This window comes from Amia ocellicauda (genome assembly GCF_036373705.1).
Source record: "Amia ocellicauda isolate fAmiCal2 chromosome 11 unlocalized genomic scaffold, fAmiCal2.hap1 SUPER_11_unloc_1, whole genome shotgun sequence".
Lineage (NCBI taxonomy): Eukaryota > Metazoa > Chordata > Actinopteri > Amiiformes > Amiidae > Amia > Amia ocellicauda.
Genome location: NW_027102659.1, coordinates 73270 through 145358, shown reverse-complemented (window position 1 = coordinate 145358; position 72089 = coordinate 73270). Strand labels below are relative to the sequence as shown.

Below are 72089 nucleotides of genomic sequence, written 5' to 3'. Positions count from 1 at the left end.
ACATCTTCTATGATGTTCTTTATAAGATAGCTCTTCCCCGAATTGGAGGGACCGGCTATAATACAGGAGAAAGGGTGTTGAAGTCTGTTATCAAAACCACCACTAATATCCATAAGGCAGAGTGGTATAATCAGTCTTCAAGACTCTTTTATTGTACACCACCCTGAACCGTTTGTTTAGTGATCTATTTTCCAACGTGTACCCCTTTTTATTGCGATAGATATGATTTCCGGCTGTAATAATCTCACGAGGAGGCGCGTCTTTCTCGGTTACAAAACTTTCTACCAGGGTCGTCAGAGACTTGATGTTAATGAGCTTGTTGTTACAATGGTTCAGAGTGAAACCCTTAACTTTCATACAGGTCTTACCCGCAGCCGTTCTGTATGCGTCTTAGGACCCCCTGAAACAAACTCCACTATGTGGTCCTGAGGATCTAGTTCGCTCGTTAACTCCCCAAGGTAGTCCCCGAGGGGAGGGACCCAATCCCCTGGCCTGGTGACAAAGATTACAGAGTCAGTATCATGATAGAGCGTGCGTTCCTGCAACTGATCCATTAAGTTGTACAATTCAAGCCGGGCGTAAGCCGTGGTAAAAACCGCTATGAAAACATTAACGTTCCCCTGTTTGGTGGGGAAATCTTTAGGGGCCCTCCACTGGACCTGTGCCACGTGGTCATTTAAGAATTGAAAGTGTGATACTGCATGTTGTTTGGAAAACGTAAATTCTATAAACTGTTCAGGGGTTTTAATCAAGGTTGTGTTTAGACGGTAATTTCTTTCCCCAAACTTACCCCACAGACTGTTTAAAATCAGTTTGGACATTTGTCTCTTGGCGGGGTTTACAGTTATGTTCCCCGGCTCTAGACGGATCCCTTCCTTTTCAAAATATTGCTGAACGTATCGCTCTTTGGCCGCGGAGTCAACACACCATGAGGTATAGCCCGATGCCTCCTGTTTCCCTTTCAGATGGGTCATAATGTAATCAGCAAAAAGAGTATCAGATTTTTCAGAAAAATGCCAAACCTCATACACCTTACCGACTCTGTAACCTTTCTACACCGCCTTGTCAAGCTCAATGCTACACCAGACACCCGTCAGCGCTCTATCTTCATCACTGTGCAGACAAGAGGTAGTTTGATTTTCAGTTTCCACACACGTTCTACACAGAGGGAACATCAATTTTCCCGAACACCTGTAAGGCAACACGGGTAAGAACAGCTCGCGAGGAGGGTACATGGTGACTTTGATCAAACCAAAGTAATGTCCAATTTCGAGAAAGTCACGATAAACAATGGTTGGACGCCCCACCGGGTACATTTTGGTCTTGTTGACATAAGGGTACAGACTGGTGAAATCATAGTAATCTACTCTCTCACCCTCCTTTACCTCATAATGTAAACAGAGGGCGTTGGTTCGACCCCCAAATAACGCATCCCGGGGCTCTAGACGTTCAGGAAAGTCCAAGGTTTCCATAAACCGTTGTACCCCCGCTTCCTGTTGCTTCAGGGTCGTCCACTCGTGTTTCCAAATCACCAGCACGTTCAAACCATAGGTGTTTTTTAAAGTATCAATTCGTTCCTGGAAATCATAGTACATATCACCGCAGAGTTTTTGTGTTACGGGGTTAAAGGTGTTTGGGTCGAAGCACTGAGGACAGCCATGGTAAATACAACCTGCAAACTCATAAGCGGTACGCCGCCCGAACACGTCGCTAAAACCGTCTAAGTAGTAAGGCCCCATTTTGACTTCCCCTTGATTTAAAGCATGTCTGATGAAGATGTTATCCCGGGCACTCAGGTATTCCAGCCACTGTATGGAGACAGTCGAAAAGTTCTTTTGTCTAGCACGATAGTTGTCAGAAGTGGTGACCGCTATAGTGTTTTTCTGCAAGAAATTGGACCGATACATTTTCATGCAGAGAGACGTTATGGTCACACTTTGCAAAGGGTCGAGACCCGATGTGTTGATAACCTCGGCGCGGAAACGCACACAGGCTTCTTTAAGGATCACCACATCATTTTTACAATAAGCGGCCATCTCTTCTCGGAAATCAAAAACACCTCCCTTAACCGTATTGTACCATTTAAAGAATTCCTCCCTCTCATGAGACATCATAGTATCAACCCCATAATAAGAGGCGGGCGGGTAGGACCCTCGATAATTTTGAGTGTCCTTAGTATTAAAAAAATGGCAGAACCAACCTTTCTTCTGAGCCTCAAAACCCAGAGCCTTAGGCAAAGCGCTCAATTTCATGGGGAGGAAATTTAACGAGTCTATGTAACGTTAGTTGAAAGCTTCGTCGGTGAAACACATGATCTTGCTACCCTGAGCTATTATTTTTGGGGTCACCCCATTTTCCACCAGATACTTCATCAAAATGTAAGAATCATAACCCTTAGCATTGTGGGCAACAAATGTGTAATTGAGGTATTTTGGACCGCGATACCGCGTAAAGAAATCCCTGACACAACTCTCACCGCTAGCTGACCACTCACGATCCAACATGTCAATACAGTGTATATAATTAGCAACGTGGACCCCGTTTTCTTGCCGGCATTCAAAATCAAAAAAGACATACCGGTTGTGCGGCGGCTCCTTTTTAACCGGCTGAATAAAGCACTGGTGTTCGGACCCCGGGGTTAAATCAGCATTACAGATCCTGCATCTCGGCTCCAGACATTTGTGTGGTTTAACCTCATGAAAACGGTACTGGAGGCAACACTGCGGGCAATATTTAGTTTGATGACAATAACTCAGTTTTTTAACCCCCTCAGCAGCGGCCCTCTGTACCTTATGCTCGGAAAAACAGAACGCTGAGAGACAAATCCTTAAGCAATCTTTACATCGGATGGTAGGGGCCAAACCCTTACGACATTGCGGATTGAAACAGACGTTACAGTAACCGTCACAGCGGTGCTTAAGCTTATCATTGAAGGCCTTATAACACCAATGACAAACATACGAACAACCCAAAAAAGCCGTCAAACTCTTTATTCCAAAGTAATGACTATCACTTAGGAAGAGAAACAGTGTCTGTGTATGGGTTTCAGGATGTATCTGAAATTTCACAAATACTTCCTTTACCTCACAACGGTACCACACAACAATTTTTAAAGACAACAACTCCTCAAACTTGGTGATGTCTGAAAAGGCAACCATCTGTTGAGAGTTTAAGCCGGCCCTCTGATGAAGCATTAAAGCCTCTTGCAGAGCTTGGGGTTTAGGCATGTCGGGGGTGAGTAGTTTTATTAAACTGTAAGCAAAACAGAGCTTATTGTCCCCACTGGAACTCACCACTAATTGCCTGAGCTTGGTCCTAATTATGTCGTTCTTCAAGCATTTCGACAGTCTTCTAAGCGCCCCACCCTCAGGGTTACGAACCACATTCATTACCAGAGACAGACTTTCAACAGCTAAGATGGCTGCGTTACTTTGCAATAACGCTTCGATTTTAGCCAGACATCTAAATTATCTCCACTCAGCATTACAGATAGGTTGCTAAACAAATCATCCCCTCTGATTTCTAACTGTACAACATCTCGAGGTCTGACACTTTCAGCAACCTGTTCAAGCATTTTCTGCAAGGCCTCGTGTATGTTGACAAATATTTCTGCATAATTGTCACAATTTAAAAGTTCTGCAAAATTAAAACGCTGAATCATTTCAAAATTGTTATAGGCCGGTCTATCTATAATCACGGGATCACTGGTACTCTTGGACACATCATCATTTTGAACAAAGCCTTCACCCCCTACATTCTCACAGAGCATGTCCTCCACAGCCTTATCAGTCTCAGAACCCTCCACATTCCGAACACCCCCACTGCTGACATCTACAAAACCCCCTTTTTGAGGAGGCTCATTTAAAGCCTGTAAAAGTCCTTCAAAGATATCCAACCGGTTAATGTCAAGACCCTCCTCTATAGTGATGGCTGCTTCTGCCGCCATCCTGTGTTCTAATTGTCTCAAATCATTTATAATAGGGGCAGAATTTGGTCGGGGTAGCTCCTCCAAAGCCTCCACCATTTCAAACAAATCGGGGTGAACTAGGGGGTGAGCCTCTATAAGCGCTACCGGTGGGAGGTGGTTATTTAGATCATTGACCATCTGTAACAGGTCGGGGTTCACCGGTAAGTCTGTTAATTCACATTCTATCGGTGGTAATTGGGGGTTATTTAAATCATTTATCATTTGTAATAGTTCCAGGTTCATTGGGACATCAGAGGAGTTCACAACAGGGCCGGGGATGTTCTCTCGGGAAGGTCTTTTTGGGGCCCTAGCTTGTTCATAATCCTTTAGTTTGTGAGTTCTTTTACCAAGTCAGGACATTTTTTAATTTATTTTTTATTTTTCCAACAACCCACAATAGTAAGGCGTTTTGTGTCTATTAAAACATTAAATACTGTACAATTCGTTAGTAAGGGTATTAATAAGGGGGTTTTGGCTCTCTATCACCAGGTTTTGCCCCACTAACACAAGTCTTTGATTTTGTAACAAAGTATGTAGCAACTCATGCCGACCTTCAGGAAGTAGCTCCGGGGGCTGGTGGCCTGGCTCAGCTTCAAAGGATGGTCGCTCCGGTAAATCTCGGTCGAAGGAGGCAGGGAGCGAGCGTATACTCATGGACGGAGACCAAGAAGGCCTTTGCGGTGACACCCTGGCCAAGCGCGGGGAACTGTTCCGCGTTTCTGTAGCCAAGAAATGGGTCTGGGGGAACGATGTTGAAACCAGGCCGTCGTTGGGTGGTGTGTCAGCCCTGACTGACGGCGACCCATGAGGTTGTTGGATGCCTGTATTTGTTCCGCCCGACAATGCGGCGGGCTGAATCTGGGGTGTTGAATTACCCCCAGAAGGCTGTGGCCTGAGTAGATGTTGGGGGGTCTCCAAGACCACCGTGGGGGATCCTCTCGGTGATCTCACCGGGGAAGATGTTTGATCCCACTTAGACGGGGTAATTGTTCTCAATAGCTCATCCACAGAATGACTATCCCAATAGTCTTGGGAAGAATAAAAATATACATTACATTTACATCTTTAAACGGCGACAGAAATCAAACTTAAAACAACATGTCCAGGACATTCAAAACCTTTAGCTTTTTTAGACCTTTGAAAATAGCCTTAGACATTCACTACAACGCAATATTATTTACAGACAATATATTTATTAGGACTTGATAATAAATGTAAAACAGAGAAGCCGCTGTAAATAAACTGTTTCTTAAATGTTTCTTTAAAAACTGTAATATTGTTAATAAAACACACACACACACAACAACATTTCATTTTTAAACGAACCTTCCAAGTGTAAACGATTCCTGATCCCGGGACTTCCTGTTTCACAAACGTTTTCACGATCTGTTTAAATATTAAATACAATGAACACCTTCAAGCCTTTTCCTACAACCACTTTAAAACAGAAGTATAATAGCGGGAGATAAGTCAAACAACTTACTAAACCCTTTCGGACGGCTTTACTTCCTAACCAGACGGTACGGCAATCGGTCATTTCTAAACACATTCCCCAGAAACAAGCCTAGACCTGTCCGGACTTCTAAAGATCTTTCCCAGAACCCCCCGCCCTACAGGAAACGGTCACCCATCGCTTAAATATTAGCCCTCAACGGGCAAACAAAGCCCTTTTAAAAACATTAAAGTTTGAAAGATCTTACTTACCTCCACAGAATAATCGTTTCTTATTTTTTTCGGCTGGTTTAGCTTTTTGCACCGCTGTGAAGGTAAGAGACATGTTTAACCTTTAACCACACCGCTTTATAAAAAGCTTTATCCTCTTACAGGCTGCAGACATATACTCACAGCTATCAGATACCGGGGCTGACGGCCTTTCAGATTCTTGAAAGGTTACGGTTCTCGAAGGTAAAACGAAACAAGCCCTCGATGTGGAAGGCCTTTCGTTGTCTCGAACCACGTTTCTTAATACTGTTAGACAGGATAATTTTTTAAAATTAACAAAACTGGACTCAAACATCTTACAGAAACGTTATACAAACAAACAGGGGTTTAGTTCTTACCCGGTCGGCAGACAGTCTGTCTAGGGACAACCACTTCTCTTGGTCGATCCTCGGAGACATTAATCACAGGCCTTTCGATAGTTTCTGTGTAATTAAAGAGACCGGCATTAATATATATTAAAACGTTTTCATAACTCTAATGAGCCGCTTCAAAACCACACACACCCATACATAAGAACCCATGAGCGCAAACACAAAAATCTTACCGTCGTTGTTCCAGATGATCTCCTCAGCGTTGGGAATTAACTCCTGTTGACTGGCTGAAAAATAATTTTACAGAACTTAAAACAGATGTTATAGCCTTATTTACAATACATGCACACAACACGCTCTGAGTCAATGAAAATAATCTGAAGACTTGCCTAAAAACTCATTTAAATCGAAGTCGCTGATGTTGTTTCCGGACATTGTTGATCTTTAGTCTTAAATCGAAAGGTCAGTAAGAGTCTGTCGAGCTGAAGACCAGACCTTCATACTTATACTGATGGCCACATGCCGGATCTGCGTGTAAGGCATTGTTCTGGTCTGGCCTTTGTGCATCAAGACCTATAGTCAACAAACCACTAAGAATATTTCAGGCCTTTATAAGCGCTAAAAAACAACCTGAGCCAAGAAAATAACTATAAAGATCTAAAATAACTAGCGCTTTTACAGTGTTTTTTTTTTTTTTTTTAATAGCGATGCTTTGTTTGGTATTAAACAAGTCACAAACTACTCAGAACAGCGTTTATCCCCGCAAAAGAGATATTTGGGTTTATTTTACAAAGCTTATAAATTATATAGGTTAAAAGTATTCTGAATGTTTTGATACCACATGCCATACGTACTGTTGTCTGAGCCCACCCCCGCCACCCATGGTGTGAGTGATTTAGCCTTGAGTGTTGTGATCTATTTAGCATTGAGTGATCAGTTGTTTTTATTTTTTAAACGATTCCTTATCATCAGGGATTGAGACTGCTAAAATACCTTAAAAGCATATCCTTATCTTAAGTCTAACTCTTATGAGCTTTAAGACCCTAGAATGTATTTAAGTAAAACGACTGAACACATTATGTGAGAGATAAAATATAACCACAGCTTTTTTTTTTTTTTTTTACAAAAACAATTAACCTATACACACAAACACCCACACACACACCCTCTTTTTTAATTTTATTTTTAATTAAATTTGAGGGGAGAGACAGAGCCAGATACAGTGTGGATAACATAAGTACCCTATGCAAAACAGGCATTGTTAGGACCTGGGATCATAACAGACAATAGAACTTGTTGATCTTATAAAATGATTGGGCGAGAGAGAGAGAGAGACAGACAGAGACAGTGTGAATATGATAAACGCACTATTCAAAACTGGCATTGTTAAGACCTGGGACCATTACAGACAACAGAACTTGTTGATCTTATAACGGTTTAGATTTACTAAACCATTACATGTATATTTAAAAAAGACCCCCAAACACTACAGGAAGAGCCGACCCATTCACACTCTACAGTTGACCAACAAGAACAACAAGAACAACAGGTTATGGGCGGCCTTGTTGTTCAGGGTTTTATGGGTGTACACTTTCTGACGGATATGACGTAGGAATAATTAAGGAAATAACTCTACCTAAAATCACGCCCCCCAATTATGACGTAGGAATATTAATAAGCTTAGGGCATACGTCATAAGAAAATAGGCCGCGCCCATAAAACCCTACTATCTACTCATAAGAGTAACAGCAATGTCGCCGATCCTGCTACGGTCGTATTGTAACAGCAACAACATGTATCGATTTTAAAACTGTCAGTTCCAGCGCCTCGCAAAGCTACCCTTCTGTGATCGTTTGTTCTCAAGGTCAGGATTTCTTGACACTCCGAGGAAGAGAAAACGATGGCCGGCCGCGTTACAGGGACAGATAACAAAGCACTAGCACGCGTGCACCGCGGGTTGTTTCCGCCCGGTTTCGAACCAGGGACCTTTCGCGTGTGAGGCGAACGTGATAGCCACTACACTACGGAAACCGACCTGTCGTGGTGTTTCGAATGGCTCCCATCGAAGCCGGCTGGTAAAACGCGCACAGGCGTTTCCCGTGGGCCAGCCTGTGAGATAAAGGCTTCTATTTTCACTGACCTATTTTGCATTGCTCAAGGACACATCAGGACACTTTGGAAACTCTTTCAAAGGAAGAACGCCCTGAGCTATGACAAGACTTACACTTACCCCAACAAGGTGATGCTCACTGGCTTGTTCAAACAGCTGCTGCTCGTCTTGTGCCACCATCAGACAATCACAGAGCTATTGTGCCTTCTACACCTTACGGTAGCTTTACTTTAACAATAATAATGACGGCGACCTCGACGACAAAAAGAAAAACAAGAACAACAACAACAACAAGAACAATAACATCATCATCAGATTTTTATTAAAAGTGGCTACACCAGCGTTTACAATTTCAACCTGTCGACGGACGGACGCTCTGAGTGCACCGATTTCGGGATACTTCGGAAACTCTTTCAAAGGCAGGACGCCCTGCGATCAGACAGTGCGTGCACTTAGCCCAACAAGGTGATGCTGAATGGCTTGTTCAAACGGCTGGTGGTCTTCCTTCACCACCAGACTATCAGAGCTATTGTGCCTTCTACACCTTACGGTAGCAACAAATCTAACTACTGCTTTACTTTAACAATGATAATGACGGCGACCACGACGACAACAAGAACAACAACAACAACAACAACAACAACAACATCATCATCATCATCATCATCAGATTTTAATTAAAAGTGGCTACACCAGCGTTTACAATTTCATCCTGTCGACGGACGGACGCTCTGAGTGCACCGATTTCGGGATACTTCGGAAACTCTTTCAAAGGCAGGACGCCCTGCGATCAGACAGTGCCTGCACTTAGCCCAACAAGGTGATGCTGAATGGCTTGTTCAAACGGCTGGTGGTCTTCCGTCACCACCAGACTATCAGAGCTATTTTGCGCCTTCAACTACATAAGAGTAACAGCAATGTCGCCGATCCTGCTACGGTCGTATTGTAACAGCAACAACATGTATCGATTTTAAAAGTGTCAGTTCCAGCGCCTCGCAAAGCTACCCTTCTTACATCGTTTGTTCTCAAGGTCAGGATTTCTTGCCACTCCGAGGAAGAGAAAACGACAGCCACCCTTGGGGCAGAGAGATGGGGGACGGGTTGTTTCCGCCCGGTTTCGAACCGGGGACCTTTCGCGTGTGAGGCAAACGTGATAGCCACTACACTACGGAAACCGACCCGTCCTGGTGTTTCGAATAACTCCTATCGAAGCCGGCTGGTAAAACGCACACAGGCGTTTCCCGTGGGCCAGCCTGTGAGATAAAGGTTTCTATTTTCACTGACCTATTTTGCATTGCTCAAGGGCACATCAGGACACTTTGGAAACTCTTTCAAAGGAAGAACGCCCTGAGCTATGACAAGACTTACACTTACCCCAACAAGGTGATGCTCAATGGCTTGTTCAAACAGCTGCTGCTTGTCTTGTGCCACCATCAGACAATCACAGAGCTATTGTGCCTTCTACACCTTACGGTAGCTTTACTTTAACAATAATAATGACGGCGACCACGACGACAACAAGAACAACAACAACAACAACAATAACATCATCATCAGATTTTAATTAAAAGTGACTACACCAGCATTTACAATTTCAACCTGTCGATTGACGGACGCTCTGAGTGCACCAATTTCGGGCACTCCAATGAAGAAAAGCCACCTACCGCCTCCGGGGAACCACGAGGGCAAGCAGGACGAAAAGGGCCGGCCCACAGCAGGCTGTTTCCGCCCGGTTTCAAACCGGGGACCTTTCGTGCGTTAGGCGAACATGATAACCGCTACACTTCGGAAACTGACACCGTCACCTCTTGCTTAGAACGGTTACCGTTGGAGACTGCTGGTAAAACCGACCCGTCCTGGCGTTTCGAATGGCTCCCATCGAAGCCGGCTGGTAAAACGCGCACAGGGGTTTCCCGTGGGCCAGCCTGTGAGATAAAGGTTTCTATTTTCACTGACCTATTTTGCATTGCTCAAGGGCACATCAGGACACTTTGGAAACTCTTTCAAAGGAAGAACGCCCTGAGCTATGACAAGACTTACACTTACCCCAACAAGGTGATGCTCAATGGCTTGTTCAAACAGCTGCTGCTCGTCTTGTGCCACCATCAGACAATCACTGAGCTATTGTACCTTCTACACCTGACGGTAGCAACAAATCTAACTACTGCTTTACTTTAACAATAATAATGACGGCGACCACGACGACAACAAGAAAAACAAGAACAACAACAACAACAAGAACAAGAACAACAACATCATCATCATATTTTAATTAAAAGTGGCTACACCAGCGTTTACAATTTCAACCTGTCGACGGACGGACGCTCTGAGTGCACCGATTTCGGGACACTTAGGAAACTCTATCAAAGGCAGGTCGCCCTGCGCTCTGACAGTGCCTGCACTTAGCCCAACAAGGTGATGCTGAATGGCTTGTTCAAACGGCTGGAGGTCCTCCGTCACCACCAGACTATCAGAGCTATACTGCGCCTTCGACTACATAAGAGTAACAGCAATGTCGCTGATCCTGCTACGGTCGTATTGTAACAGCTACAACATGTATCGATTTTAAAAGTGTGAGTTCCAGCGCCTCGCAAAGCTACCCTTCTGCGACCGTTTGTTCTCAAGGTCAGGATTTCTTGCCACTCCGAGGAAGAGAAAACGACGGCCGGCCTTGGGGCAGAGAGATGGCGACGGGTAACATGGCACTGGCACGAGTGCACCGCAGGTTGATTCCGCCCGGTTTCGAACCGGGGACTTTTCGCGTGTGAGGCAAACGTGATAGCCACTACACTACGGAAAACGACCCGTCCTGGCGTTTCGAATGGCTCCCATCGAAGCAGGCTGATAAAACACGCACAGGCGTTTCCCGTGGGCCAGCCTGTGAGATAAAGGTTTCTATTTTCACTGACCTATTTTGCATTGCTAAAGGGCACATCAGGACACTTTGGAAACTCTTTCAAAGGCAGGACGCCCTGCGCTCTGACAGTGCCTGCACTTAGCCCAACAAGGTGATGCTGAATGGCTTGTTCAAACGTCTGGTGGTCTTCCTTCACCACCAGACTATCAGAGCTATTGTGCCTTCTACACCTTACGGTAGCAACAAATCTAACTACTGCTTTACTTTAACAATAATAATGACGGCGACTACGACGACAACAAGAACAACAAGAACAACAACAACAACATCATCATCATCATCATCAGATTTTAATTAAAAGTGGCTACACCAGCGTTTACAATTTCAACCTGTCGACGGACGGACGCTCTGAGAGCACCGATTTCGGGCACTCCAATGAAGAAAAGCCACCCACCGCCTGCAGGGAACCACGAGGGCAAGCAGGACGAAAAGGGCCGGCCCAAAGCAGGCTGTTTCCGCCCGGTTTCGAACCGGGGACCTTTCGCGCGTTAGGCAAATGTGATAACCGCTACACTACAGAAACTGACAACGCCGCCTCTTGCTTCAAACGGTTACCGTTGGAACCTGCTGGTAAAACGGGCTCAGGCGTTTCAGGTCGGCTAGACTGTGAGATGGCGTCTGAAGTGCCGCGAAAGGATGCCATTTTCACAGACCTGTTTGGCATTGCTAAAGGGCACATCAGGACACTTCGGAAACTCTTTCAAAGGCAGGACGCCCTGCGCTCTGACAGTGCCTGCACTTAACCCAACAAGGTGATGCTGAATGGCTTGTTCAAACGGCTGGTGGTCTTCCGTCACCACCAGACTATGAGAGCTATACTGCGCCTTCAACTACATAAGAGTAGATAGTAGGGTTTTTTGGGCGCGGCCTATTTTGTTATGACGTATGCCCTAAGCTTATTAATATTCCTACGTCATAATTGGGGGGCGTGATTTTAGGTAGAGTTATTTCCTTAATTATTCCTACGTCATATCCGTCAGAAAGTGTGCACCCATAAAACCCTGAACAACAAGGCCACCCATAAATACCCCCACCCCTCTGAAGGCAACGCCCCGAAACTCTCCTCTCTATTTAAGAACCCGCGCTTCTTTTAGGCAATACCTCTTTAATTCTCAGCTTCTGAAACATCCCGCTTCTTCAACATGTCCAGCGACATCAACATGAAACCCCGCAAGAAACAATCCCGGGCAAGGGTTCCTGTACTCACCAATTTGAAGATTGAACGCTCCTGGGTGTTGTTCTGGGGGGCTCGACGGGGTTACCGCTTTAAAAGGGATCCCAGCTATGTTGGAGTGGAGCTTCTTGCTTTGGGAGAGAAGGAGGGTACGTTGGAACCTTTTGAGACGGTAATTGAATACTCTTATGAGGACTGGTTGAAGGTGATGGCCTGGAGAGATCTGGGGCTTGTGGATAAGACTCTAGAAGGCTTGCAAGAGGGTCCAAGAGAATGCGAAATGGAGTCTCCGACTCAGGGTTTTGAAAGGTGTGAATGGGAAAGCTTGCAGAACTACGACAGACGACGTGTGGGGTTTTGGAGGGGGGTCTGACGGCTCAGGGGCTACTCTCTTCTAAGAGGGCGGTGTGTCGTGACGTAGTGAAGAGATAGGATAAAAGGTGCAACAATTCATTCATGGTTTAAAATTAAAGAGAATGTCTTACCCGAAAGCTGCGGACGTCGACAGGCTCTACAGGCCTCTTCAAACCCGGGATCACCCCTGGTTCTATTCCCCAGATTTTGTATACACTCTGGAACCCTTTGACTGTGGTTACTCTCCAAGACCTCAGACCCCGGTCCCTCAGGACGAAACAACATGCGGTGCGATGGATGTCCAAATGAGTCTCGGGGATCCCCAGCCTCTGGAGCTCATGGAGGGCCTCGATTTTGCCGAACTGTCTACCGTCTGTGCGTCTCAGGAGGGGGTCAGTCCAATGGATGGAGAAACACCCCACAAACCACCAGGCGACCCAATGAGCATCGGACTGTCCCGGGGGCGTGATGAAGACGCAGGATTTATGCCCGGGGTATGTGACCAAGTAAGCAGAGTGGTTAAAAGCACCCTGGTGTATATTCTGAGTGCTCTCATCGACCGAGCTCTGAAAGAAGTCTGTCGGGGGTGTGAAGTGAATCACCCCAGTCAGTTGAGACACAGTTGTTTGTTTGAACCAGACCGTTACTATTTCCTGTTCTATTTCAACGTGTTTTACAGAAGACTGAACAAACCGTGGCTGAAACCGGCACTAATCAAGGCGCTCTCTTACTCCCACATACATGTCACTGTGGGACAAGTCCAGAAAATCATAGATGAGATTTTGCTGGAGCTGAAAAAGGAGCCGTTTATAATAGAGAAACTTGGGCAGCTGCTCAATGACCTGGATGAGCCGAGTAGAAAAACCGCTGGCAAGCTAAAAGCTTATTTCTTCCGTAAAGAAGTTAAAGCTGGGGGCAGCGACGAAGAATTCGACATCTACGCCACTGATTCAGACTCTGACCTGAACTAAGGGACTTTGAACATGGGGAATGTTCTGGACTGCTTCTGCAACTGGTTCTGTCATCAACACTCTGCAGCTAACCTGAGAGCGCTATTACACCATGTGCTTGACAGAAAAGTAGCCAACGCGAGCCTTTTCTCTACAGATTTAACCATCGATGAGGATCAACTTTCAAACCTGGAAAAGTGAATGGCTGCTGTAACAAAGACCGGGGGGTACGAACACTGGGATGAAGGGCTCAAGGGGGCCAAGAATGATATTAGGCCATTTCATCAACATCTGTATGACCTTTTACTGAGCCTGTTTAATACACCTCTGTTTAATTTTAAAATAGGTCATAATGTTGTTTTATTTACATATGTAACTGAGGTGTGTGCCTACAAGATAAAGAAACAGGTATATTTGTTGATATAGATCAAGTAACCAATCATCTGATTTCATTTTGTCTGGACCGTAGAAAAAATTGTTGTGTATGTTATACTTTTCTCAAATGTCTTAAAAGGGGTATCTGCTCTCCTGAAGTTGAATAAAAAACCTTGTATAAAAACTTTGCGCATAGTGTGGGTCTGTGTGGTTATTTGACAGAATGACTCGGCAAGCTCCCCAAATGCAGGAACTATACTACAACCCAGCCAAGATTGGGGGTTTGGCGGGTAAGAAGGGTTTTCAAAGAGGACTCGCTGAGGCCGGAGTGAAGGTTAATGATGTGGTTGTTTCAGAATGGTTACGGGAACAAGACGCCTATACCTTACATAAACCTCTCAGGATTAACTTTAAAAGAAACCGCGTATATGCAACTGACATAGACTCACAATGGCAAATGGATCTAGTCGATATGTCAAATTTATCAAAACATAACAATGGTCACAAATTGATGTTGATGTGTATCGATGTGTTATCAAAATATGCCTGGGCTCGCATTCTACATAATAAAACAGGTCGGGCGGTGACAAGGGCCTTTGAGGATATATTGTCCCAGGGTCGATGTCCTAAAAAACTGCAGACTGATAAAGGAAAAGAGTTTCTCAACAGAGAATTTCAGAATCTACTGAAGAGACACAAAATACATCATTTCACCACCGGTAATGAGCTTAGGGCATCGGTAGTGGAGAGGTTTAACCGCACCATAAAGACCAAAATGTGGAGATATTTTACAGCGGTCAACACGTTCAAGTATTTTGATAAAGTTCAGGATTTTATCGATGCTTACAACCAAGGGTATCACACCAGTATTAAAATGAAGCCTATAGATGTTGATCAAAGTAATTCTTTTAAGGTCTATAAAAAATTATACGGACCATTTATTAAGAAGGGAAAAACTACTTATAAGTTCAACATCGGTGATGTGGTTCGCGTTTCAAAGCTAAGGAGTACTTTTGCCAAAGGTTATGAAGAAACATTTTCTGACGAATATTTTACAGTTACCGAACAGTTGGCTAGAGACCCACCCGTGTACCGGTTAAAAGACTATGACGGGGAGGATATAGAAGGAACGTTTTACGAAGCCGAGTTACAAAAAATTATTGTGGGTAAAGACAGTGTATACAGAGTTGAAAAGATATTAGCTGAAAAAACCCAGAACCGGAAAAAATATGTGTTGATGAAATGGCTTGGATGGCCTGAAAAGTTCAATAGTTGGGTCCCGGAACAACAGGTTTGCGATATTCAATCCTTATAACAACTTGCCCGCGGGTGTGTTGTGGGCATTACTTTCGATACTCAAGATGGAATCAGGAGGCTTCTACGTGACTCTACCCAGTAACGCCTCTCTCGATATATACCCTAAAAATGAAATATCCAGTTACACGGTACAATTTGGAAAATCTATAGATCTAAGGGGGTCGTGGGAAGTGGGGTTGGCGGAAATACAGTATCCTTACACTTGGGCTGTATTACAAGATAAGGATGCCACCTTCGCCATTTTTGATGATGTTAAAAAGAGTCAATGGACATTCACGATACAAGGAGGTTATTATGACAATGTGGATAAAATATTAGATGAGATGCATAAACAGTTCTCAGAAGGCACCCCCAACATCAAGCTATATTACAACCCTATTAAAAACAGAGTGTACAAGGTGTCAAAACCAGGTATTAGCATTCAAACCAGCGGCCAACTGGGGCGTATATTTGGGATCTATTCTGACACAGAGAGCAGGTTCTCAGAAGTGGTGGGGCGGCTTTTACACTCTTTATGTGTATACGGATATCATAACCCACCAGAGGGTCGGGGATAGTTATGTCCCCCTTTTGAGAAATGTACTTATTAAAGGTAAAAGCAATGACATGGTCACAATTACTTATGACAAGCCACACTACGTACCAGTCTCAAAGACCCAATTTGACAACATCACGATCGAAGTAAAATCGGATCAGAATATCAACGTACCCTTCCGCTTCAGTAAAGTTATTGTCAAACTACATTTTCGACCCCTGAAACAGTTTGTACATTATTAAAATGGCTACCTCGAGGGGTTATGTAGATCCTAGCGCCTATGTGGATTATTACAAGATGCAAGCCGGGAACGGCTTGCCCGGTTTTGTAGGAGCCCCCACAATGTATGGCGCCGGTCTAGGAGGACTCTTTCATGGTCTCTTTAGAATGGCCGTACCCCTGCTTAAGAGAGGCTTTGCTATAGCCAGACCCCACTTGAAATCAGCGGCTAAAAATATTGTTAGTGACGTGTTCACCAATGTTATGAACCGGGCAGCTAGCCATGAGCATCAGGAGGGTTCGGGTCTCATGGTAATGGCGAGGAGGGGGGGTAAAAGAAGAAACAGCATGTGTCCACCAGGGCGACGAAGATCCGTGGCTAACAAAAAACGAAGAATCTCTCATTCTCCAACATATCGTGGAAACACTCGGAGAAGGAAGCAGCACAAGAAAAAACCTGCAAAAAGAAAGTCTCAAAGAAAGAAAAATAGAGCCTCAGGATACATCTTTTAAACATGTCTTTTGTCCACAGTCTATCGGAAGAATGCGTCAAATCAGAACTGGATCTGTTTACAGTTCCATACACTCAAACGAGTATAGATAAGATCATATATGTAGAGATTCCCCCTCTTTCTGCAATTTCAGACACGGCCCCTCTGGAGTTTTTTATAGCTGGCAATGGCGAGGATTATATTGATTTGAATAACACATTTATTTTAATGAACTGTAAAGTGACTGATTAGGATGGCGATGCAGTCGAGAAGACGGCCAACGCTGGGGTCATCAATTTTCACAGGTGGATGTGACCCTGGGAGATCGGCTCATTAGTCAAAGCAGCAATACTTACCCCTATAGAGCCATGATGGAGTGTATCCTTAATTATAATGAGGAGACCCTAAGCAAACAGTTCAGCCTTTCGTCAAAGACATCCCGGAAGCTATGGACGACAAGGATCCAGAGGGACTCAATAAGGGTTTGCAAAAAAGAACGGCCTCTTCAACAGAAGGGAGGACCTTTGAGCTAATGGGGCATATCCATGCAGACATATTTTTCCAAGAAAAACTCATGCTCAACGGGGTAGACATTAAAATTAAAATGATCCGTAGTAAAAGTGCTTTTTGTCTGATGACCCCTGATACTGAACAATATAAACTGACCATATTATCGGCCTCGCTGTTTGTGAAAAAAGTGTCCGTCTCCCCGGCGGTTAAACTAGGATACGCGCAGGCGTTAATGACGGCAAACGCCAAGTACCCGATCGAAAGAGTCTATATGAAAGTCCACAGTATCCCCGCAGTGACACGGGTGATGAACCAGGAAAATCTGTTTCTAGGACAGCTCCCAAAACAGGTTATTATAGGTCTCGTGGATAATGATGCATTTACCGGGGTTTACAACAAGAACCCCTTTAACTTTAAACATTATAACGCGGAATTTATAGCGTTGTACGTCGATGGTGTGCAGGTTCCATCCAGACCTTTTCAACCTGACTTTGAAAACGGCAATGCGGTTCGTGAATATTACAGTCTAGTACTGGCTACGGGTCGCCATCTCAAGGATCAAACTCTGCTGATCGATCGCCGGGAATACTGCAGCGGTTACACCCTGTACGGTTTCAACCTGACCCCTGACGAAGAGTGTGGACAACATATTTCACTGATGATGACGGGCAATATGCGTTTGGAGATGCGTTTCAAGCAGCCTCTACCACACACTGTAAATATGGTCGTGTATGCTGTGTTTGACAACATTATTGAGGTGAATCAGAGGAGAAACGTTCCGTATGATTATTATTAAAATGAACACCAGAGAGCTCAACCACATCATGAATGCCCTGGCCGGCTCACGGAAACTGTTTCAAGGAGTCTACGCCTGCGATCAGCTGCCTAAATTTAAGATCAAGAATTTACCTGCAATGTACATAATCAACACACACCCTAAAAATATGCCCGGAGAACATTGGCTGGCTATTTATCTAAGGGAGGACCACCGTGGTGAATTTTTTGATTCCTATGCAAACCCCCCGGATTTCAGACCTTTCCCTCGGAAGATCAATAACTTTCTGCTCAACAACTGTCAAGAAACCATTTACAGCGGTCGTCAAGTACAAAGTCTTCAGACCTTCACTTGTGGTCAGCACTGTGTGTTTTTCTTATATCATAGATCTAAAGGAAGGTCATACCCCGATATTATGGCCTTGTACAGTGAGGATTTAGGCCAAAATGATAAAAAAGTGGCAGAGTTTGTCAGGACACTGTGGACCCCCCCTTATAACACAATGACTTACAACCCTAGCCAGCCATGTATACAGATGGGGTGTTCTTGTGAGGATTTTAAAAGATGTCATGCATGTTAAGGTGAAAAAATAATGAAAACAGCCTTTGAATCATTAGTTTTGTTTTTATTCAACACAATTCTTATACAAAGCAGAGGTTATGTTATAAATAAATGTACAACATTTGAAAATAAAAAAAATAAAAAATAAAATTGTTTGTCGGGTCATTATTTACAGGGGAGACAAATAAAAACATGAGATTAATAAGCTTCCCAACGATGGATAGATCCTGAGGATGGTCGCTCAGCACGGTCAGAGTAATGAGATATCGGAGTCAGATCAGGCTCCACCTCTTTACACAGACAGATTTTTTGTCGCGTTACCTGGTTAGGAACTGTGGATTGGGGCATGTTCAGACAGGCCATCGCCTGTAGGAAAGCATTCCAGCCTACAGGTCGGCGACTATCGGGTACCTTATTAGTGCTAGTGACACTCTTCAACAAATCAAACATGTGTGAACCTTTGATCAGTTGTCCTTTAAAAACAAATTCACCCTGTTCATTCCAAGCCGTTACCCGCGGTTTCTGAACCATTTTGTGCAGGATATATTGTGCATGTCTTTTGCTTCTGGCCGGCATGTTTCTCAAAACATCCGTTACAACATCTCCCTCTGAACTCTCAACAGGTTCGGTCACCGCAACATCTTTATCAACCGTACCCCCCGCATCAGCCCCAGAACCATTTTCTTGAGAGGCCATGGTTAAAGTTAAAATGTTTTGATCTTTTTCACCCTGTCTAACCAGACGGAGGTAGCGCTGTAACGTGTTGGTATACAACTGGGCTTTGGAATACTGATTTAAATCGGCCCTGGCCTGTATAGCTTTCATTTCAGAGTCCAGGTTGTTTTCGGCCGTTTGTCTAATGGGCTCTGGCCCGACAACATTTTTTCTCAGTTTCTCAAGCTGCTCCTGAGGGATCAAGAACATTTTCTGAGCATATTCCATTATTAACCCACTCTGGAAGCTAGAAGACTGGTTAGGAAAGGCACGGATTGGCTCAACAGCGGTCCTATAAAACCCCCGGTTTGATTAATCTTCTTTCTTTTTCTTTTAATAGAATACTTCTTATTAGCGATGATCTTGATAACCGCTTTTTGTTTTTTGAGTTTAGAATGTTGAGAAGGGGTTAGGGGTATATAACCGCGTAAGATGTTAAAAGCTATTTCACACAGGGTCTCGATCAAATCCGAGGGGGCCCCTGCCAGCACAGCTTTCCTATGGCGCGGGCTCCCCTCAAATAACATTTGCAAAAGCGGCAGATTTCTTTTAATCCGAACAGACATTCTTATTTATTTCCTTTTCTTTAGCACATACACTGCCGGCCAATCGGGCGGGCACAAACCTGTTCTGAGGCGAAAGTCTTCTGGGGTTTGTGCTTTTAAGTCCGCAATCAAGTACCCGTAGGGTTTTTTGGTGGCATCCTCAAATGCCTCCAAAAAGAACTTGGTCTGGTTAGGGTACATTTGACGAGCCAAGACGGTGACCTGTAGTTTATCTCTGGGGTTTTTAAAAAGAATTATATAATTGGCATTTAAATTAATAGTGCGGCTTTTTTTACCTTGAAAAAATAGATTTTGAACTAAATAAATAATACTTAAATTCCTATGATGAGTGTACTTTGTGAAAGCTTTTTCCACTTCACTGTTGTCACCGGCCTGCTCCATCAGGTCATCAAGGATCACTAGATTAGTTTGACCGGGCGGGAACAAGTCATCGTCACACAACGAGGCGGGGAGACCTTGCACAAATTTCAGATTATTTTTTTTCGAAGCCAAATCATCGTAGAGAGGTTGCCAGCAAGTGAAACACCACACTATGTTGTCAAGAGCTTGGGACACGGTTGCGTCCACATCTTCTATGATGTTCTTTATAAGATAGCTCTTCCCCGAATTGGAGGGACCGGCTATAATACAGGAGAAAGGGTGTTGAAGTTTGTTTTCAAAACCACCGCTAATATCCATAAGGCAGAGTGGTATAATCAGTCTTCAACACTCTTTTATTGTACACCACCCTGAACCGTTTGTTTAGTGATCTATTTTCCAACGTGTACCCCTTTTTATTGCGATAGATCTGATTTCCGGCTGTAATAATCTCACGAGGAGGCGCGTCTTTCTCGGTTACAAAACTTTCTACCAGGGTCGTCAGAGACTTGATGTTAATGAGCTTGTTGTTACAATGGTTCAGAGTGAAACCCTTAACTTTCATACAGGTCTTACCCGCAGCCGTTCTGTATGCGTAAGTCTTAGGACCCCCTGAAACAAACTCCACTATGTGGTCCTGAGGATCTAGTTCGCTCGTTAACTCCCCAAGGTAGTCCCCGAGGGGAGGGACCCAATCCCCTGGCCTGGTGACAAAGATTACAGAGTCAGTATCATGATAGAGCGTGCGTTCCTGCAACTGATCCATTAAGTTGTACAGTTCAAGCCGGGCGTAAGCCGTGGTAAAAACCGCTATGAAAACATTAACGTTCCCCTGTTTGGTGGGGAAATCTTTAGGGGCCCTCCACTGGACCTGTGCCACATGGTCATTTAAGAATTGAAAGTGTGATACTGCATGTTGTTTGGAAAACATAAATTCTATAAACTGTTCAGGGGTTTTAATCAAGGTTGTGTTTAGACGGTAATTTCTTTCCCCAAACTTACCCCACAGACTGTTTAAAATCAGTTTGGACATTTGTCTCTTGGCGGGGTTTACAGTTATGTTCCCCAGCTCTAGACGGATCCCTTCCTTTTCAAAATATTGCTAAACGTATCGCTCTTTGGCCGCGGAGACAACACACCATGAGGGATAGCCCGATGCCTCCTGTTTCCCTTTCAGATGGGTCATAATGTAATCAGCAAAAAGAGTATCAGATTTTTCAGAAAAATGCCAAACCTCATACACCTTACCGACTCTGTAACCTTTCTCCACCGCCTTGTCAAGCTCAATGCTACACCAGACACCCGTCAGCGCTCTCTCTTCATCACTGTGCAGACAAGAGGTAGTTTTATTTTCAGTTTCCACACACGTTCTACACAGAGGGAACATCAATTTTCCCGAACACCTGTAAGGCAACACGGGTAAGAACAGCTCGCGAGGAGGGTACATGGTGACTTTGATCAAACCAAAGTAATGTCCGATTTCGAGAAAGTCACGATAAACAATGGTTGGACGCCCCACCGGGTACATTTTGGTCTTGTTGACATAAGGGTACAGACTGGTGAAATCATAGTAATCTACTCTCTCACCCTCCTTTACCTCATAATGTAAACAGAGGGCGTTGGTACGACCCCCAAATAACGCATCCCGGGGCTCAAGACGTTCAGGAAAGTCCAAGGTTTCCATAAACCGTTGTACCCCCGCATCCTGTTGCTTCAGGGTCGTCCACTCGTGTTCCCAAATCACCAGCACGTTCAAACCATAGGTGTTTTTTAAAGTTTCAATTCGTTCCTGGAAATCATAGTACATATCACTGCAGAGTTTTTGTGTTACGGGGTTAAAGGTGTTTGGGTCGAAGCACTGAGGACAGCCATGCTAAATACAACCTGCAAACTCATAAGCGGTACGCCGCCCGGACACGTCGCTAAAACCGTCTAAGTAGTAAGGCCCCATTTTGACTTCCCCTTGATTTAAAGCATGTCTGATGAAGATGTTATCCCGGGCACTCAGGTATTCCAGCCACTGTATGGAGACAGTCGAAAAGTTCTTTTGTCTAGCACGATAGTTGTCAGAAGTGGTGACCGCTATAGTGTTTTTCTGCAAGAAATTGGAACGATACATTTTCATGCAGAGAGACGCTATGGTCACACTTTGCAAAGGGTCGAGACCCGATGTGTTGATAACCTCGGCGCGGAAACGCACACAGGCTTCTTTAAGGATCACCACATCATTTTTACAATAAGCAGCCATCTCTTCTCGGTCATCAAAAACACCTCCCTTAACCGTATTGTACCATTTAAAGAATTCCTCCCTCTCATGAGACATCATAGTATCAACCCCATAATAAGTGGCGGGCAGGTAGGACCCTCGATAATTTTGAGTGTCCATAGTATTAAAAAAATGGCAGAACCAACCTTTCTTCTGAGCCTCAAAACCCAGAGCCTTAGGCAAAGCGCTCAATTTCATGGGGATGAAATTTAACAAGTCTATGTAACGTTAGTTGAAAGCTTCGTCGGTGAAACACATGATCTTGCTACCCTGAGCTATTATTTTTGGGGTCACCCCATTTTCCACCAGATACTTCATCAAAATGTAAGAATCATAACCCTTAGCATTGTGGGCAATAAATGTGTAATTGAGGTATTTTGGACCGCGATACCGCGTAAAGAAATCCCTGACACAACTCTCACCGCTAGCTGACCACTCACGATCCAACATGTCAATACAGAGTATATAATTAGCAACGTGGACCCCGTTTTCTTGCCTGCATTCAAAAGCAAAAAAGACATAACGGTTGTGCGGCGGCTCCTTTTTAACCGGCTGAATAAAGCACTGGTGTTCGGACCCCGGGGTTAAATCAGCATTACAGATCCTGCATCTCGGCTCCAGACATTTGTGTGGTTTAACCTCATGAAAACGGTACTGGAGGCAACACTGCGGGCAATATTTAGTTTGATCACAATAACTCAGTTTTTTAACCCCCTCAGTAGCGGCCCTCTGTACCTTATGCTCGGAAAAACAGAACGCTGAGAGACAAATCCTTAAGCAATCTTTACATCGGATGGTAGGGGCCAAACCCTTACGACATTGCGGATTGAAACAGACGTTACAGTAACCGTCACATCGGTGCTTAAGCTTATCATTGAAGGCCTTATAACACCAATGACAAACATACGAACAACCCAAAAAAGCCGTCAAACTCTTTATTCCAAAGTAATGACTATCACTTAGGAAGAGAAACAGTGTCTGTGTATGGGTTTCAGGATGTGTCTGAAATTTCACAAATACTTCCTTTACCTCACAACGGTACCACACAACAATTTTTAAAGACAACAACTCCTCAAACTTGGTGATGTCTGAAAAGGCAACCATCTGTTGAGAGTTTAAGCCGGCCCTCTGATGAAGCATTAAAGCTTCTTGCAGAGCTTGGGGTTCAGGCATGTCGGGGGTGAGTAGTTTTATTAAACTGTAAGCAAAACAGAGCTTATTGTCCCCACTGGAACTCACCACTAATTGCCTGAGCTTGGTCCTAATTATGTCGTTCTTCAAGCATTTCGACAGTCTTCTAAGCGCCCCACCCTCAGGGTTACGAACCACATTCATTACCAGAGACAGACTTTCATCAGCTATGATGGCTGCGTTACTTTGCAATAACGCTTCGATTTTAGCCAGACGTCTAAATTATCTCCACTCAGCATTACAGATAGGTTGCTAAACAAATCATCCCCTCTGAGTTCTAACTGTACAACATCTCGAGGTCTGACCCTTTCAGCAACCTGTTCAAGCATTTTCTGCAAGGCCTCGTGTATGTTGACAAATATTTCTGCATAATTGTCACAATTTAAAAGTTCTGCAAAATTAAAACGTTGAATCATTTCAAAATTGTTATAGGCCGGTCTATCTATAATCACGGGATCACTGGTACTCTTGGACACATCATCATTTTGAACAAAGCCTTCACCCCCTACATTCTCACAGAGCATGACCTCCACAGCCTTATCAGTCTCAGAACCCTCCACATTCCGAACACCCCCACTGCTGACATCTACAAAACCCCCTTTTTGAGGAGGCTCATTTAAAGCCTGTAAAAGTCCTTCAAAGATATCCAACCGGTTAATGTCAAGACCCTCCTCTATAGTGATGGCTGCTTCTGCCGCCATCCTGTGTTCTAATTGTCTCAAATCATTTATAATAGGGGCAGAATTTGGTCGGGGTAGCTCCTCCAAAGCCTCCACCATTTCAAACAAATCGGGGTGAACTAGGGGGTGAACCTCTATAAGCGCTACCGGTGGGAGGTGGTTATTTAGATCATTGACCATCTGTAACAGGTCGGGGTTCACCGGTAAGTCTGTTAATTCACATTCTATCGGTGGTAATTGGGGGTTATTTAAATCATTTATCATTTGTAATAGTTCCAGGTTCATTGGGACATCAGAGGAGTTCACAACAGGGCCGGGGATGTTCTCTCGGGAAGGTCTTTTTGGGGCCCTAGCTTGTTCATAATCCTTTAGTTTGTGAGTTCTTTTACCAAGTCAGGACATTTTTTAATTTATTTTTTATTTTTCCAACAACCCACAATAGTAAGGCGTTTTGTGTCTATTAAAACATTAAATACGGTACAATTCGTTAGTAAGGGTATTAATAAGGGTGTTTTGGCTCTCTATCACCAGGTTTTGCCCCACTAACACAAGTCTTTGATTTTGTAACAAAGTATGTAGCAACTCATGCCGACCTTCAGGATGTAGCTCCGGGGGCTGGTGGCCTGGCTCAGCTTCAAAGGATGGTCGCTCCGGTAAATCTCGGTCGAAGGAGGCAGGGAGCGAGCGTATACTCATGGACGGAGACCAAGAAGGCCTTTGCGGTGACACCCTGGCCAAGCGCGGGGTACTGTTCCGCGTTTCTGTAGCCAAGAAACGGGTCTGGGGGGACGATGTTGAAACCAGGCCGTCGTTGGGTGGTGTGTCAGCCCTGACTGACGGCGACCCCTGAGGTTGTTGGATGCCTGTATTTGTTCCGCCTGACAATGCGGCAGGCTGAATCTGGGGTGTTGAATTACTCCCAGAAGGCTGTGGCCTGAGTAGATGTTGGGGGGTCTCCAAGACCACCGTGGGGGATCCTCTCGGTGATCTCACCGGGGAAGATGTTTGATCCCACTTAGACGGGGTAATTGTCCTCAATAGCTCATTCACAGAATGACTATCCCAAGAGTCTTGGGAAGAATAAAAATATACATTACATTTACATCTTTAAACGGCGACAGAAATCAAACTTAAAACAACATGTCCAGGACATTCAAAACCTTTAGCTTTTTTAGACCTTTGAAAATAGCCTTAGACATTCACTACAACGCCTTATTATTTACAGACGATATATTTATTAGGACTTGATAATAAATGTAAAACAGAGAAGCCGCTGTAAATAAACTGTTTCTTAAATGTTTCTTTAAAAACTGTAATATTGTTAATAAAACACACACACACACAACAACATTTCATTTTTAAACGAACCTTCCAAGTGTAAACGCTTCCTGATCCCGGGACTTCCTGTTTCACAAACGTTTTCACGATCTGTTTAAATATTAAATACAATGAACACCTTCAAGACTTTTCCTACAACCACTTTAAAACAGAAGTATAATAGCGGGATATAAGCCAAACAACTTACTAAACCCTTTCGGACGGCTTTACTTCCTAACCAGACGGTACAGCAATCGGTCATTTCTAAACACGTTCCCCAGAAACAAGCCTAGACCTGTCCGGACTTCTAAAGATCTTTCCCAGAACCCCCCGCCCTACAGGAAACGGTCACCCATCGCTTAAATATTAGCCCTCAACGGGCAAACAAAGCTCTTTTAAAAACATTAAAGTTTGAAAGATCTTACTTACCTCCACAGAATAATCGTTTCTTATGTTTTTCGGCTGGTTTAGCTTTTTGCACCGCTGTGAAGGTAAGAGACATGTTTAACCTTTAACCACACCGCTTTATAAAAAGCTTTAACCTCTTACAGGCTGCAGATATATACTCACAGCTATCAGATACCGGGGCTGACGGCCTTTCAGATTCTTGAAAGGTTACGGTTCTCGAAGGTAAAACGAAACAAGCCCTCGATGTGGAAGGCCTTTCGTTGTCTCGAACCACGTTTCTTAATACTGTTAGACAGGATAATTTTTTTAAATTAACAAAACTGGACTCAAACATCTTACAGAAACGTTATACAAACAAACAGGGGTTTAGTTCTTACCCGGTCGGCAGACAGCCTGTCTAGGGACAACCACTTCTCTTGGTCGATCCTCGGAGACATTAATCACAGGCCTTTCGATAGTTTCTGTGTAATTAAAGAGACCGGCATTATTATATATTAAAACGTTTTCATAACTCTAATGAGCCGCTTCAAAACCACACACACCCATACATAAGAACCCATGAGCGCAAACACAAAAATCTTACCGTCGTTGTTCCAGATGATCTCCTCAGCGTTGGGAATTAACTCCTGTTGACTGGCTGAAAAATAATTTTACAGAACTTAAAACAGATGTTATAGCCTTATTTACAATACATGCACACAACACGCTCTGAGTCAATGAAAATAATCTGAAGACTTGCCTAAAAACTCGTTTAAATCGAATCGCTGATGTTGTTTCCGGACATTGTTGATCTTTAGTCTTAAATCGAAAGGTCAGTGTGAGTCTGTCGAGCTGAAGACCAGACCTTCATACTTATACTGATGGCCACATGCCGGATCTGCTTGTAAGGCATTGTTCTGGTCTGGCCTTTGTGCCACCCTGTTACCAATTAACATATCAAAACCAACCAATAAAATGACACTGCATCAAATTTCAAATAGAAACCAAGATGGAGACGATCTCTCTCCTCTCTACTCTAAACTTTTATTAGAACCTTTTGGTCTCTCAAAAAAACATTTTTAAGCATCAAGACCTATAGTCAACAACCACTAAGAATATTTCAGGCCTTTATAAGCGCTAAAAAACAACCTGAGCCTAGAAAATAACTATAAAGATCAAAAATAACTAGCGCTTTTACAGTGATTTTTTTATTTATTTTTTATAGCGATGCTTTGTTTGGTATTAAACAAGTCACAAACTACTCAGAACAGCGCTTATCCCCGCAAAAGAGATATTTGGGTTTATTTTACAAAGCTTATAAATTATATAGGTTAAAAGTATTCTGAATGTTTTGATATCACACGCCATACCTACTGTTGTCTTCTACACCTTACGGTAGCAACAAATCTAACTACTGCTTTACTTTAACAATAATAATGACGGCGACCACGATGACAACAAGAACAACAACAACAACATCATCATCATCATCATCATCAGATTTTAATTAAAAGTGGCTACACCAGCGTTTACAATTTCAACCTGTCGACGGACGGACGCTCTGAGTGCATCGATTGCGGGCACTCCAATGAAGAAAAGACACCCACCGCCTCCGGGGAACCACGAGGGCAAGCATGACGAAAAGGGCCAGCCCACAGTAGGCTGTTTCCGCCCGGTTTCGAACCGGGGACCTTTCGCGCATTAGGCGAATGTGATAACCGCTACACTACGGAAACTGACAACGCCACCTCTTGCTTCAAACGGTTACCGTAGGAGCCTGCTGGTAAAACGGGCTCAGGCGTTTCAGGTCGGCTAGACTGTGAGATGGCGTCTGAAGTGCCGCGAAATGATGCCATTTTCACAGACCTGTTTGGCATTGCTAAAGGGCACATCAGGACACTTCGGAAACTCTTTCAAAGGCAGGACGCCCTGCGCTCTGACAGTGCCTGCACTTAACCCAACAAGGTGATGCTGAATGGCTTGTTCAAACGGCTGGTGGTCTTCCGTCACCACCAGACTATGAGAGCTATACTGCGCCTTCAACTACATAAGAGTAGATAGTAGGGTTTTTTGGGCGCGGCCTATTTTGTTATGACGTATGCCCTAAGCTTATTAATATTCCTACGTCATAATTGGGGGGCGTGATTTTAGGTAGAGTTATTTCCTTAATTATTCCTACGTCATATCCGTCAGAAAGTGTACACCCATAAAACCCTGAACAACAAGGCCACCCATAAATACCCCCACCCCTCTGAAGGCAATGCCCCGAAACTCTCCTCTCTATTTAAGAACCCGCGCTTCTTTTAGGCAATACCTCTTTAATTCTCAGCTTCTGAAACATCCCGCTTCTTCAACATGTCCAGCGACATCAACATGAAACCCCGCAAGAAACAATCCCGGGCAAGGGTTCCTGTACTCACCAATTTGAAGATTGAACGCTCCTGGGTGTTGTTCTGGGGGGCTCGACGGGGTTACCGCTTTAAAAGGGATCCCAGCTATGTTGGAGTGGAGCTTCTTGCTTTGGGAGAGAAGGAGGGTACGTTGGAACCTTTTGAGACGGTAATTGAATACTCTTATGAGGACTGGTTGAAGGTGATGGCCTGGAGAGATCTGGGGCTTGTGGATAAGACTCTAGAAGGCTTGCAAGAGGGTCCAAGAGAATGCGAAATGGAGTCTCCGACTCAGGGTTTTGAAAGGTGTGAATGGGAAAGCTTGCAGAACTACGACAGACGACGTGTGGGGTTTTGGAGGGGGGTCTGACGGCTCAGGGGCTACTCTCTTCTAAGAGGGCGGTGTGTCGTGACGTAGTGAAGAGATAGGATAAAAGGTGCAACAATTCATTCATGGTTTAAAATTAAAGAGAATGTCTTACCCGAAAGCTGCGGATGTCGACAGGCTCTACAGGCCTCTTCAAACCCGGGATCACCCCTGGTTCTATTCCCCAGATTTTGTATACACTCTGGAACCCTTTGACTGTGGTTACTCTCCAAGACCTCAGACCCCGGTCCCTCAGGACGAAACAACATGCGGTGCGATGGATGTCCAAATGAGTCTCGGGGATCCCCAGCCTCTGGAGCTCATGGAGGGCCTCGATTTTGCCGAACTGTCTACCGTCTGTGCGTCTCAGGAGGGGGTCAGTCCAATGGATGGAGAAACACCCCACAAACCACCAGGCGACCCAATGAGCATCGGACTGTCCCGGGGGCGTGATGAAGACGCAGGATTTTTGCCCGGGGTATGTGACCAAGTAAGCAGAGTGGTTAAAAGCACCCTGGTGTATATTCTGAGTGCTCTCATCGACCGAGCTCTGAAAGAAGTCTGTCGGGGGTGTGAAGTGAATCACCCCAGTCAGTTGAGACACAGTTGTTTGTTTGAACCAGACCGTTACTATTTCCTGTTCTATTTCAACGTGTTTTACAGAAGACTGAACAAACCGTGGCTGAAACCGGCACTAATCAAGGCGCTCTCTTACTCCCACATACATGTCACTGTGGGACAAGTCCAGAAAATCATAGATGAGATTTTGCTGGAGCTGAAAAAGGAGCCGTTTATAATAGAGAAACTTGGGCAGCTGCTCAATGACCTGGATGAGCCGAGTAGAAAAACCGCTGGCAAGCTAAAAGCTTATTTCTTCCGTAAAGAAGTTAAAGCTGGGGGCAGCGACGAAGAATTCGACATCTACGCCACTGATTCAGACTCTGACCTGAACTAAGGGACTTTGAACATGGGGAATGTTCTGGACTGCTTCTGCAACTGGTTCTGTCATCAACACTCTGCAGCTAACCTGAGAGCGCTATTACACCATGTGCTTGACAGAAAAGTAGCCAACGCGAGCCTTTTCTCTACAGATTTAACCATCGATGAGGATCAACTTTCAAACCTGGAAAAGTGAATGGCTGCTGTAACAAAGACCGGGGGGTACGAACACTGGGATGAAGGGCTCAAGGGGGCCAAGAATGATATTAGGCCATTTCATCAACATCTGTATGACCTTTTACTGAGCATGTTTAATACACCTCTGTTTACTTTTAAAATAGGTCATATTGTTGTTTTATTTACATATGTAACTGAGGTGTGTGCCTACAAGATAAAGAAACAGGTATATTTGTTGATATAGATCAAGTAACCAATCATCTGATTTCTTTTTGTCTGGACCGTAGAAAAAATTGTTGTGTATGTTATACTTTTCTCAAATGTCTAAAAAGGGGTATCTGCTCTCCTGAAGTTGAATAAAAAACCTTGTATAAAAACTTTGCGCATAGTGTGGGTCTGTGTGGTTATTTGACAGAATGACTCGGCAAGCTCCCCAAATGCAGGAACTATACTACAACCCAGCCAAGATTGGGGGTTTGGCGGGTAAGAAGGGTTTTCAAAGAGGACTCGCTGAGGCCGGAGTGAAGGTTAATGATGTGGTTGTTTCAGAATGGTTACGGGAACAAGACGCCTATACCTTACATAAACCTCTCAGGATTAACTTTAAAAGAAACCGCGTATATGCAACTGACATAGATTCACAATGGCAAATGGATCTAGTCGATATGTCAAATTTATCAAAACATAACAATGGTCACAAATTGATGTTGATGTGTATCGATGTGTTATCAAAATATGCCTGGGCTCGCATTCTACATAATAAAACAGGTCGGGCGGTGACAAGGGCCTTTGAGGATATATTGTCCCAGGGTCGATGTCCTAAAAAACTGCAGACTGATAAAGGAAAAGAGTTTCTCAACAGAGAATTTCAGAATCTACTGAAGAGACACAAAATACATCATTTCACCACCGGTAATGAGCTTAGGGCATCGGTAGTGGAGAGGTTTAACCGCACCATAAAGACCAAAATGTGGAGATATTTTACAGCGGTCAACACGTTCAAGTATTTTGATAAAGTTCAGGATTTTATCGATGCTTACAACCAAGGGTATCACACCAGTATTAAAATGAAGCCTTTAGATGTTGATCAAAGTAATTCTTTTAAGGTCTATAAAAAATTATACGGACCATTTATTAAGAAGGGAAAAACTACTTATTAGTTCGCGTTTCAAAGCTAAGGAGTACTTTTGCCAAAGGTTATGAACAAACATTTTCTGACGAATATTTTACAGTTACCGAACAGTTGGCTAGAGACCCCCCCGTGTACCGGTTAAAAGACTATGACAGGGAGGATATAGAAGGAACGTTTTACGAAGCCGAGTTACAAAAAATTATTGTGGGTAAAGACAGTGTATACAGAGTTGAAAAGATATTAGCTGAAAAAACCCAGAACCGGAAAAAATATGTGTTGATGAAATGGCTTGGATGGCCTGAAAAGTTCAATAGTTGGGTCCCGGAACAACAGGTTTGCGATATTCAATCCTTATAACAACATGCCCGCGGGTGTGTTGGGGGCATTACTTTCGATTCTCAAGATGGAATCAGGAGGCTTCTACGTGACTCTACCCAGTAATGCCTCTCTCGATATATATCCTAAAAATGAAATATCCAGTTACACGGTACAATTTGGAAAATCTATAGATCTAAGGGGGTCGTGGGAAGTGGGGTTGGCGGAAATACAGTATCCTTACACTTGGGCTGTTTTACAAGATAAGGATGCCACCTTCGCCATTTTTGATGATGTTAAAAAGAGTCAATGGACATTCACGATACAAGGAGGTTATTATGACAATGTGGATAAAATATTAGATGAGATGCATAAACAGTTCTCAGAAGGCACCCCCAACATCAAGCTATATTACAACCCTATTAAAAACAGAGTGTACAAGGTGTCAAAACCAGGTATTAGCATTCAAACCAGCGGCCAACTGGGGCGTATATTTGGGTTCTATTCTGACACAGAGAGCAGGTTCTCAGAAGTGGTGGGGCGGCTTTTACACTCTTTATGTGTATACGGATATCATAACCCACCAGAGGGTCGGGGATAGTTATGTCCCCCTTTTGAGAAATGTACTTATTAAAGGTAAAAGCAATGACATGGTCACAATTACTTATGACAAACCACACTACGTACCAGTCTCAAAGACCCACTTTGACAACATCACGATCGAAGTAAAATCGGATCAGAATATCAACGTACCCTTCCGCTTCGGTAAAGTTAATGTCAAACTACATTTTCGACCCCTGAAACAGTGTGTACATTATTAAAATGGCTACCTCGAGGGGTTATGTAGATCCTAGCGCCTATGTGGATTATTACAAGATGCAAGATGGAACGGCTTGCCCGGTATTGTAGGAGCCCCCACAATGTATGGCGCCAGTCTAGGAGGACTCTTTCGTGGTCTCTTTAGAATGGCCATACCCCTGCTTAAGAGAGGCTTTGCTATAGCCAGACCCCACTTGAAATCAGCGGCTAAAAATATTGTTAGTGACGTGTTCACCAATGTTATGAACCGGGCAGCTAGCCATGAGCATCAGGAGGGTTCGGGTCTCATGGTAATGGCGAGGAGGGGGGGTAAAAGAAGAAACAGCATGTGTCCACCAGGGGGCGACAAAGATCCGTGGCTAACAAAAAACGAAGAATCTCTCATTCTCCAACATATCGTGGAAACACTCGGAGAAGGAAGCAGCACAAGAAAAAACCTGCAAAAAGAAAGTCTCAAAGAAAGAAAAATAGAGCCTCAGGATACATCTTTTAAACATGTCTTTTGTCCACAGTCTATCGGAAGAATGCGTCAAATCAGAATTGGATCTGTTTACAGTTCCATACACTCAAACGAGTATAGATAAGAGCATATATGTAGAGATTCCCCCTCTTTCTGCAATTTCAGACACGGCCCCTCTGGAGTTTTTTATAGCTGGCAATGGCGAGGATTATATTGATTTGAATAACACATTTATTTTAATGAACTGTAAAGTGACTGATGAGGATGGCGATGCAATCGAGAAGACGACCAACGCTGGGGTCATCAATGACCCGGTGGCCACCATGTTTACACAGGTGAATGTGACCCTGGGAGATCGGCTCATTAGTCAAAGCAGCAATACTTACCCCTATAGAGCCATGATGGAGTGTGTACTTAATTATAGTGAGGAGACCCTAAGCAAACAGTTCAGCCCCGGCCTTTTCTTCAAAGACATCCCGGAAGCTATGGACGACAAGGATCCAGAGGGACTCAATAAGGGTTTGCAAAAAAGAACGGCCTCTTCAACAGAAGGGAGGACCTTTGAGCTAATGGGGCATATCCATGCAGACATATTTTTCCAAGAAAAACTCATGCTCAACGGGGTAGACATTAAAATTAAAATGATCCGTAGTAAAAGTGCTTTTTGTCTGATGACCCCTGATACTGAAAAATATAAACTGACCATATTATCGGCCTCGCTGTTTGTGAAAAAAGTGTCCGTCTCCCCGGCGGTTAAACTAGGACACGCGCAGGCGTTAATGACGGCAAACGCCAAGTACCCGATCGAAAGAGTCTATATGAAAGTCCACAGTATCCCCGCAGGGACACGGGTGATGAACCAGGAAAATCTGTTTCTAGGACAGCTCCCAAAACAGGTTATTATAGGTCTCGAAGATAATGATGCATTTACCGGGGTTTACAACAAGAACCCCTTTAACTTTAAACATTATAACGCGGAATTTATAGCGTTGTACGTCGATGGTGTGCAGGTTCCATCCAGACCTTTTCAACCTGACTTTGAAAACGGCAATGCGGTTCGTGAATATGACAGTCTAGTACTGGCTACGGGTCGCCATCTCAAGGATCAAACTCTGCTGATCGATCGCCGGGAATACTGCAGCGGTTACACCCTGTACGGTTTCAACCTGACCCCTGACGAAGAGTGTGGACAACATTTTTCACTGATGAAGACGGGCAATATGCGTTTGGAGATGCGTTTCAAGCAGCCTCTACCACGCACTGTAAATATGGTCGTGTATGCAGTGTTTGACAACATTATTGAGGTGAATCAGAGGAGAAACGTTATGTATGATTATTATTAAAATGAAGACCAGAGAGCTCAACCACATCATGAATGCCCTGGCCAGCTCACGGAAACTGTTTCAAGGAGTCTACACCTGCGATCAGCTGCCTAAATTTAAGATCAAGAATTTACCTGCAATGTACATAATCAACACACACCCTAAAAATATGCCCGGAGAACATTGGCTGGCTATTTATCTAAGGGAGGACCACCGTGGTGAATTTTTTGATTCCTATGCAAACCCCCCGGATTTCAGACCTTTCCCTCGGAAGATCAATAACTTTCTGCTCAACAACTGTCAAGAAACCATTTACAGCGGTCGTCAAGTACAAAGTCTTCAGACCTTCACTTGTGGTCAACACTGTGTGTTTTTCTTATATCATAGATCTAAAGGAAGGTCATACCCCGATATTATGGCCTTGTACAGTGAGGATTTAGGCCAAAATGATAAAAAAGTGGCAGAGTTTGTCAGGACACTGTGGACCCCCCCTTATAACACAATGACTTACGACCCTAGCCAGCCGTGTATACAGATGGGGTGTTCTTGTGAGGATTTTAAAAGATGTCATGCGTGTTAAGGTGAAAAAATAATGAAAACAGCCTTTGAATCATTAGTTTTGTTTTTATTCAACACAATTCTTATACAAAGCAGGGGTTATGGTATAAATAAATGTACAACGTTTGAAAAATAAAAAATAAAAATAAAAAATTGTTTGTCGGGTCATTATTTACAGGGGAGACAAATAAAAACATGTGATTAATAAGCTTCCCAACGATGGATAGATCCTGAGGATGGTCGCTCAGCACGGTCAGAGTAATGAGATATCGGAGTCAGATCAGGCTCCACCTCTTTACACAGACGGATTTTTTGTCGCGTTTCCTGGTTAGGAACTGTTGATTGGGGCATGTTCAGACAGGCCATCGCCTGTAGGAAAGCATTCCAGCCTACAGGTCGGCGACTATCGGGTACCTTATTAGTGCTAGTGACACTCTTCAACAAATCAAACATGTGTGAACCTTTGATCAGTTGTCCTTTAAAAACAAATTCACCCTGTTCATTCCAAGCCGTTACCCGCGGTTTCTGAACCATTTTGTGCAGGATATATTCTGCATGTCTTTTCCTTCTGGCCGGCATGTTTCTCAAAACATCCGTTACAACATCTCCCTCTGATCTCTCAACAGGTTCGGTCACAGCAACTTCTTTATCAACCGTACCCCCTGCATCAGCCCCAGAACCATTTTCTTGAGAGGCCATGGTTAAAGTTAAAATGTTTTGATCTTTTTCACCCTGTCTAACCAGACGGAGGTAGCGCTGTAACGTGTTGGTATACAACTGGGCTTTGGAATACTGATTTAAATCGGCCCTGGCCTGTATAGCTTTCATTTCAGAGTCCAGGTTGTTTTCGGCCGTTTGTCTAATGGGCTCTGGCCCGACAACATTTTTTCTCAGTTTCTCAAGCTGCTCCTGAGGGATCAAAAACATTTTCTGAGCATATTCCATTATTAACCCACACTGGAAGCTAGAAGACTGGTTAGGAAAGGCACGGCTATGCTCAACAGCGGTCCTATAAAACCCCCGGTTTGATTAATCTTCTTTCTTTTTCTTTTAATAGAATACTTCTTATTAGCGATGATCTTGATAACCGCTTTTTGTTTTTTGAGTTTAGAATGTTGAGAAGGGGTTAGGGGTATATTACCGCATAAGATGTTAAAAGCTATTTCACACAGGGTCTCGATCAAATCCGAGGGGGCCCCTTGCCAGCACAGCTTTCCTATGGCGCGGGCTCCTCTCAAATAACATTTGCAAAAGCGGCAGATTTCTTTTAATCCGAACAGACATTCTTATTTATTTCCTTTTCTTTAGCACATAGATTGCCGGCCAATCGGGCGGGCACAAACCTGTTCTGAGGCGAAAGTCTTCTGGGGTTTGTGCATTTAAGTCCGCAATCAAGTACCCGTAGGGTTTTTTGGTGGCATCCTCAAATGCCTCCAAAAAGAACTTGGTCTGGTTAGGGTACATTTGACGAGCCAAGACGGTGACCTGTAGTTTATCTCTGGGGTTTTTAAAAAGAATTATATCATTGGCATATAAATTAATAGTGCGGCTTTTTTTACCTTGAAAAAATAGATTTTGAACTAAATAAATAATACTTAAATTCCTATGATGAGTGTACTTTGTGAAAGCTTTTTCCACTTCACTGTTGTCACCGGCCTGCTCCATCAGGTCATCAAGGATCACTAGATTAGTTTGACCGGGCGGGAACAAGTCATCGTCACACAACAAGGCGGGGAGACCTTGCACAAATTTCAGATTATTTTTTTTCGAAGCCAAATCATCGTAGAGAGGTTGCCAGCAAGTGAAACACCACACTATGTTGTCAAGAGCTTGGGACACGGTTGCGTCCACATCTTCTATGATGTTCTTTATAAGATAGCTCTTCCCCGAATTGGAGGGACCGGCTATAATACAGGAGAAAGGGTGTTGAAGTTTGTTTTCAAAACCACCGCTAATATCCATAAGGCAGAGTGGTATAATCAGTCTTCAACACTCTTTTATTGTACACCACCCTGAACCGTTTGTTTAGTGATCTATTTTCCAACGTGTACCCCTTTTTATTGCGATAGATCTGATTTCCGGCTGTAATAATCTCACGAGGAGGCGCGTCTTTCTCGGTTACAAAACTTTCTACCAGGGTCGTCAGAGACTTGATGTTAATGAGCTTGTTGTTACAATGGTTCAGAGTGAAACCCTTAACTTTCATACAGGTCTTACCCGCAGCCGTTCTGTATGCGTAAGTCTTAGGACCCCCTGAAACAAACTCCACTATGTGGTCCTGAGGATCTAGTTCGCTCGTTAACTCCCCAAGGTAGTCCCCGAGGGGAGGGACCCAATCCCCTGGCCTGGTGACAAAGATTACAGAGTCAGTATCATGATAGAGCGTGCGTTCCTGCAACTGATCCATTAAGTTGTACAGTTCAAGCCGGGCGTAAGCCGTGGTAACACCCGTCAGCGCTCTCTCTTCATCACTGTGCAGACAAGAGGTAGTTTGATTTTCAGTTTCCACACACGTTCTACACAGAGGGAACATCAATTTTCCCGAACACCAGTAAGGCAACACGGGTAAGAACAGCTCGCGAGGAGGGTACATGGTGACTTTGATCAAACCAAAGTAATGTCCGATTTCGAGAAAGTCACGATAAACAATGGTTGGACGCCCCACCGGGTACATTTTGGTCTTGTTGACATAAGGGTACAGACTGGTGAAATCATAGTAATCTTTAGGGGCCCTCCACTGGACCTGTGCCACGTGGTCATTTAAGAATTGAAAGTGTGATACTGCATGTTGTTTGGAAAACATAAATTCTATAAACTGTTCAGGGGTTTTAATCAAGGTTGTGTTTAGACGGTAATTTCTTTCCCCAAACTTACCCCACAGACTGTTTAAAATCTGTTTGGACATTTGTCTCTTGGCGGGGTTTACAGTTATGTTCCCCGGCTCTAGACGGATCCCTTCCTTTTCAAAATATTGCTGAACGTATCGCTCTTTGGCCGCGGAGTCAACACACCATGAGGGATAGCCCGATGCCTCCTGTTTCCCTTTCAGATGGGTCATAATGTAATCAGCAAAAAGAGTATCAGATTTTTCAGAAAAATGCCAAACCTCATTCACCTTACCGACTCTGTAACCTTTCTCCACCGCCTTGTCAAGCTCAATGCTACACCAGACACCCGTCAGCGCTCTCTCTTCATCACTGTGCAGACAAGACGTAGTTTGATTTTCAGTTTCCACACACGTTCTACACAGAGGGAACATCAATTTTCCCGAACACCTGTAAGGCAACATGGGTAAGAACAGCTCGCGAGGAGGGTACATGGTGACTTTGATCAAACCAAAGTAATGTCCGATTTCGAGAAAGTCACGATAAACAATGGTTGGACGCCCCACCGGGTACATTTTGGTCTTGTTGACATAAGGGTACAGACTGGTGAAATCATAGTAATCTACTCTCTCACCCTCCTTTACCTCATAATGTAAACAGAGGGCGTTGGTACGACCCCCAAATAACGCATCCCGGGGCTCTAGACGTTCAGGAAAGTCCAAGGTTTCCATAAACCGTTGTACCCCCGCTTCCTGTTGCTTCAGGGTCGTCCACTCGTGTTTCCAAATCACCAGCACGTTCAAACCATAGGTGTTTTTTAAAGTTTCAATTCGTTCCTGGAAATCATAGTACATATCACCGCAGAGTTTTTGTGTTACGGGGTTAAAGGTGTTTGGGTCGAAGCACTGAGGACAGCCATGGTAAATACAACCTGCAAACTCATAAGCGGTACGCCGCCCGGACACGTCGCTAAAACCGTCTAAGTAGTAAGGCCCCATTTTGACTTCCCCTTGATTTAAAGCATCTCTGATGAAGATGTTATCCCGGGCACTCAGGTATTCCAGCCACTGTATGGAGACAGTCGAAAAGTTCTTTTGTCTAGCACGATAGTTGTCAGAAGTGGTGACCGCTATAGTGTTTTTCTGCAAGAAATTGGACCGATACATTTTCATGCAGAGAGACGCTATGGTCACACTTTGCAAAGGGTCGAGACCCGATGTGTTGATAACCTCGGCGCAGAAACGCACACAGGCTTCTTTAAGGATCACCACATCATTTTTACAATAAGCGGCCATCTCTTCTCGGAAATCAAAAACACCTCCCTTAACCGTATTGTACCATTTAAAGAATTCCTCCCTCTCATGAGACATCATAGTATCAACCCCATAATAAGAGGCGGGCGGGTAGGACCCTCGATAATTTTGAGTGTCCTTAGTATTAAAAAAATGGCAGAACCAACCTTTCTTCTGAGCCTCAAAACCCAGAGCCTTAGGCAAAGCGCTCAATTTCATGGGGAGGAAATTTAACGAGTCTATGTAACGTTAGTTGAAAGCTTCGTCGGTGAAACACATGATCTTGCTACCCTGAGCTATTATTTTTGGGGTCACCCCATTTTCCACCAGATACTTCATCAAAATGTAAGAATCATAACCCTTAGCATTGTGGGCAATAAATGTGTAATTGAGGTATTTTGGACCGCGATACCGCGTAAAGAAATCCCTGACACAACTCTCACCGCTAGCTGACCACTCACGATCCAACATGTCAATACAGTGTATATAATTAGCAACGTGGACCCCGTTTTCTTGCCGGCATTCAAAAGCAAAAAAGACATACCGGTTGTGCGGCGGCTCCTTTTTAACCGGCTGAATAAAGCACTGGTGTTCGGACCCCGGGGTTAAATCAGCATTACAGATCCTGCATCTCGGCTCCAGACATTTGTGTGGTTTAACCTCATGAAAACGGTACTGGAGGCAACACTGCGGGCAATATTTAGTTTGATCACAATAACTCCGTTTTTTAACCCCCTCAGCAGCGGCCCTCTGTACCTTATGCTCGGAAAAACAGAACGCTGAGAGACAAATCCTTAAGCAATCTTTACATCGGATGGTAGGGGCCAAACCCTTACGACATTGCGGATTGAAACAGACGTTACAGTAACCGTCACAGCGGTGCTTAAGCTTATCATTGAAGGCCTTATAACACCAATGACAAACATACGAACAACCCAAAAAAGCCGTCAAACTCTTTATTCCAAAGTAATGACTATCACTTAGGAAGAGAAACAGTGTCTGTGTATGGGTTTCAGGATGTATCTGAAATTTCACAAATACTTCCTTTACCTCACAACGGTACCACACAACAATTTTTAAAGACAACAACTCCTCAAACTTGGTGATGTCTGAAAAGGTAACCATCTGTTGAGAGTTTAAGCCGGCCCTCTGATGAAGCATTAAAGCCTCTTGCAGAGCTTGGGGTTCAGGCATGTCGGGGGTGAGTAGTTTTATTAAACTGTAAGCAAAACAGAGCTTATTGTCCCCACTGGAACTCACCACTAATTGCCTGAGCTTGGTCCTAATTATGTCGTTCTTCAAGCATTTCGACAGTCTTCTAAGCGCCCCACCCTCAGGGTTACGAACCACATTCATTACCAGAGACAGACTTTCATCAGCTAAGATGGCTGCGTTACTTTGCAATAACGCTTCGATTTTAGCCAGACATCTAAATTATCTCCACTCAGCATTACAGATAGGTTGCTAAACAAATCATCCCCTCTGAGTTCTAACTGTACAACATCTCGAGGTCTGACCCTTTCAGCAACCTGTTCAAGCATTTTCTGCAAGGCCTCGTGTATGTTGACAAATATTTCTGCATAATTGTCACAATTTAAAAGTTCTGCAAAATTAAAACGCTGAATCATTTCAAAATTGTTATAGGCCGGTCTATCTATAATCACGGGATCACTGGTACTCTTGGACACATCATCATTTTGAACAAAGCCTTCACCCCCTACATTCTCACAGAGCATGTCCTCCACAGCCTTATCAGTCTCAGAACCCTCCACATTCCGAACACCCCCACTGCTGACATCTACAAAACCCCCTTTTTGAGGAGGCTCATTTAAAGCCTGTAAAAGTCCTTCAAAGATATCCAACCGGTTAATGTCAAGACCCTCCTCTATAGTGATGGCTGCTTCTGCCGCCATCCTGTGTTCTAATTGTCTCAAATCATTTATAATAGGGGCAGAATTTGGTCGGGGTAGCTCCTCCAAAGCCTCCACCATTTCAAACAAATCGGGGTGAACTAGGGGGTGAACCTCTATAAGCGCTACCGGTGGGAGGTGGTTATTTAGATCATTGACCATCTGTAACAGGTCGGGGTTCACCGGTAAGTCTGTTAATTCACATTCTATCGGTGGTAATTGGGGGTTATTTAAATTATTTATCATTTGTAATAGTTCCAGGTTCATTGGGACATCAGAGGAGTTCACAACAGGGCCGGGGATGTTCTCTCGGGAAGGTCTTTTTGGGGCCCTAGCATGTTCATAATCCTTTAGTTTGTGAGTTCTTTTACCAAGTCAGGACATTTTTTAATTTATTTTTTATTTTTCCAACAACCCACAATAGTAAGGCGTTTTGTGTCTATTAATACATTAAATACGGTACAATTCGTTAGTAAGGGTATTAATAAGGGTGTTTTGGCTCTCTATCACCAGGTTTTGCCCCACTAACACAAGTCTTTGATTTTGTAACTAAGTATGTAGCAACTCATGCCGACCTTCAGGAAGTAGCTCCGGGGGCTGGTGGCCTGGCTCAGCTTCAAAGGATGGTCGCTCCGGTAAATCTCGGTCGAAGGAGGCAGGGAGCGAGCGTATACTCATGGACGGAGACCAAGAAGGCGTTTGCGGTAACACCCTGGCCAAGCGCGGGGTACTGTTCCGCGTTTCTGTAGCCAAGAAACGGGTCTGGGGGGACGATGTTGAAACCAGGCCGTCGTTGGGTGGTGTGTCAGCCCTGACTGACGGCGACCCCTGAGGTTGTTGGATGCCTGTATTTGTTCCGCCCGACAATGCGGCGGGCTGAATCTGGGGTGTTGAATTACCCCCAGAAGGCTGTGGCCTGAGTAGATGTTGGGGGGTCTCCAAGACCACCGTGGGGGATCCTCTCGGTGATCTCACCGGGGAAGATGTTTGATCCCACTTAGACGGGGTAATTGTCCTCAATAGCTCATCCACAGAATGACTATCCCAAGAGTCTTGGGAAGAATAAAAATATACATTACATTTACATCTTTAAACGGCGACAGAAATCAAACTTAAAACAACATGTCCAGCACATTCAAAACCTTTAGCTTTTTTAGACCTTTGAAAATAGCCTTAGACATTCACTACAACGCCTTATTATTTACAGACAATATATTTATTAGGACTTGATAATAAATGTAAAACAGAGAAGCCGCTGTAAATAAACTGTTTCTTAAATGTTTCTTTAAAAACTGTAATATTGTTAATAAAACACACACACACACAACAACATTTCATTTTTAAACGAACCTTCCAAGTGTAAACGCTTCCTGATCCCGGGACTTCCTGTTTCACAAACGTTTTCACGATCTGTTTAAATATTAAATACAATGAACACCTTCAAGCCTTTTCCTACAACCACTTTAAAACAGAAGTATAATAGCGGGAGATAAGCCAAACAACTTACTAAACCCTTTCGGACGGCTTTACTTCCTAACCAGACGGTACGGCAATCGGTCATTTCTAAACACGTTCCCCAGAAACAAGCCTAGATCTGTCCGGACTTCTAAAGATCTTTCCCAGAACCCCCCGCCCTACAGGAAACGGTCACCCATCGCTTAAATATTAGCCCTCAACGGGCAAACAAAGCCCTTTTAAAAACATTAAAGTTTGAAAGATCTTACTTACCTCCACAGAATAATCGTTTCTTATGTTTTTCGGCTGGTTTAGCTTTTTGCACCGCTGTGAAGGTAAGAGACATGTTTAACCTTTAACCACACCGCTTTATAAAAAGCTTTAACCTCTTACAGGCTGCAGACATATACTCACAGCTATCAGATACCGGGGCTGACGGCCTTTCAGATTCTTGAAAGGTTACGGTTCTCGAAGGTAAAACGAAACAAGCCCTCGATGTGGAAGGCCTTTCGTTGTCTCGAACCACGTTTCTTAATACTGTTAGACAGGATAATTTTTTTAAAATTAACAAAACTGGACTCAAACATCTTACAGAAACGTTATACAAACAAACAGGGGTTTAGTTCTTACCCGGTCGGCAGACAGCCTGTCTAGGGACAACCACTTCTCTTGGTCGAGACATTAATCACAGGCCTTTCGATAGTTTCTGTGTAATTAAAGAGACCGGCATTAATATATATTAAAACGTTTTCATAACTCTAATGAGCCGCTTCAAAACCACACACACCCATGCATAAGAACCCATGAGCGCAAACACAAAAATCTTACCGTCGTTGTTCCAGATGATCTCCTCAGCGTTGGGAATTAACTCCTGTTGACTGACTGAAAAATAATTTTACAGAACTTAAAACAGATGTTATAGCCTTATTTACAATACATGCACACAACACGCTCTGAGTCAATGAAAAGAATCTGAAGACTTGCCTAAAAACTCGTTTAAATCGAATCGCTGATGTTGTTTCCGGACATTGTTGATCTTTAGTCTTAAATCGAAAGGTCAGTGTGAGTCTGTCGAGCTGAAGACCAGACCTTCATACTTATACTGATGGCCACATGCCGGATCTGCTTGTAAGGCATTGTTCTGGTCTGGCCTTTGTGCCACCCTGTTACCAATTAACATATCAAAACCAACCAATAAATTGACACTGCATCAAATTTCAAATAGAAACCAAGATGGAGACGATCTCTCTCCTCTCTACTCTAAACTTTTATTAGAACCTTTTGGTCTCTCAAAAAAACATTTTTAAGCATCAAGACCTATAGTCAACAACCACTAAGAATATTTCAGGCCTTTATAAGCGCTAAAAAACAACCTGAGCCTAGAAAATAACTATAAAGATCAAAAATAACTAGCGCTTTTACAGTGATTTTTTTATTTATTTTTTATAGCGATGCTTTGTTTGGTATTAAACAAGTCACAAACTACTCAGAACAGCGTTTATCCCCGCAAAAGAGATATTTGGGTTTATTTTACAAAGCTTATAAATTATATAGGTTAAAAGTATTCTGAATGTTTTGATATCACACGCCATACCTACTGTTGTCTTCTACACCTTACGGTAGCAACAAATCTAACTACTGCTTTACTTTAACAATAATAATGACGGCGACCACGATGACAACAAGAACAAAACAACAACATCATCATCATCATCATCATCAGATTTTAATTAAAAGTGGCTACACCAGCGTTTACAATTTCAACCTGTCGACGGACGGACGCTCTGAGTGCATCGATTGCGGGCACTCCAATGAAGAAAAGACACCCACCGCCTCCGGGGAACCACGAGGGCAAGCATGACGAAAAGGGCACAGTAGGCTGTTTCCGCCCGGTTTCGAACCGGGGACCTTTCGCGCGTTGGGCGAACGTGATAACCGCTACACTACGGAAACTGACACCGCTGCCTCTTGCTTCAAATGGTTACCGTTAAAGCCTGCTGGTAAAACGGGCTCAGGTGTTTCAGGTCGGCTAGGCTGTGAGATGTCGTCTGAAGTGCGGCGAAAGGATGCCATTTTCACTGACCTGTTTGGCATTGCTAAAGGGCACATCAGGACACTTTGGAAACTCTTTCAAAGGAAGAACGCCCTGAGCTATGACAAGACTTACACTTACCCCAACAAGGTGATGCTCAATGGCTTGTTCAAACAGCTGCTGCTTGTCTTGTGCCACCATCAGACAATCACAGAGCTATTGTGCCTTCTGCACCTTACGGTAGCAACAAATCTAACTACTGCTTTACTTTAACAATAATAATGACGGCGACCACGATGACAACAAGAACAACAACAAGAACAACAACAACAACATCATCATCATCATCATCATCAGATTTTAATTAAAAGTGGCTACACCAGCGTTTACAATTTCAACCTGTCGACGGACGGACGCTCTGAGAGCACCGATTTCGGGCACTCCAATGAAGAAAAGCTACCCACCGCCTCCGGGGAACCACGAGGGCAAACAGGATGAAATGGACCGGCCCACAGCAGGCTGTTTCCGCCCGGTTTCGAACCGGGGACCTTTCGCGTGTTAGGCGAACGTGATAACCGCTACACTACGGAAACTGACACCGCCACGTCTTGCTTCAAACGGTTACCGTTGAAGCCTGCTGGTAAAACGGGCTCACGCATTTCAGGTCGGCTAGACTGTGAGATGGCGTCTGAAGTGCCGCGAAAGGATGCCATTTTCACAGACCTGTTTGGCATTGCTAAAGGGCACATCAGGACACTTTGGAAACTCTTTCAAAGGCAGGTCGCCCTGCGCTTTAAAAGGGATCCCAGCTATGTTGGAGTGGAGCTTTTTGCTTTGGGAGAGAAGGAGGGTACGTTGGAACCTTTTGAGACGGTAATTGAATACTCTTATGAGGACTGGTTGAAGGTGATGGCCTGGAGAGATCTGGGGCTTGTGGATAAGACTCTAGAAGGCTTGCAAGAGGGTCCAAGAGAATGCGAAATGGAGTCTCCGACTCAGGGTTTTGAAAGGTGTGAATGGGAAAGCTTGCAGAACTACGGTAGAGTGGTGAAGAGTCTATCTCAAACTACAGATCGTAAGGTTTTGTTTAGCAGTACCCTGATTACAAACCCTATTGAAGGGGGTGTGGAGGATCCAGAAAAACAGGTTACTGAAATTATGTTTGACGCCGTGGACTGGCCGTTCTTGAAAGAGGTCATAAACTGTATAAATGATGGTTTTGACATCTTGACCAAATGTTCGCAACTGGATTTGGTTAGAAGGAGAATATGCTGGATTATGGATTATATATCCCCCTTGAATGACGACGACGATGATAAAACCGACGACGTGTGGGGTTTTGGAGGGGGGTCTGACGGCTCAGGGGCTACTCTCTTCTAAGAGGGCGGTGTGTCGTGACGTAGTGAAGAGATAGGATAAAAGGCGCAACAATTCATTCATGGTTTAAAATTAAAGAGAATGTCTTACCCGAAAGCTGCGGACGTCGACAGGCTCTACAGGCCTCTTCAAACCCGGGATCACCCCTGGTTCTATTCCCCAGATTTTGTATACACTCTGGAACCCTCTGACTGCGGTTACCCTCCAAGACCTCAGACCCCGGTCCCTCAGGACGAAACAACATGCGGTGCGATGGATGTCCAAATGAGTCTCGGGGATCCCCAGCCTCTGGAGCTCATGGAGGGCCTCGATTTTGCCGAACTGTCTACCGTCTGTGCGTCTCAGGAGGGGGTCAGTCCAATGGATGTAGAAACACCCCACAAACCACCAGGCGACCCAATGAGCATCGGACTGTCCCAGGGGCGTGATGAAGACGCAGGATTTATGCCCGGGGTATGTGACCAAGTAAGCAGAGTGGTTAAAAGCACCCTGGTGTATATTCTGAGTGCTCTCATCGACCGAGCTCTGAAAGAAGTCTGTCGGGGGTGTGAAGTGAATCACCCCAGTCAGTTGAGACACAGTTGTTTGTTTGAACCAGACCGTTACTATTTCCTGTTCTATTTCAACGTGTTTTACAGAAGACTGAACAAACCGTGGCTGAAACCGGCACTAATCAAGGCGCTGTCTTACTCCCACATACATGTCACTGCGGGACAAGTCCAGAAAATCATAGATGAGATTTTGCTGGAGCTGAAAAAGGAGCCGTTTATAATAGAGAAACTTGGGCAGCTGGTCAATGACCTGGATGAGCCGAGTAGAAAAACCGCTGGCAAGCTAAAAGCTTATTTCTTCAGTAAAGAAGTTAAAGCTGGGGGCAGCGACGAGGAATTCGACATCTACGCCACTGATTCAGACTCTGACCTGAACTAAGGGACTTTGAACATGGGGAATGTTCTGGACTGCTTCTGCAACTGGTTCTGTCATCAACACTCTGTAGCTAACCTGAGAGCGCTATTACACCATGTGCTTGACAGAAAAGTAGCCAACGCGAGCCTTTTCTCTACAGATTTAACCATCGATGAGGATCAACTTTCAAACCTGGAAAAGTGAATGGCTGCTGTAACAAAGACCGGGGGGTACGAACACTGGGATGAAGCGCTCAAGGGGGCCAAGAATGATATTAGGCCATATCATCAACATCTGTATGACCTTTTGCTGAGCATGTTTAATACACCTCTGTTTACTTTTAAAATAGGTCATATTGTTGTTTTATTTACATATGTAACTGAGGTGTGTGCCTACAAGATAAAGAAACAGGTATATTTGTTGATATAGATCAAGTAACCAATCATCTGATTTCTTTTTGTCTGGACCGTAGAAAAAATTGTTGTGTATGTTATACTTTTCTCAAATGTGTAAAAAGGGGTATCTGCTCTCCTGAAGTTGAATAAAAAACCTTGTATAAAAACTTTGCGCATAGTGTGGGTCTGTTTGGTTATTTGACAGAATGACTCGGCAAGCTCCCCAAATGCAGGAACTATACTACAACCCAGCCAAGATTGGGGGTTTGGCGGGTAAGAAGGGTTTTCAAAGAGGACTCGCTGAGGCCGGAGTGAAGGTTAATGATGTGGTTGTTTCAGAATGGTTACGGGAACAAGACGCCTATACCTTACATAAACCTCTCAGGATTAACTTTAAAAGAAACCGCGTATATGCAACTGACATAGACTCACAATGGCAAATGGATCTAGTCGATATGTCAAATTTATCAAAACATAACAATGGTCACAAATTGATGTTGATGTGTATCGATGTGTTATCAAAATATGCCTGGGCTCGCATTCTACATAATAAAACAGGTCGGGCGGTGACAAGGGCCTTTGAGGATATATTGTCCCAGGGTCGATGTCCTAAAAAACTGCAGACTGATAAAGGAAAAGAGTTTCTCAACAGAGAATTTCAGAATCTACTGAAGAGACACAAAATACATCATTTCACCACCGGTAATGAGCTTAGGGCATCGGTAGTGGAGAGGTTTAACCGCACCATAAAGACCAAAATGTGGAGATATTTTACAGCGGTCAACACGTTCAAGTATTTTGATAAAGTTCAAGATTTTATCGATGCTTACAACCAAGGGTATCACACCAGTATTAAAATGAAGCCTTTAGATGTTGATCAAAGTAATTCTTTTAAGGTCTATAAAAAATTATACCGACCATTTATTAAGAAGGGAAAAACTACTTATTAGTTCAACATCGGTGATGTGGTTCGCGTTTCAAAGCTAAGGAGTACTTTTGCCAAAGGTTATGAACAAACATTTTCTGACGAATATTTTACAGTTACCGAACAGTTGGCTAGAGACCCCCCCGTGTACCGGTTAAAAGACTATGACAGGGAGGATATAGAAGGAACGTTTTACGAAGCCGAGTTACAAAAAATTATTGTGGGTAAAGACAGTGTATACAGAGTTGAAAAGATATTAGCTGAAAAAACCCAGAACCGGAAAAAATATGTGTTGATGAAATGGCTTGGATGGCCTGAAAAGTTCAATAGTTGGGTCCCGGAACAACAGGTTTGCGATATTCAATCCTTATAACAACATGCCCGCGGGTGTGTTGGGGGCATTACTTTCGATTCTCAAGATGGAATCAGGAGGCTTCTACGTGACTCTACCCAGTAATGCCTCTCTCGATATATATCCTAAAAATGAAATATCCAGTTACACGGTACAATTTGGAAAATCTATAGATCTAAGGGGGTCGTGGGAAGTGGGGTTGGCGGAAATACAGTATCCTTACACTTGGGCTGTTTTACAAGATAAGGATGCCACCTTCGCCATTTTTGATGATGTTAAAAAGAGTCAATGGACATTCACGATACAAGGAGGTTATTATGACAATGTGGATAAAATATTAGATGAGATGCATAAACAGTTCTCAGAAGGCACCCCCAACATCAAGCTATATTACAACCCTATTAAAAACAGAGTGTACAAGGTGTCAAAACCAGGTATTAGCATTCAAACCAGCGGCCAACTGGGGCGTATATTTGGGTTCTATTCTGACACAGAGAGCAGGTTCTCAGAAGTGGTGGGGCGGCTTTTACACTCTTTATGTGTATACGGATATCATAACCCACCAGAGGGTCGGGGATAGTTATGTCCCCCTTTTGAGAAATGTACTTAATAAAGGTAAAAGCAATGACATGGTCACAATTACTTATGACAAACCACACTACGTACCAGTCTCAAAGACCCACTTTGACAACATCACGATCGAAGTAAAATCGGATCAGAATATCAACGTACCCTTCCGCTTCCGTAAAGTTAATGTCAAACTACATTTTCGACCCCTGAAACAGTTTGTACATTATTAAAATGGCTACCTCGAGGGGTTATGTAGATCCTAGCGCCTATGTGGATTATTACAAGATGCAAGATGGAACGGCTTGCCCGGTATTGTAGGAGCCCCCACAATGTATGGCGCCGGTCTAGGAGGACTCTTTCGTGGTCTCTTTAGAATGGCCATACCCCTGCTTAAGAGAGGCTTTGCTATAGCCAGACCCCACTTGAAATCAGCGGCTAAAAATATTGTTAGTGACGTGTTCACCAATGTTATGAACCGGGCAGCTAGCCATGTGCATCAGGAGGGTTCGGGTCTCATGGTAATGGCGAGGAGGGGGGTAAAAGAAGAAACAGCATGTGTCCACCAGGGGGCGACAAAGATCCGTGGCTAACAAAAAACGAAGAATCTCTCATTCTCCAACATATCGTGGAAACACTCGGAGAAGGAAGCAGCACAAGAAAAAACCTGCAAAAAGAAAGTCTCAAAGAAAGAAAAATAGAGCCTCAGGATACATCTTTTAAACATGTCTTTTGTCCACAGTCTATCGGAAGAATGCGTCAAATCAGAACTGGATCTGTTTACAGTTCCATACACTCAAACGAGTATAGATAAGATCATATATGTAGAGATTCCCCCTCTTTCTGCAATTTCAGACACGGCCCCTCTGGAGTTTTTTATAGCTGGCAATGGCGAGGATTATATTGATTTGAATAACACATTTATTTTAATGAACTGTAAAGTGACTGATGAGGATGGCGATGCAATCGAGAAGACGACCAACGCTGGGGTCATCAATTACCCGGTGGCCACCATGTTTTCACAGGTGGATGTGACCCTGGGAGATCGGCTCATTAGTCAAAGCAGCAATACTTACCCCTATAGAGCCATGATGGAGTGTATACTTAATTATAGTGAGGAGACCCTAAGCAAACAGTTCAACCCCGGCCTTTTCTTCAAAGACATCCCGGAAGCTATGGACGACAAGGATCCAGAGGGACTCAATAAGGGTTTGCAAAAAAGAACGGCCTTTTCAACAGAAGGGAGGACCTTTGAGCTAATGGGGCATATCCATGCAGACATATTTTTCCAAGAAAAACTCATGCTCAACGGGGTAGACATTAAAATTAAAATGATCCGTAGTAAAAGTGCTTTTTGTCTGATGACCCCTGATACTGAAAAATATAAACTGACCATATTATCGGCCTCGCTGTTTGTGAAAAAAGTGTCCGTCTCCCCGGCGGTTAAACTAGGACACGCGCAGGCGTTAATGACGGCAAACGCCAAGTACCCGATCGAAAGAGTCTATATGAAAGTCCACAGTATCCCCGCAGGGACACGGGTGATGAACCAGGAAAATCTGTTTCTAGGACAGCTCCCAAAACAGGTTATTATAGGTCTCGTGGATAATGATGCATTTACCGGGGTTTACAACAAGAACCCCTTTAACTTTAAACATTATAACGCGGAATTTATAGCGTTGTACTTCGATGGTGTGCAGGTTCCATCCAGACCTTTTCAACCTGACTTTGAAAACGGCAATGTGGTTCGTGAATATGACAGTCTAGTACTGGCTACGGGTCGCCATCTCAAGGATCAAACTCCCGGCTGATCGATCGCCGGGAATACTGCAGCGGTTACACCCTGTACGGTTTCAACCTGACCCCTGACGAAGAGTGTGGACAACATTTTTCACTGATGAAGATGGGCAATATGCGTTTGGAGATGCGTTTCAAGCAGCCTCTACCACGCACTGTAAATATGGTCGTGTATGCAGTGTTTGACAACATTATTGAGGTGAATCAGAGGAGAAACGTTATGTATGATTATTATTAAAATGAACACCAGAGAGCTCAACCACATCATGAATGCCCTGGCCAGCTCACGGAAACTGTTTCAAGGAGTCTACACCTGCGATCAGCTGCCTAAATTTAAGATCAAGAATTTACCTGCAATGTACATAATCAACACACACCCTAAAAATATGCCCGGAGAACATTGGCTGGCTATTTATCTAAGGGAGGACCACCGTGGTGAATTTTTTGATTCCTATGCAAACCCCCCGGATTTCAGACCTTTCCCTTGGAAGATCAATAACTTTCTGCTCAACAACTGTCAAGAAACCATTTACAGCGGTCGTCAAGTACAAAGTCTTCAGACCTTCACTTGTGGTCAACACTGTGTGTTTTTCTTATTTCATAGATCTAAAGGAAGGTCATACCCCGATATTATGGCCTTGTACAGTGAGGATTTAGGCCAAAATGATAAAAAAGTGGCAGAGTTTGTCAGGACACTGTGGACCCCCCCTTATAACACAATGACTTACGACCCTAGCCAGCCGTGTATACAGATGGGGTGTTCTTGTGAGGATTTTAAAAGATGTCATGCGTGTTAAGGTGAAAAAATAATGAAAACAGCCTTTGAATCATTAGTTTTGTTTTTATTCAACACAATTCTTATACAAAGCAGGGGTTATGGTATAAATAAATGTACAACATTTGAAAAATAAAAAATGAAAATAAAAAATTGTTTGTCGGGTCATTATTTACAGGGGAGACAAATAAAAACATGAGATTAATAAGCTTCCCAACAATGGATAGATCCTGAGGATGGTCGCTCAGCATGGTCAGAGTAATGAGATATCGGAGTCAGATCAGGCTCCACCTCTTTACACAGACGGATTTTTTGTCGCGTTTCCTGGTTAGGAACTGTTGATTGGGGCATGTTCAGACAGGCCATCGCCTGTAGGAAAGCATTCCAGCCTACAGGTCGGCGACTATCGGGTACCTTATTAGTGCTAGTGACACTCTTCAACAAATCGAACATGTGTGAACCTTTGATCAGTAGTCCTTTAAAAACAAATTCACCCTGTTCATTCCAAGCCGTTACCCGCAGTTTCTGAACCATTTTGTGCAGGATATATTATGCATGTCTTTTGCTTCTGGCCGGCATGTTTCTCAAAACATCCGTTACAACATCTCCCTCTGAACTCTCTACAGGTTCGGTCACCGCAACATCTTTATCAACCGTTCCCCCCGCATCAGCCCCAGAACCATTTTCTTGAGAGGCCATGGTTAAAGTTAAAATGTTTTGATCTTTTTCACCCTGTCTAACCAGACGGAGGTAGCGCTGTAACGTGTTGGTATACAACTGGGCTTTGGAATACTGATTTAAATCGGCCCTGGCCTGTATAGCTTTCATTTCAGAGTCCAGGTTGTTTTCGGCCGTTTGTCTAATGGGCTCTGGCCCGACAACATTTTTTCTCAGTTTCTCAAGCTGCTCCTGAGGGATCAAAAACATTTTCTGAGCATATTCCATTATTAACCCACTCTGGAAGCTAGAAGACTGGTTAGGAAAGGCACGGCTATGCTCAACAGCGGTCCTATAAAACCCCCGGTTTGATTAATCTTCTTTCTTTTTCTTTTAATAGAATACTTCTTATTAGCGATGATCTTGATAACCGCTTTTTGTTTTTTGAGTTTAGAATGTTGAGAAGGGGTTAGGGGTATATTACCGCGTAAGATGTTAAAAGCTATTTCACACAGGGTCTCGATCAAATCCGAGGGGGCCCCTGCCAGCACAGCTTTCCTATGGCGCGGGCTCCTCTCAAATAACATTTGCAAAAGCGGCAGATTTCTTTTAATCCGAACAGACATTCTTATTTATTTCCTTTTCTTTAGCACATAGACTGCCGGCCAATCGTGCGGGCACAAACCTGTTCTTAGGCGAAAGTCTTCTGGGGTTTGTGCATTTAATTCCGCAATCAAGTACCCGTAGGGTTTTTTGGTGGCATCCTCAAATGCCTCCAAAAAGAACTTGGTCTGGTTAGGGTACATTTGACGAGCCAAGACGGTGACCTGTAGTTTATCTCTGGGGTTTTTAAAAAGAATTATATAATTGGCATATAAATTAATAGTGCGGCTTTTTTTACCTTGAAAAAATAGATTTTGAACTAAATAAATAATACTTAAATTCCTATGATGAGTGTACTTTGTGAAAGCTTTTTCCACTTCACTGTTGTCACCGGCCTGCTCCATCAGGTCATCAAGGATCACTAGGTTAGTATTACCGGGCGGGAACAAGTCATCGCCACACAACGAGGCGGGGAGACCTTGCACAAATTTCAGATTATTTTTTTTCGAAGCCAAATCATCGTAGAGAGGTTGCCAGCAAGAGAAACACCACACTATGTTGTCAAGAGCTTGGGACACGGTTGCGTCCACATCTTCTATGATGTTCTTTATAAGATAGCTCTTCCCCGAATTGGAGGGACCGGCTATAATACAGGAGAAAGGGTGTTGAAGTCTGTTTTCAAAACCACCGCTAATATCCATAAGGCAGAGTGGTATAATCAGTCTTCAACACTCTTTTATTGTACACCACCCTGAACCGTTTGTTTAGTGATCTATTTTCCAACGTGTACCCCTTTTTATTGCGATAGATCTGATTTCCGGCTGTAATAATCTCACGAGGAGGCGCGTCTTTCTCGGTTACAAAACTTTCTACCAGGGTCGTCAGAGACTTGATGTTAATGAGCTTGTTGTTACAATGGTTCAGAGTGAAACCCTTAACTTTCATACAGGTCTTACCCGCAGCCGTTCTGTATGCGTAAGTCTTAGGACCCCCTGAAACAAACTCCACTATGTGGTCCTGAGGATCTAGTTCGCTCGTTAACTCCCCAAGGTAGTCCCCGAGGGGAGGGACCCAATCCCCTGGCCTGGTGACAAAGATTACAGAGTCAGTATCATGATAGAGCGTGCGTTCCTGCAACTGATCCATTAAGTTGTACAGTTCAAGCCGGGCGTAAGCCGAGGTAAAAACCGCTATGAAAACATTAACGTTCCCCTGTTTGGTGGGGAAATCTTTAGGGGCCCTCCACTGGACCTGTGCCACGTGGTCATTTAAGAATTGAAAGTGTGATACTGCATGTTGTTTGGAAAACATAAATTCTATAAACTGTTCAGGGGTTTTAATCAAGGTTGTGTTTAGACGGTAATTTCTTTCCCCAAACTTACCCCACAGACTGTTTAAAATCAGTTTGGACATTTGTCTCTTGGCGGGGTTTACAGTTATGTTCCCCAGCTCTAGACGGATCCCTTCCTTTTCAAAATATTGCTAAACGTATCGCTCTTTGGCCGCGGAGTCAACACACCATGAGGGATAGCCCGATGCCTCCTGTTTCCCTTTCAGATGGGTCATAATGTAATCAGCAAAAAGAGTATCAGATTTTTCAGAAAAATGCCAAACCTCATACACCTTACCGACTCTGTAACCTTTCTCCACCGCCTTGTCAAGCTCAATGCTACACCAGACACCCGTCAGCGCTCTCTCTTCATCACTGTGCAGACAAGAGGTAGTTTGATTTTCAGTTTCCACACACGTTCTACACAGAGGGAACATCAATTTTCCCGAACACCTGTAAGGCAACACGGGTAAGAACAGCTCGCGAGGAGGGTACATGGTGACTTTGATCAAACCAAAGTAATGTCCGATTTCGAGTAAGTCACGTTAAACAATGGTTGGACGCCCCACCGGGTACATTTTGGTCTTGTTGACATAAGGGTACAGACTGGTGAAATCATAGTAATCTACTCTCTCACCCTCCTTTACCTCATAATGTAAACAGAGGGCGTTGGTACGACCCCCAAATAACGCATCCCGGGGCTCAAGACGTTCAGGAAAGTCCAAGGTTTCCATAAACCGTTGTACCCCCGCTTCCTGTTGCTTCAGGGTCGTCCACTCGTGTTCCCAAATCACCAGCACGTTCAAACCATAGGTGTTTTTTAAAGTTTCAATTCGTTCCTGGAAATCATAGTACATATCACTGCAGAGTTTTTGTGTTATGGGGTTAAAGGTGTTTGGGTCGAAGCACTGAGGACAGCCATGGTAAATACAACCTGCAAACTCATAAGCGGTACGCCGCCCGGACACGTCGCTAAAACCGTCTAAGTAGTAAGGCCCCATTTTGACTTCCCCTTGATTTAAAGCATGTCTGATGAAGATGTTATCCCGGGCACTCAGGTATTCCAGCCACTGTATGGAGACAGTCGAAAAGTTCTTTTGTCTAGCACGATAGTTGTCAGAAGTGGTGACCGCTATAGTGTTTTTCTGCAAGAAATCGGACCGATACATTTTCATGCAGAGAGACGCTATGGTCACACTTTGCAAAGGGTCGAGACCCGATGTGTTGATAACCTCGGCGCGGAAACGCACACAGGCTTCTTTAAGGATCACCACATCATTTTTACAATAAGCAGCCATCTCTTCTCGGTCATCAAAAACACCTCCCTTAACCGTATTGTACCATTTAAAGAATTCCTCCCTCTCATGAGACATCATAGTATCAACCCCATAATAAGTGGCGGGCAGGTAGGACCCTCGATAATTTTGAGTGTCCATAGTATTAAAAAAATGGCAGAACCAACCTTTCTTCTGAGCCTCAAAACCCAGAGCCTTAGGCAAAGCGCTCAATTTCATGGGGATGAAATTTAACGAGTCTATGTAACGTTAGTTGAAAGCTTCGTCGGTGAAACACATGATCTTGCTACCCTGAGCTATTATTTTTGGGGTCACCCCATTTTCCACCAGATACTTCATCAAAATGTAAGAATCATAACCCTTAGCATTGTGGGCAATAAATGTGTAATTGAGGTATTTTGGACCGCGATACCGCGTAAAGAAATCCCTGACACAACTCTCACCGCTAGCTGACCACTCACGATCCAACATGTCAATACAGAGTATATAATTAGCAACGTGGACCCCGTTTTCTTGCCGGCATTCAAAAGCAAAAAAGACATACCGGTTGTGCGGCGGCTCCTTTTTAACCGGCTGAATAAAGCACTGGTGTTCGGACCCCGGGGTTAAATCAGCATTACAGATCCTGCATCTCGGCTCCAGACATTTGTGTGGTTTAACCTCATGAAAACGGTACTGGAGGCAACACTGCGGGCAATATTTAGTTTGATCACAATAACTCCGTTTTTTAACCCCCTCAGCAGCGGCCCTCTGTACCTTATGCTCGGAAAAACAGAACGCTGAGAGACAAATCCTTAAGCAATCTTTACATCGGATGGAGGGGCCAAACCCTTACGACATTGCGGATTGAAACAGACGTTACAGTAACCGTCACATCGGTGCTTAAGCTTATCATTGAAGGCCTTATAACACCAATGACAAACATACGAACAACCCAAAAAAGCCGTCAAACTCTTTATTCCAAAGTAATGACTATCACTTAGGAAGAGAAACAGTGTCTGTGTATGGGTTTCAGGATGTGTCTGAAATTTCACAAATACTTCCTTTACCTCACAACGGTACCACACAACAATTTTTAAAGACAACAACTCCTCAAACTTGGTGATGTCTGAAAAGGCAACCATCTGTTGAGAGTTTAAGCCGGCCCTCTGATGAAGCATTAAAGCTTCTTGCAGAGCTTGGGGTTCAGGCATGTCGGGGGTGAGTAGTTTTATTAAACTGTAAGCAAAACAGAGCTTATTGTCCCCACTGGAACTCACCACTAATTGCCTGAGCTTGGTCCTAATTATGTCGTTCTTCAAGCATTTCGACAGTCTTCTAAGCGCCCCACCCTCAGGGTTACGAACCACATTCATTACCAGAGACAGACTTTCATCAGCTAAGATGGCTGCGTTACTTTGCAATAACGCTTCGATTTTAGCCAGACATCTAAATTATCTCCACTCAGCATTACAGATAGGTTGCTAAACAAATCATCCCCTCTGAGTTCTAACTGTACAACATCTCGAGGTCTGACCCTTTCAGCAACCTGTTCAAGCATTTTCTGCAAGGCCTCGTGTATGTTGACAAATATTTCTGCATAATTGTCACAATTTAAAAGTTCTGCAAAATTAAAACGCTGAATCATTTCAAAATTGTTATAGGCCGGTCTATCTATAATCACGGGATCACTGGTACTCTTGGACACATCATCATTTTGAACAAAGCCTTCACCCCCTACATTCTCACAGAGCATGTCCTCCACAGCCTTATCAGTCTCAGAACCCTCCACATTCCGAACACCCCCACTGCTGACATCTACAAAACCCCCTTTTTGAGGAGGCTCATTTAAAGCCTGTAAAAGTCCTTCAAAGATATCCAACCGGTTAATGTCAAGACCCTCCTCTATAGTGATGGCTGCTTCTGCCGCCATCCTGTGTTCTAATTGTCTCAAATCATTTATAATAGGGGCAGAATTTGGTCGGGGTAGCTCCTCCAAAGCCTCCACCATTTCAAACAAATCGGGGTGAACTAGGGGGTGAACCTCTATAAGCGCTACCGGTGGGAGGTGGTTATTTAGATCATTGAACATCTGTAACAGGTCGGGGTTCACCGGTAAGTCTGTTAATTCACATTCTATCGGTGGTAATTGGGGGTTATTTAAATAATTTATCATTTGTAATAGTTCCAGGTTCATTGGGACATCAGAGGAGTTCACAACAGGGCTGGGGATGTTCTCTCGGGAAGGTCTTTTTGGGGCCCTAGCTTGTTCATAATCCTTTAGTTTGTGAGTTCTTTTACCAAGTCAGGACATTTTTTAATTTATTTTTTATTTTTCCAACAACCCACAATAGTAAGGCGTTTTGTGTCTATTAAAACATTAAATACGGTACAATTCGTTAGTAAGGGTATTAATAAGGATGTTTTGGCTCTCTATCACCAGGTTTTGCCCCACTAACACAAGTCTTTGATTTTGTAACAAAGTATGTAGCAACTCATGCCGACCTTCAGGATGTAGCTCCGGGGGCTGGTGGCCTGGCTCAGCTTCAAAGGATGGTCGCTCCGGTAAATCTCGGTCGAAGGAGGCAGGGAGCGAGCGTACACTCATGGACGGAGACCAAGAAGGCCTTTGCGGTGACACCCTGGCCAAGCGCGGGGTACTGTTCCGCGTTTCTGTAGCCAAGAAACGGGTCTGGGGGGACGATGTTGAAACCAGGCCGTCGTTGGGTGGTGTGTCAGCCCTGACTGACGGCGACCCCTGAGGTTGTTGGATGCCTGTATTTGTTCCGCCCGACAATGCGGCGGGCTGAATCTGGGGTGTTGAATTACCCCCAGAAGGCTGTGGCCTGAGTAGATGTTGGGGGGTCTCCAAGACCACCGTGGGGGATCCTCTCGGTGATCTCACCGGGAAAGATGTTTGATCCCACTTAGACGGGGTAATTGTCCTCAATAGCTCATTCACAGAATGACTATCCCAAGAGTCTTGGGAAGAATAAAAATATACATTACATTTACATCTTTAAACGGCGACAGAAATCAAACTTAAAACAACATGTCCAGGACATTCAAAACCTTTAGCTTTTTTAGACCTTTGAAAATAGCCTTAGACATTCACTACAACGCCTTATTATTTACAGACAATATATTTATTAGGACTTGATAATAAATTTAAAACAGAGAAGCCGCTGTAAATAAACTGTTTCTTAAATGTTTCTTTAAAAACTGTAATATTGTTAATAAAACACACACACACACAACAACATTTCATTTTTAAACGAACCTTCCAAGTGTAAACGCTTCCTGATCCCGGGACTTCCTGTTTCACAAACGTTTTCACGATCTGTTTAAATATTAAATACAATGAACACCTTCAAGCCTTTTCCTACAACCACTTTAAAACAGAAGTATAATAGCGGGAGATAAGCCAAACAACTTACTAAACCCTTTCGGACGGCTTTACTTCCTAACCAGACGGTACGGCAATCGGTCATTTCTAAACACGTTCCCCAGAAACAAGCCTAGACCTGTCCGGACTTCTAAAGATCTTTCCCAGAACCCCCCGCCCTACAGGAAACGGTCACCCATCGCTTAAATATTAGCCCTCAACGGGCAAACAAAGCCCTTTTAAAAACATTAAAGTTTGAAAGATCTTACTTACCTCCACAGAATAATCGTTTCTTATGTTTTTCGGCTGGTTTAGCTTTTTGCACCGCTGTGAAGGTAAGAGACATGTTTAACCTTTAACCACACCGCTTTATAAAAAGCTTTAACCTCTTACAGGCTGCAGATATATACTCACAGCTATCAGATACCGGGGCTGACGGCCTTTCAGATTCTTGAAAGGTTACGGTTCTCGAAGGTAAAACGAAACAAGCCCTCGATGTGGAAGGCCTTTCGTTGTCTCGAACCACGTTTCTTAATACTGTTAGACAGGATAATTTTTTTAAATTAACAAAACTGGACTCAAACATCTTACAGAAACGTTATACAAACAAACAGGGGTTTAGTTCTTACCCGGTCGGCAGACAGCCTGTCTAGGGACAACCACTTCTCTTGGTCGATCCTCGGAGACATTAATCACAGGCCTTTCGATAGTTTCTGTGTAATTAAAGAGACCGGCATTAATATATATTAAAACGTTTTCATAACTCTAATGAGCCGCTTCAAAACCACACACACCCATGCATAAGAACCCATGAGCGCAAACACAAAAATCTTACCGTCGTTGTTCCAGATGATCTCCTCAGCGTTGGGAATTAACTCCTGTTGACTGGCTGAAAAATAATTTTACAGAACTTAAAACAGATGTTATAGCCTTATTTACAATACATGCACACAACACGCTCTGAGTCAATGAAAATAATCTGAAGACTTGCCTAAAAACTCGTTTAAATCGAATCGCTGATGTTGTTTCCGGACATTGTTGATCTTTAGTCTTAAATCGAAAGGTCAGTGTGAGTCTGTCGAGCTGAAGACCAGACCTTCATACTTATACTGATGGCCACATGCCGGATCTGCTTGTAAGGCATTGTTCTGGTCTGGCCTTTGTGCCACCCTGTTACCAATTAACATATCAAAACCAACCAATAAAATGACACTGCATCAAATTTCAAATAGAAACCAAGATGGAGACGATCTCTCTCCTCTCTACTCTAAACTTTTATTAGAACCTTTTGGTCTCTCAAAAAAACATTTTTAAGCATCAAGACCTATAGTCAACAACCACTAAGAATATTTCAGGCCTTTATAAGCGCTAAAAAACAACCTGAGCCTAGAAAATAACTATAAAGATCAAAAATAACTAGCGCTTTTACAGTGATTTTTTTATTTATTTTTTATAGCGATGCTTTGTTTGGTATTAAACAAGTCACAAACTACTCAGAACAGCGTTTATCCCCGCAAAAGAGATATTTGGGTTTATTTTACAAAGCTTATAAATTATATAGGTTAAAAGTATTCTGAATGTTTTGATATCACACGCCATACCTACTGTTGTCTTCTACACCTTACGGTAGCAACAAATCTAACTACTGCTTTACTTTAACAATAATAATGACGGCGACCACGATGACAACAAGAACAAAACAACAACATCATCATCATCATCATCATCAGATTTTAATTAAAAGTGGCTACACCAGCGTTTACAATTTCAACCTGTCGACGGACGGACGCTCTGAGTGCATCGATTGCGGGCACTTCAAATGGTTACCGTTAAAGCCTGCTGGTAAAACGGGCTCAGGTGTTTCAGGTCGGCTAGGCTGTGAGATGTCGTCTGAAGTGCGGCGAAAGGATGCCATTTTCACTGACCTGTTTGGCATTGCTAAAGGGCACATCAGGACACTTTGGAAACTCTTTCAAAGGAAGAACGCCCTGAGCTATGACAAGACTTACACTTACCCCAACAAGGTGATGCTCAATGGCTTGTTCAAACAGCTGCTGCTTGTCTTGTGCCACCATCAGACAATCACAGAGCTATTGTGCCTTCTGCACCTTACGGTAGCAACAAATCTAACTACTGCTTTACTTTAACAATAATAATGACGGCGACCACGATGACAACAAGAACAACAACAAGAACAACAACAACAACATCATCATCATCATCATCATCAGATTTTAATTAAAAGTGGCTACACCAGCGTTTACAATTTCAACCTGTCGACGGACGGACGCTCTGAGAGCACCGATTTCGGGCACTCCAATGAAGAAAAGCTACCCACCGCCTCCGGGGAACCACAAGGGCAAACAGGATGAAATGGACCGGCCCACAGCAGGCTGTTTCCGCCCGGTTTCGAACCGGGGACCTTTCGCGTGTTAGGCGAACGTGATAACCGCTACACTACGGAAACTGACACCGCCACGTCTTGCTTCAAACGGTTACCGTTGAAGCCTGCTGGTAAAACGGGCTCACGCATTTCAGGTCGGCTAGACTGTGAGATGGCGTCTGAAGTGCCGCGAAAGGATGCCATTTTCACAGACCTGTTTGGCATTGCTAAAGGGCACATCAGGACACTTTGGAAACTCTTTCAAAGGCAGGTCGCCCTGCGCTTTAAAAGGGATCCCAGCTATGTTGGAGTGGAGCTTTTTGCTTTAAGAGAGAAGGAGGGTACGTTGGAACCTTTTGAGACGGTAATTGAATACTCTTATGAGGACTGGTTGAAGGTGATGGCCTGGAGAGATCTGGGGCTTGTGGATAAGACTCTAGAAGGCTTGCAAGAGGGTCCAAGAGAATGCGAAATGGAGTCTCCGACTCAGGGTTTTGAAAGGTGTGAATGGGAAAGCTTGCAGAACTACGGTAGAGTGGTGAAGAGTCTATCTCAAACTACAGATCGTAAGGTTTTGTTTAGCAGTACCCTGATTACAAACCCTATTGAAGGGGGTGTGGAGGATCCAGAAAAACAGGTTACTGAAATTATGTTTGACGCCGTGGACTGGCCGTTCTTGAAAGAGGTCATAAACTGTATAAATGATGGTTTTGACATCTTGACCAAATGTTCGCAACTGGATTTGGTTAGAAGGAGAATATGCTGGATTATGGATTATATATCCCCCTTGAATGACGACGACGATGATAAAACCGACGACGTGTGGGGTTTTGGAGGGGGGTCTGACGGCTCAGGGGCTACTCTCTTCTAAGAGGGCGGTGTGTCGTGACGTAGTGAAGAGATAGGATAAAAGGCGCAACAATTCATTCATGGTTTAAAATTAAAGAGAATGTCTTACCCGAAAGCTGCGGACGTCGACAGGCTCTACAGGCCTCTTCAAACCCGGGATCACCCCTGGTTCTATTCCCCAGATTTTATATACACTCTGGAACCCTCTGACTGCGGTTACCCTCCAAGACCTCAGACCCCGGTCCCTCAGGACGAAACAACATGCGGTGCGATGGATGTCCAAATGAGTCTCGGGGATCCCCAGCCTCTGGAGCTCATGGAGGGCCTCGATTTTGCCGAACTGTCTACCGTCTGTGCGTCTCAGGAGGGGGTCAGTCCAATGGATGTAGAAACACCCCACAAACCACCAGGCGACCCAATGAGCATCGGACTGTCCCAGGGGCGTGATGAAGACGCAGGATTTATGCCCGGGGTATGTGACCAAGTAAGCAGAGTGGTTAAAAGCACCCTGGTGTATATTCTGAGTGCTCTCATCGACCGAGCTCTGAAAGAAGTCTGTCGGGGGTGTGAAGTGAATCACCCCAGTCAGTTGAGACACAGTTGTTTGTTTGAACCAGACCGTTACTATTTCCTGTTCTATTTCAACGTGTTTTACAGAAGACTGAACAAACCGTGGCTGAAACCGGCACTAATCAAGGCGCTGTCTTACTCCCACATACATGTCACTGCGGGACAAGTCCAGAAAATCATAGATGAGATTTTGCTGGAGCTGAAAAAGGAGCCGTTTATAATAGAGAAACTTGGGCAGCTGGTCAATGACCTGGATGAGCCGAGTAGAAAAACCGCTGGCAAGCTAAAAGCTTATTTCTTCCGTAAAGAAGTTAAAGCTGGGGGCAGCGACGAAGAATTCGACATCTACGCCACTGATTCAGACTCTGACCTGAACTAAGGGACTTTGAACATGGGGAATGTTCTGGACTGCTTCTGCAACTGGTTCTGTCATCAACACTCTGTAGCTAACCTGAGAGCGCTATTACACCATGTGCTTGACAGAAAAGTAGCCAACGCGAGCCTTTTCTCTACAGATTTAACCATCGATGAGGATCAACTTTCAAACCTGGAAAAGTGAATGGCTGCTGTAACAAAGACCGGGGGGTACGAACACTGGGATGAAGCGCTCAAGGGGGCCAAGAATGATATTAGGCCATATCATCAACATCTGTATGACCTTTTGCTGAGCATGTTTAATACACCTCTGTTTACTTTTAAAATAGGTCATATTGTTGTTTTATTTACATATGTAACTGAGGTGTGTGCCTACAAGATAAAGAAACAGGTATATTTGTTGATATAGATCAAGTAACCAATCATCTGATTTCTTTTTGTCTGGACCGTAGAAAAAATTGTTGTGTATGTTATACTTTTCTCAATTGTCTAAAAAGGGGTATCTGCTCTCCTGAAGTTGAATAAAAAACCTTGTATAAAAACTTTGCGCATAGTGTGGGTCTGTTTGGTTATTTGACAGAATGACTCGGCAAGCTCCCCAAATGCAGGAACTATACTACAACCCAGCCAAGATTGGGGGTTTGGCGGGTAAGAAGGGTTTTCAAAGAGGACTCGCTGAGGCCGGAGTGAAGGTTAATGATGTGGTTGTTTCAGAATGGTTACGGGAACAAGACGCCTATACCTTACATAAACCTCTCAGGATTAACTTTAAAAGAAACCGCGTATATGCAACTGACATAGACTCACAATGGCAAATGGATCTAGTCGATATGTCAAATTTATCAAAACATAACAATGGTCACAAATTGATGTTGATGTGTATCGATGTGTTATCAAAATATGCCTGGGCTCGCATTCTACATAAAAAAACAGGTCGGGCGGTGACAAGGGCCTTTGAGGATATATTGTCCCAGGGTCGATGTCCTAAAAAACTGCAGACTGATAAAGGAAAAGAGTTTCTCAACAGAGAATTTCAGAATCTACTGAAGAGACACAAAATACATCATTTCACCACCGGTAATGAGCTTAAGGCATTGGTAGTGGAGAGGTTTAACCGCACCATGAAGACCAAAATCTGGAGATATTTTACAGCGGTCAACACGTTCAAGTATTTTGATAAAGTTCAGGATTTTATCGATGCTTACAACCAAGGGTATCACACCAGTATTAAAATGAAGCCTATAGATGTTGATCAAAGTAATTCTTTTAAGGTCTATAAAGAATTATACGGACCATTTATTAAGAAGGGAAAAACTACTTATAAGTTCAACATCGGTGATGTGGTTCGCGTTTCAAAGCTAAGGAGTACTTTTGCCAAAGGTTATGAACAAACATTTTCTGACGAATATTTTACAGTTACCGAACAGTTGGCTTGAGACCCCCCCGTGTACCGGTTAAAAGACTATGACGGGGAGGATATAGAAGGAACGTTTTACGAAGCCGAGTTACAAAAAATTATTGTGGGTAAAGACAGTGTATACAGAGTTGAAAAGATATTAGCTGAAAAAACCCAGAACCGGAAAAAATACGTGTTGGTGAAATGGCTTGGATGGCCTGAAAAGTTCAATAGTTGGGTCCCGGAACAACAGGTTTGCGATATTCAATCCTTATAACAACATGCCCGTGGGTAGGTTGGGGGCATTACTTTCGGTACTCAAGATGGAATCAGGAGGCTTCTACGTGACTCTACCCAGTAACGCCTCTCTCGATATATACCCTAAAAATGAAATATCCAGTTACACGGTACAATTTGGAAAATCTATAGATCTAAGGGGGTCGTGGGAAGTGGGGTTGGCGGAAATACAGTATCCTTACACTTGGGCTGTTTTACAAGATAAGGATGCCACCTTCGCCATTTTTGATGATGTTAAAATCAATGGATATTCACGATACAAGGAGGTTATTATGACAATGTGGATAAAATATTAGATGAGATGCATAAACAGTTCTCAGAAGGCACCCCCAACATCAAGCTATATTACAACCCTATTAAAAACAGAGTGTACAAGGTGTCAAAACCAGGTATTAGCATTCAAACCAGCGGCCAACTGGGGCGTATATTAGGGTTCTATTCTGACACAGAGAGCAGGTTCTCAGAAGTGGTGGGGCGGCTTTTACACTCTTTATGTGTATACGGATATCATAACCCACCAGAGGGTCGGGGATAGTTATGTCCCCCTTTTGAGAAATGTACTTATTAAAGGTAAAAGCAATGACATGGTCACAATTACTTATGACAAGCCACACTACGTACCAGTCTCAAAGACCCACTTTGACAACATCACGATCGAAGTCAAATCGGATCAGAATATCAACGTACCCTTCCGCTTCGGTAAAGTTATTGTCAAACTACATTTTCGACCCCTGAAACAGTGTGTACATTATTAAAATGGCTACCTCGAGGGGTTATGTAGATCCTAGCGCCTATGTGGATTATTACAAGATGCAAGCCGGGAACGGCTTGCCCGGTATTGTAGGAGCCCCCACAATGTATGGCGCCGGTCTAGGAGGACTCTTTCGTGGTCTCTTTAGAATGGCCGTACCCCTGCTTAAGAGAGGCTTTGCTATAGCCAGACCCCACTTGAAATCAGCGGCTAAAAATATTGTTAGTGACGTGTTCACCAATGTTATGAACCGGGCAGCTAGCCATGAGCATCAGGAGGGTTCGGGTCTCATGGTAATGGCGAGGAGGGGGGGTAAAAGAAGAAACAGCATGTGTCCACCAGGGGGCGACGAAGATCCGTGGCTAACAAAAAACGAAGAATCTCTCATTCTCCAACATATCGTGGAAATTTCAGACACGGCCCCTCTGGAGTTTTTTATAGCTGGCAATGGCGAGGATTATATTGATTTGAATAACACATTTATTTTAATGAACTGTAAAGTGACTGATGAGGATGGCGATGCAATCGAGAAGACGGCCAACGCTGGGGTCATCAATTACCCGGTGGCCACCATGTTTTCACAGGTGGATGTGACCCTGGGAGATCGGCTCATTAGTCAAAGCAGCAATACTTACCCCTATAGAGCCATGATGGAGTGTATCCTTAATTATAGTGAGGAGACCCTGAGCAAACAGTTCAGCCCCGGCCTTTTCTTCAAAGACATCCCGGAAGCTATGGACGACAAGGATCCAGAGGGACTCAATAAGGGTTTTCAAAAAAGAACGGCCTCTTCAACAGAAGGGAGGACCTTTGAGCTAATGGGGCATATCCATGCAGACATATTTTTCCAAGAAAAACTCATGCTCAACGGGGTAGACATTAAAATTAAAATGATCCGTAGTAAAAGTGCTTTTTGTCTGATGACCCCTGATACTGAAAAATATAAACTGACCATATTATTGGCCTCGCTGTTTGTGAAGAAAGTGTCCGTCTCCCCGGCGGTTAAACTAGGACACACGCAGGCGTTAATGACGGCAAACGCCAAGTACCCGATCGAAAGAGTCTATATGAAAGTCCACAGTATCCCCGCAGGGACACGGGTGATGAACCAGGAAAATCTGTTTCTAGGACAGCTCCCAAAACAGGTTATTATAGGTCTCGTGGATAATGATGCATTTACCGGGGTTTACAACAAGAACCCCTTTAACTTTAAACATTTTAACGCGGAATTTATAGCGTTGTACGTCGATGGTGTGCAGGTTCCATCCAGACCTTTTCAACCTGACTTTGAAAACGGCAATGCGGTTCGTGAATATTACAGTCTAGTACTGGCTACGGGTCGTCATCTCAAGGATCAAACTCTGCTGATCGATCGCCGGGAATACTGCAGCGGTTACACCCTGAACGGTTTCAACCTGACCCCTGATGAAGAGTGTGGACAACATTTTTCACTGATGAAGACGGGCAATATGCGTTTGGAGATGCGTTTCAAGCAGCCTCTACCACGCACTGTAAATATGGTCGTGTATGCTGTGTTTGACAACATTATTGAGGTGAATCAGAGGAGAAACGTTCTGTATGATTATTATTAAAATGAACACCAGAGAGCTCAACCACATCATGAATGCCCTGGCCGGCTCACGGAAACTGTTTCAAGGAGTCTACGCCTGCGATCAGCTGCCTAAATTTAAGATCAAGAATTTACCTGCAATGTACATAATCAACACACACCCTAAAAATATGCCCGGAGAACATTGGCTGGCTATTTATCTAAGGGAGGACCACCGTGGTGAATTTTTTGATTCCTATGGAAACCCCCCGGATTTCAGACCTTTCCCTCGGAAGATCAATAACTTTCTGCTCAACAACTGTCAAGAAACCATTTACAGCGGTCGTCAAGTACAAAGTATTCAGACCTTCACTTGTGGTCAACACTGTGTGTTTTTCTTATATCATAGATCTAAAGGAAGGTCATACCCCGATATTATGGCCTTGTACAGTGAGGATTTAGGCCAAAATGATAAAAAAGTGGCAGAGTTTGTCAGTACACTGTGGACCCCCCCTTATAACACAATGACTTACGACCCTAGCCAGCCATGTATACAGATGGGGTGTTCTTGTGAGGATTTTAAAAGATGTCATGCGTGTTAAGGTGAAAAAATAATGAAAACAGCCTTTGAATCATTAGTTTTGTTTTTATTCAAAACAATTCTAATACAAAGCAGGGGTTATGTTATAAATAAATGTACAACATTTGAAAATAAAAAAAATTAAATAAAAAATTGTTTGTCGGGTCATTATTTACAGGGGAGACAAATAAAAACATGAGATTAATAAGCTTCCCAACGATGGATTGATCCTGAGGATGGTCGCTCAGCACGGTCAGAGTAATGAGATATCGGAGTCAGATCAGGCTCCACCTCTTTACACAGATGGAATTTTTGTCGCGTTTCCTGGTTAGGAACTGTGGATTGGGGCATGTTCAGACAGGCCATCGCCTGTAGGAAAGCATTCCAGCCTACAGGTCGGCGACTATCGGGTACCTTATTAGTGCTAGTGACACTCTTCAACAAATCAAACATGTGTGAACCTTTGATCAGTTGTCCTTTAAAAACAAATTCACCCTGTTCATTCCAAGCCGTTACCCGCGGTTTCTGAACCATTTTGTGCAGGATATATTCTGCATGTCTTTTGCTTCTGGCCGGCATGTTTCTCAAAACATCCGTTACAACATCTCCCTCTGAACTCTCAACAGGTTCGGTCACCGCAACATCTTTATCAACCGTACCCCCCGCATCAGCCCCAGAACCATTTTCTTGAGAGGCCATGGTTAAAGTTAAAATGTTTTGATCTTTTTCACCCTGTCTAACCAAATGGAGGTAGCGCTGTAACGTGTTGGTATACAACTGGGCTTTGGAATACTGATTTAAATCGGCCCTGGCCTGTATAGCTTTCATTTCAGAGTCCAGGTTGTTTTCGGCCGTTTGTCTAATGGGCTCTGGCCCGACAACATTTTTTCTCAGTTTCTCAAGCTGCTCCTGAGGGATCAAAAACATTTTCTGAGCATATTCCATTATTAACCCACTCTGGAAGCTAGAAGACTGGTTAGGAAAGGCACGGCTATGCTCAACAGCGGTCCTATAAAACCCCCGGTTTGATTAATCTTCTTTCTTTTTCTTTTAATAGAATACTTCTTATTAGCGATGATCTTGATAACCGCTTTTTGTTTTTTGAGTTTAGAATGTTGAGAAGGGGTTAGGGGTATATTACCACGTAAGATGTTAAAAGCTATTTCACACAGGGTCTCGATCAAATCCGAGGGGGCCCCTGCCAGCACAGCTTTCCTATGGCGCGGGCTCCCCTCAAATAACATTTGCAAAAGTGGCAGATTTCTTTTAATCCGAACAGACATTCTTATTTATTTCCTTTTCTTTAGCACATACACTGCCGGCCAATCGGGCGGGCACAAACCTGTTCTGAGGCGAAAGTCTTCTGGGGTTTGTGCTTTTAAGTCTGCAATCAAGTACCCGTAGGGTTTTTTGGTGGCATCCTCAAATGCCTCCAAAAAGAACTTGGTCTGGTTAGGGTACATTTGACGAGCCAAGACGGTGACCTGTAGTTTATCTCTGGGGTTTTTAAAAAGAATTATATAATTGGCATTTAAATTAATAGTGCGGCTTTTTTTACCTTGAAAAAATAGATTTTGAACTAAATAAATAATACTTAAATTCCTATGATGAGTGTACTTTGTGAAAGCTTTTTCCACTTCACTGTTGTCACCGGCCTGCTCCATCAGGTCATCAAGGATCACTAGATTAGTTTGACCGGGCGGGAACAAGTCATCGTCACACAACAAGGCGGGGAGACCTTGCACAAATTTCAGATTATTTTTTTTCGAAGCCAAATCATCGTAGAGAGGTTGCCAGCAAGAGTAACACCACACTATGTTGTCAAGAGCTTGGGACTTGGTTGCGTCCACATCTTCTATGATGTTCTTTATAAGATAGCTCTTCCCCGAATTGGAGGGACCAGCTATAATACAGGAGAAAGGGTGTTGAAGTCTGTTATCAAAACCACCGCTAATATCCATAAGGCAGAGTGGTATAATCAGTCTTCAACACTCTTTTATTGTACACCACCCTGAATCGTTTGTTTAGTGATCTATTTTCCAACATTTACCCCTTTTTATTGCGATAGATCTGATTTCCGGCTGTAATAATCTCACGAGGAGGCGCGTCTTTCTCGGTTACAAAACTTTCTACCAGGGTCGTCAGAGACTTGATGTTAATGAGCTTGTTGTTACAATGGTTCAGAGTGAAACCCTTAACTTTCATACAGGTCTTACCCGCAGCCGTTCTGTATGCGTAAGTCTTAGGACCCCCTGAAACAAACTCCACTATGTGGTCCTGAGGATCTAGTTCGCTCGTTAACTCCCCAAGGTAGTCCCCGAGGGGAGGGACCCAATCCCCTGGCCTGGTGACAAAGATTACAGAGTCAGTATCATGATAGAGCGTGCGTTCCTGCAACTGATCCATTAAGTTGTACAGTTCAAGCCGGGCGTAAGCCGTGGTAAAAACCGCTATGAAAACATTAACGTTCCCCTGTTTGGTGGGGAAATCTTTAGGGGCCCTCCACTGGACCTGTGCCACGTGGTCATTTAAGAATTGAAAGTGTGATACTGCATGTTGTTTGGAAAACATAAATTCTATAAACTGTTCAGGGGTTTTAATCAAGGTTGTGTTTAGACGGTAATTTCTTTCCCCAAACTTACCCCACAGACTGTTTAAAATCAGTTTGGACATTTGTCTCTTGGCGGGGTTTACAGTTATGTTCCCCGGCTCTAGACGGATCCCTTCCTTTTCAAAATATTGCTGAACGTATCGCTCTTTGGCCGCGGAGTCAACACACCATGAGGGATAGCCCGATGCCTCCTGTTTCCCTTTCAGATGGGTCATAATGTAATCAGCAAAAAGAGTATCAGATTTTTCAGAAAAATGCCAAACCTCATTCACCTTACCGACTCTGTAACCTTTCTACACCGCCTTGTCAAGCTCAATGCTACACCAGACACCCGTCAGCGCTCTCTCTTCATCACTGTGCAGACAAGAGGTAGTTTGATTTTCAGTTTCCACACACGTTCTACACAGAGGGAACATCAATTTTCCCGAACACCTGTAAGGCAACATGGGTAAGAACAGCTCGCGAGGAGGGTACATGGTGACTTTGATCAAACCAAAGTAATGTCCGATTTCGAGAAAGTCACGATAAACAATGGTTGGACGCCCCACCGGGTACATTTTGGTCTTGTTGACATAAGGGTACAGACTGGTGAAATCATAGTAATCTACTCTCTCACCCTCCTTTACCTCATAATGTAAACAGAGGGCGTTGGTACGACCCCCAAATAACGCATCCCGGGGCTCTAGACGTTCAGGAAAGTCCAAGGTTTCCATAAACCGTTGTACCCCCGCTTCCTGTTGCTTCAGGGTCGTCCACTCGTGTTTCCAAATCACCAGCACGTTCAAACCATAGGTGTTTTTTAAAGTTTCAATTCGTTCCTGGAAATCATAGTACATATCACCGCAGAGTTTTTGTGTTACGGGGTTAAAGGTGTTTGGGTCGAAGCACTGAGGACAGCCATGGTAAATACAACCTGCAAACTCATAAGCGGTACGCCGCCCGGACACGTCGCTAAAACCGTCTAAGTAGTAAGGCCCCATTTTGACTTCCCCTTGATTTAAAGCATGTCTGATGAAGATGTTATCCCGGGCACTCAGGTATTCCAGCCACTGTATGGAGACAGTCGAAAAGTTCTTTTGTCTAGCACGATAGTTGTCAGAAGTGGTGACCGCTATAGTGTTTTTCTGCAAGAAATTGGACCGATACATTTTCATGCAGAGAGACGTTATGGTCACACTTTGCAAAGGGTCGAGACCCGATGTGTTGATAACCTCGGCGCAGAAACGCACACAGGCTTCTTTAAGGATCACCACATCATTTTTACAATAAGAGGCCATCTCTTCTCGGAAATCAAAAACACCTCCCTTAACCGTATTGTACCATTTAAAGAATTCCTCCCTCTCATGAGACATCATAGTATCAACCCCATAATAAGAGGCGGGCGGGTAGGACCCTCGATAATTTTGAGTGTCCTTAGTATTAAAAAAATGGCAGAACCAACCTTTCTTCTGAGCCTCAAAACCCAGAGCCTTAGGCAAAGCGCTCAATTTCATGGGGAGGAAATTTAACGAGTCTATGTAACGTTAGTTGAAAGCTTCGTCGGTGAAACACATGATCTTGCTACCCTGAGCTATTATTTTTGGGGTCACCCCATTTTCCACCAGATACTTCATCAAAATGTAAGAATCATAACCCTTAGCATTGTGGGCAATAAATGTGTAATTGAGGTATTTTGGACCGCGATACCGCGTAAAGAAATCCCTGACACAACTCTCACCGCTAGCTGACCACTCACGATCCAACATGTCAATACAGTGTATATAATTAGCAACGTGGACCCCGTTTTCTTGCCGGCATTCAAAAGCAAAAAAGACATACCGGTTGTGCGGCGGCTCCTTTTTAACCGGCTGAATAAAGCACTGGTGTTCGGACCCCGGGGTTAAATCAGCATTACAGATCCTGCATCTCGGCTCCAGACATTTGTGTGGTTTAACCTCATGAAAACGGTACTGGAGGCAACACTGCGGGCAATATTTAGTTTGATCACAATAACTCCGTTTTTTAACCCCCTCAGCAGCGGCCCTCTGTACCTTATGCTCGGAAAAACAGAACGCTGAGAGACAAATCCTTAAGCAATCTTTACATCGGATGGTAGGGGCCAAACCCTTACGACATTGCGGATTGAAACAGACGTTACAGTAACCGTCACAGCGGTGCTTAAGCTTATCAATGAAGGCCTTATAACACCAATGACAAACATACGAACAACCCAAAAAAGCCGTCAAACTCTTTATTCCAAAGTAATGACTATCACTTAGGAAGAGAAACAGTGTCTGTGTATGGGTTTCAGGATGTATCTGAAATTTCACAAATACTTCCTTTACCTCACAACGGTACCACACAACAATTTTTAAAGACAACAACTCCTCAAACTTGGTGATGTCTGAAAAGGTAACCATCTGTTGAGAGTTTAAGCCGGCCCTCTGATGAAGCATTAAAGCCTCTTGCAGAGCTTGGGGTTCAGGCATGTCGGGGGTGAGTAGTTTTATTAAACTGTAAGCAAAACAGAGCTTATTGTCCCCACTGGAACTCACCACTAATTGCCTGAGCTTGGTCCTAATTATGTCGTTCTTCAAGCATTTCGACAGTCTTCTAAGCGCCCCACCCTCAGGGTTACGAACCACAT

The 72089-nt window shown here is 43.8% G+C and overlaps 7 non-coding genes across 7 annotated transcripts; all 7 read right to left on the bottom strand.

The window, feature by feature from the left end:
* Positions 1 to 7958: 7958 nt before the first annotated feature.
* Positions 7959 to 8031, bottom strand: trnav-cac (transfer RNA valine (anticodon CAC)). The gene has a single exon. It is a non-coding gene; the product is annotated as a tRNA-Val (tRNA).
* Positions 8032 to 9212: 1181 nt separating this feature from the next.
* trnav-cac (transfer RNA valine (anticodon CAC)) lies at positions 9213 to 9285 on the bottom strand. Its single transcript has one exon. It is a non-coding gene; the product is annotated as a tRNA-Val (tRNA).
* A 2192-nt stretch (positions 9286 to 11477) lies between these two features.
* Positions 11478 to 11550, bottom strand: trnav-aac (transfer RNA valine (anticodon AAC)). The gene has a single exon. It is a non-coding gene; the product is annotated as a tRNA-Val (tRNA).
* A 15879-nt stretch (positions 11551 to 27429) lies between these two features.
* Positions 27430 to 27502, bottom strand: trnai-aau (transfer RNA isoleucine (anticodon AAU)). Its single transcript has one exon. It is a non-coding gene; the product is annotated as a tRNA-Ile (tRNA).
* A 16105-nt stretch (positions 27503 to 43607) lies between these two features.
* trnav-aac (transfer RNA valine (anticodon AAC)) lies at positions 43608 to 43680 on the bottom strand. The gene has a single exon. It is a non-coding gene; the product is annotated as a tRNA-Val (tRNA).
* Positions 43681 to 44279: 599 nt separating this feature from the next.
* Positions 44280 to 44352, bottom strand: trnav-aac (transfer RNA valine (anticodon AAC)). Its single transcript has one exon. It is a non-coding gene; the product is annotated as a tRNA-Val (tRNA).
* A 16144-nt stretch (positions 44353 to 60496) lies between these two features.
* On the bottom strand, positions 60497 to 60569 carry trnav-aac (transfer RNA valine (anticodon AAC)). Its single transcript has one exon. It is a non-coding gene; the product is annotated as a tRNA-Val (tRNA).
* Between the last annotated feature and the right edge of the window lie 11520 nt (positions 60570 to 72089).